The sequence below is a fragment of the Buteo buteo genome, chromosome 21 (assembly GCF_964188355.1).
Source record: "Buteo buteo chromosome 21, bButBut1.hap1.1, whole genome shotgun sequence".
Classification (NCBI taxonomy): Eukaryota; Metazoa; Chordata; class Aves; order Accipitriformes; family Accipitridae; genus Buteo; species Buteo buteo.
In genome coordinates, this window is record NC_134191.1 from 2137416 (window position 1) to 2207469 (window position 70054).

The following is a 70054-nucleotide window of genomic DNA, read 5'->3' on the forward strand; positions in this document are numbered from 1 at the left end:
TCTCATTTCTAGCACACCCCAGCCCACCAGCCCGCATCTCCATCGCTCGCTATCTCGGAGAGCAGCCGCCCAACCTCAGCGACCTGGCGAGCGTAAAACTGCCGTCCAAGTGTCACCGGCTATTATCGCAGCTTTGCATAATATCACGCAACCTGCTCTGCCCCGGCGGGCAGCAAAGGACTTCAGCCCGTCAGTCTCCAATCATTGTGCAATCGGGTGCAAAATGCACCGCCTGGGGCTTACATAGTGGGAAAAAGAGAGGGGGGGAAAAAAGGAAAAAAAAAAGGGGGGGGGGGCTAGAAAAAACCCCAACTCTGTTGGATCTGATTTTTCTTTCACTGAATTATAGATTAATTATTCTTACTACACTCTGCAAAGTACCATACTGCTTAATGACAGCACATTAAGATGGCAAAAAGCCTGTTGATGTGCATAAAATGCAGATCTGGGGTCTGCTGTGGTGTATCAGTGCTGCGCTCAGCTGTGGGTATGGAAGCAAAAGGAAAGGAGCAGTAATCATTTGAAAAAAAAAAAAAAAAAAATCTGTAGCTACCGCATAATTTGTTTTTTCATTAAGCAGCATCCGAGAGCAAGGGGATATTTGTTCTATTAAAAATGCTTATTTAAAAACTCCTTTTAGAGTTAATTTTTCTTCCTGAAGGCTGCTTTAAAAATCAATCTCCTCTATAAGAGAGGAGGAAAAAGCAATGTTTTTTCAAAACAGTTTTGTATTTTGTCTGAAGTTAACAAAATGCAGCTCCTTGACAAAACCATATAATGCCAGACCGCTAGCACTACCGTTCCATGATGAAGATAATTGATTCATGGTACTTTTCAAGAGCTATTAATGTTAAGAATTACTTATTCCACCAAATGAACATCATAAAAAATTAATAGTATGCAGATTGCCATTATTGCAAAAGCCTCTGGGCCTTACAGGGCAAGTAATTTCAATTATTCAAAAATATTAATAAAGTCCTTTTTTCTTTCTTTTTTTCTTTTTTTTTTTCAATTTTTCTAATCTGTTTTTTCACATTTTTAGAGCACCTGCCTCAAGTGTGCAAATGCCGCTGCATTTTGTGATCTGCCTCTAAAAATGTGCAACGATGTCCTCCAAGGAGAGGCTTGCCAAGGGAGCGGTCAGTACGATCTCTGCTCTCCCCAGGGGCAGGGGGTCACTGGGGTGCTCCCAGCCACACTAATTCCTCCTCATGGAAACTGGAATTTGGTGCCAAGCCGCAGCACACTCAGGAAGCTTCTTTACACGTATTTTTCATTTGAAACGGTGGGTGAAATCATTTGAATTTAAGTATCCACTTGATGAATGCTTGCGCTGAGGTTGCAGCATGGGCAGAGACCTCAGACTGGTTTATGCTGCAAGACCAGGCTGAGCTGCACGGAGCTGCCTCTCCAGGTGGGGAGAGAGATGGACAGGGAGCGGGAAAGGTCTAAACCTCCTCCTCCAGCTCCTTCCCCAACCCAGTATATCCACACCTGATCAAGAAGCACGGACCGTGGCTGGTCCCAGCTCTCCCAGTTCACCCAGCCACTGTGGCAGCTTCTACCCTGGGTCCGTCGCCCAGCGCCATCGGTTGCGTTCCTACCTGTGACTCGTGCAGCTCGTAGGAGGTCGGAGCATCTTCACCAGTTATGGGCTGGTACCTTTTTCACCCTTATTAGCACTACCTAAATAGAAAATGACTGTACAGAACTTCATAGAGGTACTATTTTAAGAATCAAACCTGCGGTCTCCTGCTGGAAAAAAAGAGAACCAACTCTCATCACTGGAACGCTGAAGTTGTGCTAATGAGGCTAGAGCAGCTCTCCCAAGCTGTCATCTTCTATAGCCATGCAAAATTTAAGGTAACAGAAACTGCATTACCTTCAGGAAAAAAGATGCTTTTCAATATAACTTTTCGAATCAAGTGGCCTTCTCATCAGTATTAGTTAAGTGGGGGACAAATAAGGCAAAAGTAGTACAAAGAGGCTTTCAGTGAATACTTGCTGATCTCTTTTAGGTGAATAAACGATACGAGTGGCCATCAGCGGAATAAAACTTCTCTCTAAAAGAAGTTTCAAGCAAGCACAAAACGTAAACATCTGTAGGAACCAGAAGAGACGATTTTTCCGCACCCACGGGGAGAAGCAGAGCGAGGGAGCTGTGCAGCTGGGGCGGGCTGCTGGCAGCGCAACACATTTTCGCCTTTCACGCTCATCTTCCCTTAACACTTTGTGGCTCCCCCCAAAGGAAAAGCCGTGCTCCACAAAGCTATAAAACTGTATTTTCCAACACTCCACCTTCAAGGTATTATTGTTTTGCTGCTATACAACAGACAGAAATCTTCAAACAGTGGCACAAGAGTGGTCTCTGGTGGAAGCAGATCAGATCTACAGCATTGCCACCAAATGCATGGGAACCCAAGCCAAAGAGACCTTTGTCAACAGCTACCAGCAGTCACTTCTTTTAGCCATAATACTAGGTTAGCCTAATGCATTACACCCTAAAAAAAAAAAAAAAAAGGGGGGGGAGGTTCTCACACACACTTTTGGACTTTAGATCTTACTGTACTCAAATCTGCCAGAAAACAGAGAATGGGAACAATGGCTTTTCTGAGGTATTTTCTTAAATGTGGACCTAAGAGAAACTACAGCCAAAACACTCTGTCCCACCTCAGAGTTGTAACACGTTGACCAACCAACTTTCCAACAGCAGATAAGGAAAGAAGACAAGATAAGGAAAGACAGCAAATAGTTGCTCAGGGCAGTGACACCACTAGTAAATGTGCAACTACAGTGAAAACATTAGAGCTTGGGTTCTTTCCTCAAAATCAGGATTTCAGCTCACTTATGCTTACTTCAGAATTGACATTTTGAAGTCTGAACCCAGCAAAAGTAGCATTAGATGGGCAAAAATCTCATCACCCAAAAATTCAGAGGAACTTCAAAAACATTGCAAAAATCCAATCACTAATGTTCAATAGTCGTTTCCTTGTAACTTGGGAGTTTGATCAAGACAGACAACAGAAAGTGCCCCGTCAGCTTCAACGGCCTTTGAATCAGGACTACAAAACAGAAGACAATAGAAAAGATAATGTCAATCAAAGAGAAAACAAATCCAGGAGGAAAAAAAAAAAAAAAATTACCAAAGTGACAGTCAGATAGTTTGTTTCCACATTCCTCGTTTTAAACACAGCATGAGCTATTTCCCAGGGTGCAGTTATCCACAGACTGGAAAGAGCCCAGCAAGGTTCTCAGTGCAGAATTCCCACCTGCACTAGGTTCTTCACAGACCGACTTGGAGAAAGTGGTATTAGGAAACACCAGCAGGTAGGTCAGTACTTACTCAGACTCAGCTACCTGCTCACGAGGCCAACAGCTTGACATTGCCACACTTCATTTCTTCATTCCACATCAAATCACTGCTTTCAGCGCAGGCAGCCCCTCCAATCATTATGCAGGGAAAATGAATGGTGGACAGGGGCAGAAGAAAGAGGCTTTTTGTTTCGGGAGGTGGGGTGTTCTTTTATTTTCCTGCAGTGAGGAGCCATCCCTTGTTCTAGCTAGCGGAAAAGCCAGCATGCATATGAAGGCATCTCATGTCTAGTAGCCGAGGCAGGCGATGCTGCCAAGAAAGCCCTCACCAGAGAGTAATCCCCTCCCAAAACCATTAGCTTATTACATGTGTTATTGCAAGGATATGGTTGAGAAGTCTCATTTCCCCCAAGGAAAATAAAAGCTATTTCTTGCACACCTCAATTATGTGTTCCCAAGCTAACCAGGTGTAAGGCAAAGACAGAGCCAAGTTACCATTGGAGACAAAGAACTGTCAAGTTCTGGTTGAAGCAGTCTTTTCCTTCCTCCCCAAAATAGCCGGCAGTACGCCTAACCTCTAAGTAAGTGGAGTAACATGGTATTTGCTGTAATAGACAGCAATGTTCTTAGCAGTGACAGTTCCTGACTAAGGCTGGCTCATAAAAAAAAAAGTGAATTCCCAGCCTAACCTCTTTGTGGCACACAGTCAGAGACTTAACATTCTTCACACACAAGACTGCCATCGACACCTACAACAGAACTAGAGAACTGATTGGGGACTTTTGTTACTTTACTGAAGTCAGAGCTCTTCAGATTGGCCAAGTCACAGAGAACTTGAATGAGAGCCACAAATCTGCTTGAACACAGACTTCAGGTATGTTTTTCCTTTACTCACCCCTACTCCCAGTTCTACTCAACTGCTGAAGTTTTCCTCTCTGGTGAACGGCAAAGATCAGGTATACACAGTCAAATTAATCTTCTCCCTGCATTTGGGAGATCACCTGCAAGCTTCATGTTGGCCTTAGAGGAACTAAGCTATAAGAAAAACACACACAGAAGTGGTGAAACACAGTATTTTTTAATGCAGATTTTCAAAATTTAAGCTCAGTTTTGAAAAGTTAGGACATTTCACGAAAAAGCATTTGGTCCTCTTAAAAATTTCCCATCCCCAATTAAATACTTCATGGAAAAACAACAATTAAGCATACATTGCATTTTTAATTAGGAAAAGTTGATATTGCACATTATACCAAGAAATACAAAGGTCTGTTTCAGCAAGTTATTCCAGCAGTGTTATCAATTTCATTTTGATATCATTGACTTATACAAAAGTTTTAATTTTAGTGCATAACATGTGCCCTGTCATTACAGAGTAAAAATGTATCAAAGCATTCTTAAAACAAAGAGGAAGAAAAGTTGGCTCCTTAAAGAATACAAAGCCTCTTACCACGTGGTCAGCACCAGTCTCCTTGAAGACAAAAACTGTTCCTACGGAAAGATGACTGTCAGATCACCTTGGCAACACAAATTTCAACGCAGTTTCTAACGAAAGGCTGACCATATACTATTTGGCACTGTAACTAACAGTCCAAGTCACTAAGGGCTGAAAGGCTGCAATACCTGCCCATACTGTTCCCATTCTACAGCTACCTCTCACTCTATTTCTGGCAATATACAAGAGGGAAAAGCACAGCGGCATAAGAGCTGTGCAGCTTCATTATAGTCGTGTAATTCTCCGAGGAAAACTCTGAAACAGATTTCTGTGCACAACATGCAGCTGGAACCCTTACCAGAGTTCAGGGGCTTCAGAAGGCACAAAACACTGAAAGGCAATTGCAAGGTATGTAACACACATTGAGAGCTAAACTGCGAGTCGGGGAAAAACTACCAGAAGCAGCCACCAACACACCTAGGGCAATGTCCGTCCTGGCATCTGCTATGCCACGATTTTAAGTGGCCGCTTGTGGAATGCTGCATTTGGCTTCCACACTACTAAGCACTTCTCATTTCAGAGCTACCATTAGAAGATCTGGCCCAGTAGCAGCATTTCAGAAAGCCCAGATGTCTTTGCTTTCTGCCTCCCTCGGTCAGTGGGAAGCACTCCCTTTACGCATCCTCCCGCCCTTCTTTACATGTTTACAAACTGAAGCATACCTGCATGCCCAAACAACGTTTACTGGCTAGGAAGCTATACCTTGAACCTCTCCCAATACCTCTTTGGACCATAACACCTTGAATTTATGTTTTGCTTTAAAACAGGCAATTAAGACATTCCAGTAATAGGTTTGCAAAGCCAATTCTATAGGAGTCGGAATTGCCAGCTGCCTCAAACATCAAGGCAACCAATTCTATTGCAATGTTTTGGGAAATCTTAACATATTTCCCTCTCTCCCCTCCAATCCTCCCCCCTGTTAAAACACACACAATAAGACTAAGATGACAAGATATTATTTTTTTTTGCCTGAATGCAAGATTCAACTATCATGGAATACAAGATTCTACAATGAAGTCCCTGAGATGCATCTGGATACTAAAAGATTCAAACAATAACCTCTTCAGCACTAACTTCATATTTATTAGAAAAGTTTTGAGTTGCAACATATGGTTTATGAAAACCGATGTTGTCACAAGAAGGTAAAAATACAGCAGATCAAGTTTGCCCTTACATTTAAGCCTTAATTTAAAAATAATTAACCCAACAGTAACATTCAACTACTTCAACTATAGTCAAAAGTAAGAAGCATGTAAGCAATGGAGAGCCACTAAAAAAAAACCCAACCACCCTGTTATATTTAGAATAAGTTGTTTTGGCTTCAGTTTGTTTTCATCCCTCAACAGCCCTGCCTGAATTTAACCACTTTCTTCCTGAAAGCTCATAGACAGTTGTTCCTCAAACATATCTGAACTGCCTTTCAGGATGGTGGGATGAAGCAACAGCAGGTTCTCACCATTCCTCACTGTAACCAGAAGGCACAGCTTACAGGTACAGTATAGCACTACAGTCAGCATCAATAGCTGCTGCAGCCATGACCCTGTTACGGTGGCATGTACCGAACTGTCCTGTGGCTGAGGAAAGCCAGCATACTGCAGGCTCAGAACTCTTACTAACTCCATCCCCAGGGTGATGCAGAGGCAGCTCCTTTACTAACTGCACTGACAGAGAGAATAAATCCAGCCTAGAAATGCTCTTTGGGATGGGCACAGAAGTTGATATTCTTCCAGTATCTTAAAAACTGAGAAGTCATCTCACATGCAAGTTACTCTTTTAAGTTACTTTGGGATCCACTGTATTTTGTAACCAGCTAATCAGAAATACTTTATCCATCTTCCCAAGCAAGCTCAGTTCTTCCTGCTAGTGAAGAAAACTTAAGGCACCAACATATTAATGCTCTCAGGAATGTGAACAGTTTGTTCTTCATGTACTGTTACACCAGTTCTTAGCAGCATCTCTCCTGAAAAGGCACTAGAAACATGACAAATAACGAAACTTTTGGAACTTCTGCTCAGCTAAGCTATATAAAGTTAGCTGCTTTGACAGCCAAGTGGCTTTGCAATTTCCCCCTCCCTCCCCTCCATTCCCTTACAAAAAAAGGCACCCAATTTGTTTTATTACTGGTTTCTGCAGCCATAGGCTCTTACGACCGTGCAGTTCTATACAACTGCATATATGAGGGATATCACGACTATACTGATAGCTTTTTATATGATCAGGAGTTATCTTTTCAAGACACTATTCTAGATAGAGCGGTTTTGTTTCAGCAAAACCCATTACCAGTGGGTTCCTACCTGAGTAGTACTTAAGGTTGTGTATTGCTAGTCAGAATAATTCAATGATTAAACTCGGTGTGAGAAATTGCACTTTCCCATTCCTTCTCCAATCCCAAGATCATTTCAAATTAAATACTAGACCCTTTTCTAAAGGGACATTTGTAATACAGCTACAAAGAGGTAGCTAAGTGGCACACGCCAATTTTTTTTTTTTTTTTTTTAAGTATATTCAGCCTTCATTTGCAACAACATTTTTCATAGGAAGTCCTAAAACAAGAAATCTCTATTCAGGTGGCACATGGAGTTACCACAGTTCAGAAGACAGAACTCCTAAGAGCACTTGATCTCCCTTCGTGTCCGTAATTGAAAACTAACAAGCATGGGGGATACCCAAGTGACTCAGCATATGCAGGCGTGTAGCTGAAGAGGAGGGGAATGTCTACAGCCAAATTCCATGCTCCTCCTGACATACAATAAAAGTTACTCTGAAGAACCATTCAGATCAAGCCCACCATTCGATCAATCTGTCTCATGTAGTTACTCTTCAATGGCAGTAAGTATCTCCTCTCATCAGGAACTCTGTTACACTGTTAACAAAATGAGAATATTTTTAAGAACTCAAATACGAAAACAGGTAATCCCATACCCTCTGTAATCTAGCAGGTATTTCAGCATCAGTAACAATAGATTTCCTCCCAGTACAGAAAATTGTACCCAACAGCACTTTTGGTCCCACCTCTCCCTCACTCTTTGCAAACTTACAGCACAAACCACATAAATGAACAGCAAGTGTTTCCTTAGTGCAGGCTGCAAGCTTCCAAATACACGCCAAACTGCTGCAGCTTGTTATCCAACTGAGACTTCCTTCACTATGACAACTGTGAATGTCTTTTAAGATAATGCTCTTTTTCTGCAGGATTGGGGGGGAGGAGGAAAGGAACCATGCTAGAACCTACTAGCAGAAATTTTTTAAAAAATTGTTCTGTATTAAGAACATATTTTGGTTGGTGATAGGCACTGGATCCATAGCTCTGTACTCAGTTGATGACTAGCTAAAAAAGGTCACCTTTACATGCCTCAAAACAATTGAGGAAAAAAAGCTTTGTTTAAATGGCCCTCTGCTTTTCTCTTTCCCCATCACAGCAACACTGGAAAATTTTAAGGGCAAAGAAAATGGGAAGGCAAAAATAATTGGAAATAAATTAACAAAGAACAAACTAATTGCTGCAAAATACTTAAAAGAGGACACAGGTTTCACCTTCAACATAATCGCTCTCACATTATCCTAATCCATTCATTCTACTACTGAAAGTGTTTTTCACAAGGGAGCTTCTCAGATATTTGACATTTATAAAGGAAACACTGCAGAGCAATAAAGTAACACTTCCAAATGGCTCTTTTTCTACTGACTAACCCAGTTCAACATACAGCCCTTCGCCAGCAACACAACCAGGAACAGTCTGTGTATTCCTTACATTAGAGCTGAAGTTGACTGCCTTTAATTCATTAGGTTTAATTTTTTCTGCGCTGTCCTCTTCTCCAGGGAGGATGTCTTGCCACAGTGAGTTACGAAACCGTTCATCCACAGACACGATATGCCCCTCAGTAGTAAACATATACTTATTTCCAGATTTATGCACTGGATTCTCTTCATCAAACAACTAAACAAGAGATGGGAGAGACAGCTAAAGTATGTGTGCAACATTCTTCATGTCCCATCAACAGTAAGTTAAAAAGCAGACACTCATGCATTTGAAGGATCACACAAAAAGCATTATCTTTTAGTGCTAAATGGGTTACTACTGTTAGAGCAAATGGAAATAAATAGTTTTAATGCAAGGGATTTATTTTAACAGTTAAAAAGTGGAGAGCAAAAGAAAAACTTCTGACACAACTTAAACTGCCCTTATTTTTCTAAGCTGCACTATGCAGGCATTGCTAGGCTGGCATCGCTAGGCTGGCATCCACTGTTTCCATTCAGTCACAGATTTATTTGTTTTTCTACACTAAAGGAGATTGAGAACAGTAGCTCAAGCAGTGTCAGCTCAAATGCTTTCTCCTGTGACTGCCAAAGCCTGATGGGGAGAAATCAGAGGCTGCTGCGAGGTAGGCAAAATGGCTACAAGCAGCAATTTAGCTCAGAGCTGAGCAGTAGGTTCCTTCAGTTTTGCTCCCTCTCCTTTCTAGCTTCTCCCCATAAGAACTGCCAGCTCTCCAGCACTGGTTCAGGACACCACGCTCAGGCAGCTGCCCAAACCCCCAAGACTGGGGTGGGATCAAAGAAAGAAGAAGAGCACACTGTCTGATACACTCCGATACCTAAACCCCTCTTCCCCAGAGCACAGCAGTTTCTAATTAACAACGTCCTGCCCCCTCGCTGTGCCATGTTTGTGCACAGTGCATGCAAGAGAGTATCTTTGAAGTGAAGAACATATACATACCAGGTACAAATATTTACATGTTTCACTGAGAAAAAAGCTCTCCATTCGATCTTCCTTTGTCTTCTCTACAACGTGGTGCAACGTGGCATAACCACACCTGCAAGATTTAAGATTAATCTGGGTTTAGTTCCTACGCTTTCTGATCTTGAAGCGCTCCCTGGATATTCCTTAACTTCATCCCTAGTGACAACTGGAATGGTCTGAAGTTAAAATGAAACAAGTCTCTTTTACAAGTAAGCACTGGTTATTGGCGTCTGGTATTCTGATGAGATTGTAATCATTGGTTCATCTATTCCATCATGCAGATTTATTAAACGTCTCTCAAAGAAGCAAGATACTCTCAAGGCACCCTGCACAAAACAGGTAATTACCCCATACTGAGCACATGAAAAACCCAGGTCTGGAAGCCTGGTCTCATGCAAAGGTTTCTTCCCAAGCTACCTACTCTTCCCTCCCACCACCACTTAACAAATGACAAAGCTGCAAGCTGTCACACAGCGCACTTGTAATTCTTTCAGTCAACCCCCTACACAGCATCTGATTCTCACTTAACTGCAGAACAGTGCTGTTTTATACTGCCCTATGGTTAGTACAGACTTCTCTAGAAAATCAGTAAATACCAATAGTTGAATAAAAATTCAATATCTTCCCTCTGAGTCTTGCAAGAAGTTCAGATACTCAGTATTACAGTCAGGATTCACTGTTACTGTCTTGAGATGAAAGCCAATATGCAATAGCATCTATCTTAGAGGCCATCCTTCTAGTTTAGTTAAACACCACAGGCCCATGAGGTTAGAAATACTCTTGCAGGAGCCACAGGAAAAAAAAAAAAGCTACTAATTTTACCAGTTGTTAGCAACTGATCATCAACAAGGCATTTTGAAAGGTAGTTATAAAATTCTGAAGGCATAAAGTTGTCACTCGATCATAATTTCATTTTCAGATGAGAAAGAAAGAATTGCTCAATATATAAATCCTCACTTGTGGCTTTCATGGAGTGTTGGGTTTCCTGGTTTACCTACATTTGGCAGATTGGATTCTATACAATATTTATATAATAAAATATATGCATACAGCAGTGAGAGAAGACAAAGAACATGGAAGACTGACTTTGCTTTTGTGTATTTTTCCAAACTCTGCAGAATATCCATTCCCACGTGAAGGTAAAATGGGTTCTTTGTGGCCTAAATAAGGAAGACAGACAAGAGTTAGAGTCAGCAACTTCAAAATCTTGTAAAAATAACACTTAAAAGAAAGGCCTACTAGTGTCAGATTCTGGTGCATTAGAGTAAACCTATCTTTATAGGAACATGACTTAGATCACTCTGTGCAAGCTTTTCACATTTGCTTTAGTGCAAATCCTAATAAAACTTGTAGTAAATTCAAACTCCTTGATAGCTTTCTTGCAGCCAGAAAGCTATTTTAGATTACTGTATCTTCTGCCAGCTGGAGACTGTGCCTAGACAATATAGCAAGGAAAGCTATTACATTTACTTCAACAATTTCTATTAAGAAGTCACAAGTCTCTACCTCGTAAAAATCTGCCAGCTCTTTTTTCAAAAGGTTGTTTAGTCTCATTTTTGTCTGTCTTATAAAAAAGGCTATTTTTTAAGCAAACAACATAGCAACTACATTGCATAACAATCTAGTGCCTAGACAGAGACCTACGTATAAGAACAGTCAGATCCAGAGGCACCAAATTTTAGCAGGCCAGGGGTAGAAAAAGTGACTTTCTGAACAAAACCATTTTTGCCAAAACAAAAACAGCTGTAAGCTGAGAAAAGTCAAGTACCTGATAAAGAAGATATGTGGACTCCACTAATTCTGGCCTCAGTGGATAAAAGGGAACATCCGGTGCTTGCAATTGCCAGTTGTATCTTTCTGGGAGAGCTCCGTATCGTTTCCATATGGCATAATAAAAAGCATGGAGACAAATAGCATCTTCCACATCTCCTATCAATACCTAGGCACAACAACAGCCGTAAACATGCACACTTAATACTGCAAGCCAGCAAATTGCTTTCCGCTCTGTATAAGAACACGCCATATAATAAAACACTCCCCTCATAAGGAGACACTGAAAAAAAAAAAACCAACAAAACAACCCACAAAAAAACAAAGATAATGTATTAACTCCTTCACACTAAAAGCTTCAATGGAGCTCAGCCTCACAGCGTGGTATAGAAATGCTGAGGTTAAATGAGAAAAGTTAAGTACCACCTCAAATCTAATAGAGAGGAGGTCAGGCCTTCCAATACTGTTATGCTGAGGCAGAAGCTGAACCTCCCTAAGACTCTCTTATCAGAGCAGCCAGATGTAAACCTGCAGGTTGAAGCTCATCTCAGAAGAGATGCTTAAACTTATACACGGCCTAGGATTAGAATGAGCCTTTCTGACACTCCTCTACTGTGTCGTTCGCTCTTTAACAGAATGAAAGTTTACCTGTAGTCCAGGAAAAAAAGCTTGCAGAGAGTCAATCCACGTGTTCATCAGCTGTCCTGTGAACATGTTTACATTAACGTACAAAGGAGGGTCACCTTCACCTTCATTGCAAGCTTCTCGACTGCCAAGTAACAATAAGCATGTGTAAACATTCACTATTTTAGAAGAACACAATGCATGTTTCATTTTACAGCACTGCCACCAGCAAAGAGAATGAGCCACAGATTTGTTGTGCTAGGCTCAAAGCCATTTTGAAACGAACCAAAACACCAGTCATGCTCTCAGAAAAATTAATTCATAGAGGTATGTACATCATATCCTTAAGCTATGTCAGCAGAATCTCTACCAAAAAGTCATGCTAGGTAAGATCAGGTCTTAAGAAGTACTAAACCAGCCAATTTAATACATTTCCTCTGTAGTTCTACAGCCTCCTCTCAGCCTAACATTTAGTAACTCGGACGGTAACCTGTTTAGCTTCTTTGCACCAATAGTGCTATTCAGATCATTTGAGTAAGGAGTGAAGGGAATGTTAAAATTTATTTCCATGGTAACTACCATGGAAATAAGATTTTGCTTTTTAAAGAAAAGAAAGAACACAGATTTTCTAGAGCGTGACACAAAACACTATACTATCTCTCATATCTTGCTTGAGTACTCATTACTTACAGAATTGATACACATATGAGTAAGTAACATACCCTCTTCTTAAGTGGTTCTGAATGTTCCGATAAGCATCATTGAACATCTCCAAATCTTCCTTTTCTCCAAAGAGGATGTAAGACTTCAGAAGGTATTCATAGAATGAATCTGACCCTGCTCCCAAGCCACTTTGCTTTCCAACCCAATGGCCAGTTTGAATATTCACAACATTTCCTTTCAGAACAGACAAAAAGTTTAGTCCAAAGTTGCCAAGTACATCAGAGAAAAACAATCGAGAACCAGAAGTTGGAAATATTACATCTTCAGAAAGTCTTAAGGTGGAATGATCAAAGATTACTATCAAAATAAAGTGTTACAGGGCATTCATCCAAGGAACTAGCACACACATGCAGTTATTTTAAGTACCTTTTAGCCATCTGCCAATATAAATTATATTAATGGGTTTCATTTCCCAGCTTCATGAAAAATTTGTCTTTGGAAACCTGTGCCCTAAGAAGTCATTCAGATGCTCCATGTTTCTTACAAAATTGCAAAGTGCCATTTGGTCAACACAAACCACAAGTACACAAGGAGAGCATGACTTAACAGCTACAGAAGAAGCAGATCGACAAAGTTTACGTTATGTGAAAGAAACCTGTAGCTTGATGGCATTCTGCTACAGGAGACTGAGGTAGGTTAAAACATGGAGCCACTCAGTATAGCATCACCTCTGACGAGATTACCTAGCAGTCCAGTGTTATTGCTCCTGAGACTCCAGAGTGCTTTGACAGCTCTCCTGGCTACCCATTCAAATGTGGAATCACCAAGCAGCCTGCTAAGGATACCAAACTCCACCAGCAAGGAACCGGCTCCCGCAGTACAAGTTTCATTATTGCTGTCTGGAGGTACCCCGTTCTTCAGATTGACCTGTGAAGCAGGTAGAGAGAGTGCTAACAGAAAGAAGGCAGGCTGCGCCTCATACAGCTGTGCTCTCACATCTGCAGTCTTACATTTATTATAAAGCCTTTTTAATTAGTTTTTGTAATACGTAGCATGCAATGTGTATATCGTTAGAAAGCCAGCGTACCACTGCTTGGTCAAAAAGCTTTCCTGAAGAATTCCTGAAATTCGTCTTCCAACTTCCTAACATTGTGGTCAAGGTGGGCAATCCTAATTTTGCTACTCTTATACTTGCTAATCCTTCCAAATTTCAGTCCACTTGTTGACCACTTCTACTACACATTCAGGTTCTTCCAAGGGTGATGCAAGTACTGCTTCCCCTCATTTAGTGCTGTTGAAAACATGAGTTTCCTCAGTGAATGCTCCTCAACTTCCCCACGGAACAAAATGCTGAAGGGAAGTTACACCACCTGCCACTGGATTCCCAGACTTTGAACAGAAGTGAAAGTTCACGTTTCTAGAGCCTGTCAGGTCTGGAGGAAAAGCAGTGCTGCTGTCCCCAGAAATTAAAAGTAGTCAGGCAAGTGCTAATTAGTTTTACAGTTTAGGGTTATTCCACCAGAACTGACATCCTTCTACTTGCGAACTGCATCCGCTTAAAATGAGAGGATGCAGTATTCAAGAATACCGCAGTATTCTCAAGTTCTCAGCTGAGCAGTATTCAAGAAAATTACAAAATCCAAGCCCAGTATGACAAATATTTTAGATGAGGTTTATTTTATCACAATTATCTTAGTACCAAGTCACCAGTAAAGTCACCTTCCCAGGCTATTTGCCTTTACAGTATTTCTTATTAACCTTCTTAATGACAGCATTGTTTGTTGCTGCATGATATGTAGGAAGAAAGCGCAGAGCGGGACAGCCAAACAGCACAGAAACAAATGACTACTGACCCGTACGGAACAATATACACAGAGTGAAAAAACAGCCTAAAGAAAACATTTACTAGGCTTAAGGAGTAACTTGCGTATCGTCCGTGTCACCATAACTTAGTGCAGTTTCCCCCCCACCCCATTTTAATGTAACTTAGAGCAGGTTCAATACCCCAAGTGCAGGTATAAAGGCACACAGAGGGCACAGAATTTGAGTTGTAGGACAGGTGAATTACTACTTATAGATTATTTCCCCACTGCATTGGTGTGCTCACTTACCCGAGGATATGGAATTCCAGTTTTGGTGTTCTCAAAGGCTGGAAGTAGTCTCACTGCTAGGTCCCGAGCCATATGCAACAGTTCATTGTCATAATCCTTAATGGTCATATCACCAAAAGGCTGTTTGGTATCTGTAATTATTATGTGGGCAGAAAGCAGGCTTCCCAAAACCCTACAGGAAAAGGAAAAGACCTTCTGTTTTTAAATCTGATCTGAACCTAGTTCTTCAGCTAAACCCTTACCAGTATCATGTTCAACAGAAGTATTACTTTGTGTACCTTACAGGTGCTACAGAAAGAGATCTGCTTTTTTCCCCACCAGTAGTGAAAACATCTAGGAAGTCATGTTGCTTGCCAAGCACAGTAATCCCAAAATCCGGTTCTGCAAAATCTACCTAAGCCGGCAGCTCCTTGCAACATGCCAAGTCTATTTATGAGTGAAGGTAGAGCAGCAACTGAATATAAACACTGTTTAAGACGTTCAGAAAATGAAGTCATTTAAAATCAGGCAGCATCTTAAACTCATCTCCAAGACAGACGGGCCTGTTTTTCATCTAAAATGAAAGTGAAAGCAAGAAGGTCCATGGAAGAAATCCAAAACAAGGGAAACCTGTCAGCAGGGCTGTTTGCTGTGCACAGATCTGAGTCTCCGCTGCAAGAACAACAACAAAAAAGTAGCAGTCTGCAAGCCAAAGACAGCTGAGACTACCATTGAATCACTGCTTCAAGTCACACGTCATTCATTAAAATTGTTTTAATTATGAAAGGATGGAATATTTTCATAAAAGGTTAAAAAACAACTTACTCAAGCAACAATTATGGAATAAAGCCTACCAAAGACATCCTTATCAATGATTTTACTTTGGTGCTCCCGTATACGCACACCAAGTCTTTAACCTTGTTACTGTTTTAAAGACAGAAACTTAGAGCAACGTACCTGATTGTTGCCTCAAAAACTTGGACCGTTGAGTCTTTATCAAATGAAACGGTGTCAATCACCAACTTCACTGCCTTCTGGAATTCTGAGGAGTTTCCCATTACCTTTTACATAAAAACAAATCTATTTTATCTAATTGTTGCTTCAGAAGAGGGTTGGGGAAGAGAACAGTAAGTTCACATTTTAGACCAAGAGTCATCTTAACTAGATACAGAACGCAGTACTTCAACTCCTGCTAAAAAGACTTTCCAGAGAGTTACCCATCCTAGTGACATGTAAAAGTTCATTTTTAAAAAAAATATGTTAAAACAGGGAAATCCACAAAGATATATTTTTGACTGTTTTACTAATCTATGCACTCACGTGCTCTTCCACCCCCAACATCAGCCTTGTGGGTGATCTCTTAGAGCAGGAGTCTAAAAACCCTTTAAGATCTAGCACACTGAATGTTTTAACTGCTTAAACTATCAGTTTAAGAGTTAAGTTTAGCTTAAAAGGTAACACAACATGCAGAACAATGAAGTCTGATTTGACGTTTATTTGACCAGGGGAGTCCAACCCTCCGGGCTTTTGACTCAACACTGCACGCCATGCCCAGGAGTTCCCTCGTGCCAGTTTTCTATAGGTATACCTTAGCAATTGATTTCCACTATACCCAGAGACAGACGTAAATTCAGCCCCAGCTTCAAGGAAGCAGAATGTGGAAGGAAAACACAGGTTCCTGCTTGCCTAAGTTCATGATAAGGCTGGGTGTACAGGGAACCTACCTACCTCTTGAACCGTCAAAGCACCATGTGCCAGCTAGCCTGCCCTTTGCATTACCCAGACTTATGGGGGAAAGCATTCACACACTTAATCTGAGCAGATGAAGAGCAAAATAGGCTTTCTCTGTGCACAAGCTTCCAAAACACAGGAGACTCTAGGAACCACAAGTTTTATGTTTGAGAAAAAAAAGTTATGTACTGCCCCAAAAGGTACGGACAGGACACTGAACCACTGGCAAACGAGGACAGGAAGGTAACTGTTTAAGCCAACACGCCATCAGCCACGTAGCATGGATCCGTAACTGTTGTTTCAGTTAAAACCAAGGTTTCCCTCACTTCCTGCTTTCAGTTCTGTTCATAACTGCCATGTTCAGTTAAACAGCTGAGACCTCACCCCAGAGCTGCAATTCCATTGTAGCAATAGGAAGTATTTTATAACCCGAAGCGCACATACAGTCCTTGCACACACCACCTTCTGCACAAGAGGACAGAAACACACCACGGATCCAGTGCATCGATGAGCCCCAACACTCCAGAAGGCTAAGAATCTGCCCCGGCTGCAAAAATGAGACTAATGAAGCCTAAGGGGGTCTCTAAATATGCATAAGGAGTCCAAGGAAGGGGCTCTTCTCCATGATACCATACTACCGGTACTAACATCAAATAAGAGTTGCTTCTCACATTATCTTCAAATTTTACCAGAAATGCATAGGATGGTCTATTTTAGCAGGCGAGAAGCAGCTTTACAGCTTTTTTTCCCTCCTTCCTTTCACCATTCTTCATGCAGATTTATGTGTCAGTCAGGCCCTCTCTGCCAAGCAAAACAATCAGAGATCTTACAGTCATCCTGAATGAGATGAACTCTCCTCCTGACATATCTCTCAGCAACCCATGTGTGTCCTGTGACCCTTCCTGTGTGATAGCGGTATCCCCGAAGAGATCTCACCTGAGCCCTGGGGAAGATCTCCAAAATTTCCTCTATGTCTCCTGGAAATCTCTGCTGGTATGTCTCCAAGTACACTTGCCCTTCCTTGCATGTGTAACACTGCTAGCTCGTGATCCAGCTGTTAGCTAGCATACACCCAGCACCACCTTCCCCTCCGAAGTGAAATGTTTCATAACCACTCACTTACAAACTATTAGACCTTCATATTGCTGAAGTTCATTACAATTTTAACTGGTTCCTCACAATGTCATCTCACTTACTCTTCATATTAGGAATTCATCTCTATCAGCAGCTCTGTGTGAAACATCAGCACTTTTTGCATTAACAACGTTAACACACAAAGACTAAACAGCACTAGATTCGTGGCTGGTCCTTGAAAAACACTGTGGAGTAACTCCCTCCAGTTTGAAACTTTCTGTCACTGTCTTCCTTCAACCTCTCACCAGGTTTCTCTATCAAGTACCCCTCTTCTTCAGCTCCACTAGCTTTTTTTTTTTTCTTTTTCTTTTTCTTTTTTTTTTTTTTTTAATATGGAGCCAGTTCAAGATACCAGATCTTCTGTGTTTGCAAGTTCAACCTCAGGGCAAGGGACAAGATCAGTGTTGCTCAGTACCAGGGCAGATGAACCTAGCAAGGCCCATCTTCGAGAGAACATTGAATAAATTAACGCTGCACTACATCCTCGTTTTCCCCTTTAGCGCCTTCCTTCAAAGCCCATTCCAGTGTGCTGCCTGCTGTCAAGGTGACAGCTCATGACCACGCTCCCTCCTCAATCCAACCATCCCACAGCCGAGACCTGCAGGTTCACAGCCCTTCCAAGCCCAGCTCTGTGCCCGAGAGCGAGCTTTGACTCCCGGTTTCCCACAGCGGCGTTGGGAATAAACCACCCGGCGAACTGCAACAGGCGCCTGTTTCGCTGCTAACAGCCGGACCAAGGGAAGAGAGCAAACAGGACTCACGGACGTTCAAGGGCATTTGGGGCTCCTCGTCTCTCAAAGCCTCTCCTCAGCTGACTTCAGCCTTCCAGGCATTAATGTCCCTATCCTGCTAAGACACCTCCTTCGGTGTTTGATGAGCAGAAGACCCCGGCTGCGTTAACGTACCTTTAAACTCACGTACAAAATTTAGTTCGCTCCTTCCAGCTGCCCACCCGAACCTCCCCCCAGCTCCTTACACCGAAGCAGCGGCTCCCGTCGAGCAAAGCTCGGCGGCAGAGATCGCCGTTTTCCTCACAAACCCCGACTCCCAGCTAAGACGTGGCGAACACCTCACGGCCCGGGCCGGCTCCGGACCTTCCCCCCCGCCGCTCCCCCGGCTCACCGCCAGCGTGTCCAGGGCGTCGATCAGCGTCAGCGAGTAGTTTCCCAGGACGTCGTTGATGTTGAGGTTGGAGCTGGGAAGAGAAAAACCTCGGCCTCAGGCCCCGCCGGCCCCTTCACACACACCCGCCCCCCGCGGCGACTCACGGGTCGTGGCGATCGGGTCCGCGTCCGCGGCAGTGGAGGGGGTCGAGCTCGTCCCTGGGGAAGGCGTGCCGCATGTAGCTGTCGTAGCCGAAGACGAACATGCCGCGGGCGGCGTCGCGCAACCGGGCCCGCAGCTGCGGCGGGAAGGCTCCGCTGTAACGCCGCTCGTACTCGTCGCCCACCGCCGCCCCGCCGCCGCCGTCACCGCCCCGCCGCAGCAGCGAGCCCCAGTGTGAGGCGCCGGGCGGCGGCGGGAAGGGGAAGGGGAAGCGGCGGCGCAGGCAAAGGCCGGGCGCCAGCGCGGGCAGCAGCGCCAGCAGCGCCTGCAGCCCCAGCCTCAGCAGCAGCAGCCCCAGCACCAACGACCGCCATTGCATGGTCGCCGGCGCGCATAGTTTGAAGGGGCCGCCCGCGCTCCGCGGCAGCCCCCCCCCGCCGCGCCTCCCGCCCCGCTCCTCCGCGACGCGTCGCCTTTAAAACGGCGGAAGAGAAAGACGGGCGGCGGCGGGGCCCGCCCCGCTCCGCTCCTATTGGGCGAGGCGAGGCGGAGGCGAGGAGAGGGCTTCGGCTATAGGGCGCGCACGCCGTCACTCAAGGGCCGAGCCCCGGTGAGGCGGCGGAGGGGTCAGGCCTGGGCCCGGTCGCTAGGCCGGGCCTGGCACCCAGGGGCTCAGCGGAGAGCAGGAGCGGTGGTGCCTGGCTCTCGGGGATAAGGTGAAGGATGACAAACAAGAGGGGTTTTTTAAAAAAATAAATTAAAAAAAATCAGGTATTGCGGTAAAGTTTGTCATCCGTGGCTCCTTGCTGCTAGCACGGCCCAGGCCCGCTCACCCCACCCGTGGCACGGAGGAGCGATCCTCCATCCATGCCGAACGGACAACGACGAGCCTTCCTCCTCACCCTGAGGAGAGAGCGAGCGAGGGACAGCAGGGTGGAAGCCACGTCCCGCTCTTGGGCCGAGAAAAGCGGGGGAAGAGGGACGCGGGGGCTTCCCTTCACCCAACGGCAGAACCGACCCGCGCCAAGGGCCAGATGGAAGAGGGAGCAAGGGGTGCAACCGCAGCAGCGCCGAGCGCATCCCGAACCAGCCCTTGACGGGGCGCTGGAAGAGAGCCAAGAACACGCTCGGAGGCAGCTGGAGCTTTTGGAAAGCAGCATAAAATAGGAAGGCTGACAAATGCCGCTTGCAAGTTGCAGATACGAAAGTGAAAATAAGAGTCGGGCAGTACTGGTAAAACCAAAACCCCTCAAAAGACGGTCAAAAGACCAGAAAAGTCAGTAAAGAAACTACAGCTAGGGGAGGTCAAGAGGAGACACGCATCTCTCGGCTACCCCAGAAAACTGAACAGCATCGCTAGCAATGGGTTGTAAGCCTGACCGCTTTATCACCGAACTAAGGACTGGTGTTCACTCCAGCCTTGCATCCTTTTAGCAAGGAAGTGCATGATTCGTTACAAAGAAAGTTGATAGAAATAATAAGAAAAAGCCCTACGCAGGGAAAAAAAAATACCATTATCACACACAGACAGGCAACCAGACATTAGTGATTTGTCTGCAGCCTGTATTTTATACTTTCTATTTCAGAAGTCAGATCTTGCTCTTTGTTTTCCATTCATTGCAACAGAAACAGTAGAACAAATAAATAAATTAATTAAAAAAGTCACAATTCAGTGGTCCATCAAGACTTGTGTATGCTGACTCCTGTTAAAATCCTCTAGCCTGCTCAAACATAGCAGCCTGAGGTTGCTCTTTCAGTTCCGTTCCTTTCCTCAATCTATGGAATCCATGCATCTTTTTTATGTTCTTCCCCTTATGCACCAGAAATAGTATTATTCACACCAAGAAGGGGATTCATTTACTGACTTTAAAAAATGAGGAAAATTCCCTGCTGTTGAAAAAGACTGAAATATCTTCCACATCCCACGTTAACACAATTATACAGAAGCAACTTACCAGTTTACTTCACTCTGAGACTCTTGTGAGAATCAAGTCTAGCTTTAACTTCACACATAACAACAGCTTTTTCTTTCTCTACTCAGGTATTTGCTTTGTTTGTTGAACAATATGGTTTATGAACTTCTACTCAATAGATCTTTTCAGAGAGAAACACAAATGAGACCAACAAATGCTTTCAGTATCCAAAGCAAAGCTTTAGATAGAAATCATAGTTTCACAGGCCAACTACTAGGGAAGTTGCCCCCCACTGAGCACAAGGCTTACAGTCAGTATCTCAAGATTAAGTTAAGCAGTTAACGCTCCTATCGGTTTCCACAGAAACCACTCTCTAACACAGAGCACACACTGACCAAGTATCAACCAGGCAACAGCATTCAACTACTCTTTTTTTTTTTTTTTTTATAAATGAAAACATGAAATTTAGAATTCATTTAGAATTAGCCTCATTCATATACTCAAGATCACTGTTTTATGACAGTGTTTAAAACATGAAGTTTCCTAATTAGGCCAGGCAAGACTTCTTGAAAGACTTGTAAACTACTTGAATATATCTGCCTACATGGAAGCAACACTACCTACTCTCTTCACTGTTAGAAGAGTGCTTCAAGGAGTCGACCCGTTTGCTCCTCTCACAGATGATCTAAAGAATTAAATTTTAGCATAGAAGTGTTTAGTTTAGCTTGAGCATAACAATGTTTCCCACAATTTGGTAATGAGGGCTTCTTATATATTTCTGACAACAATAAAAGCAGCTGTACTACTACAGATGAATATGCAAAAGAATGGTTTTCAACAACACTTTATTGAAGCACTTCAAAATGATCACAATGATAGATGTTGCCTTTAACAGAATAAAACCTGTAATGTCATAATTAAAAGGCACTAATCCTGGCACAAAGGTCTACTTACCCACCTTCCACTGTGACGAAAATAAAAACATCGAATATTTTACTTCTCCTTTGAAAGAGTATGTGCGTACCCCCTTTGAGTGCCATTCCCTGTTTGTCATTTAAGTGACATGTAGAAGAAATTCCCCGATGTTTCACCAAGGCATACTTTAACATTCAGCATCTGTAGTCCTAAAGCAATAGACTACTACTCATTGAAGTAGACAAGTCATTCTACACTCACGTTTTGGGAATAGAAGTCCTGAAGCACATACCAGTCTCAGGCATTCACACATTACTTCCCCTTTAACACAATTCATTGCTTTGCTGTTCATGTACTCGGCAATGCACCACTCTTAGCAAAATAGCTTAAATCACCTGATTTACACCCCCCTATTTGGAATTCACACAGCGCTCTAGTCAGGGTCAGTGCAAAAGCAAGCCAGCAGGGAGCAGTGCTGGGGCATGCGACCGGGAAGAAGCGCATTTCTTTCACATTCAGTAAACACGCACAAAGCAAATCATGACATGCCATTGCACAGCCACAGTAACTATAAAATTAAACCTTAGAAAAGTTAAAAGCTTGATAATCCAGCTAAGACATACTTCAAGTTATTATAGATCCCTGCATAACATTCCTATATTAATTTAACCAGAGAGACTGTTTAAGGCATTTTCTTTGGCCTCCTTTCTTCTACCAGAAAGTGAAGATTATGCAGTTTTATATGTCAGCATCCAAAAAGGACCATCTTTCCAACCTGTTTCCATAAAGGTGCAAAGAGAAAACACAAATCGATAAGAAACTAGATTATTAGTTCCACAGATCATGAAACAGCTCCACATTTGTGCATTTTTCATGTTGCCAAGTGGTAGGACAGAATTGCTCTGTGCAACTGCTACGACACTCAGCTGTACTCAGGGTGATGATGAGTTATGCTGCACTGTAATTGCACTTGAAGAAACCACCATCCACACTAAAGTTGATAGGACATTAACACTCCAAGGAAAACTTTCACATAGCCCGGTACTGTGGGTGCACACACAGACATTTCTTCCTAGTCTAGTCTAGAGACGTGCTGCTCTACGATCAGTAAGAGCAATCGCTTGTACTGAACAAAACCACCAACAAGTATTTAGAGTTGATGGCTATTTTAAAATCATTGGGACACCATACAGTACCAATACATCATGAGGTCATAAAGGTATGACTGGTGTCTAACTTGCGTGCATATTCATGACCAAGGGTTCTCTCCGGCTCAGTATTTACCTTTTCACAAGATCCAGTTTTCTTAATATGCTAACGGTCAAGGCCTACTGCAGATACATCAGAAGAGAGTTTCAGGACTACAGCTACTGATGTTTAAGTACAATAATTTATGTTACTAAAATGCACCCCCAAAAGCAACTTTTGTTTAGAGAATGGGAAATTTAATCAGTTTCTTTTTACTGTCTAGGGTCACTACAGAGCCTGAGACAAGTAATCATCATGAGAGATTAGACTGGCCCAATAGACTTCTAGAAGCAGAACACAGCTATAACATCCAAGTTCAGCAGACAACACTGCTAATGCCTACCTTAGGCTCCACACCTTTATTGGAACAGAAAAGCTTTAACCTTGGACTTAACTGTGCCAGATGAGTAAGTAGTCTTTTCAGCCCAGGGCTGAAAGGTGGCAAGAGCAGCCTCACTTCTCTGGAAAGACTTCCTACACTTCCCTTCTGTTTCAAAATGAAGGTAGTTGGAAAGCTAATCAAGCCCTCAAACAGAAAAAGTGTAATGCTCTGCACTGGATTCAAACAGTCTCTTCAAGTTCTACATTTCTGCCCCGTGAGTAACTGAGGGCATCTCGAGCTGTGCAAGAACAGCTGTGAAAACCTAGGTGGAGTCATTTCATGAAGTAATAACAAACGTATTTTTTAGAGTATGCACATCATAGGTGGCCAGTGTAGCTTTCCTTGCTATTTACATTTAGAAGTAGAAGCTATTACTTAAATACCACATCAAGCAAACAGCTGTTGGCCAAGTTCACACCACAGCTGATTTAAGGGATTAGTACTGGTATCAGACCAACCAGGGTGACAAATCTTACAGCAGTAATACTGTTTTCAGATTTTGTATCTAGATGCATTTTGCTTTCAATGTTAACTCCAGGTAGCTTGTTTTGCACGCAGGAAACTCCCCATCAGCTGAAGAAATATGCACATGATGTTTTACTCAACAGTTCATTAGTCCTTCCCACCAGCTGAGCTACACGATGGATGCTAACTGACCAGTATTCAGGCCTAAAAACTAACCCATTACAGCTCAGTAAGTTTGAAAGCTTACATAGAGGCAGGCCACGAACAGAAGACATCCAATTTGTTACCATTACTTGGAAGATGTTGACGTATGGTCCTATACGTTAATCAGTGACCCGAGAGAAATTAATGCAACAAAGCATTTGGGAAGAACAGTCAGTGTTAACTTCAGATTAAAATCACAACAAAGATTTTGTCCAAGACCTCTGTCAACAAAAGCCTCGCTTTCCAATGAGATAAGAATCTTTATGCTTTAATTGGCAGTCAATGATCAGGCACTGCTAGATCTGACACTTCTGCTAGAAAAGCAAAGGTTTTACTCTAGGCTTGATGACAAGCAACAAGCTTGTAGACACATGCATTTTTCTCCTGAAAACAGAGCTCCAGAAGGCTGCCCATACTCAAGACCCTTCAGCTGACCAGTGCTTTTCATAAAGATAAAAAAAGCACTGAAGTCTGCTGAGACTGACTGACTAAGCTTGCTCATGTAACCTGAGAAAGCCCCAGGCGTGAAAGGTAGTTTTACAAGCATTTCACTTGAATACTTGAACCACATAATATAAAGAAGCTCAGGTATTTACCGAACCTTCTTCCCCAACTGTAATCTTGTGGGAGAGGAGACAGACATCCAAAAATGTATTTCCATGAGTTAAGCCACATCAACCCAAGTCAGTCAGTTAAGTGTCAATACAACCCTCAAAACATAAGTTTATTGAATAAAGCTGAAGAGCAGTAAACCAACATATGCATCCACCTAAATAAAAAAAATTCACGTATTTACAAAGTTCAGTAATTGTATAAGTTGTTCACATGCAGAGAGTAATGCACAGGTTAACAATTGGTAGTGTTTGGATGCCATAAACGCTGAAAGCAGTGAAGTATATAAACACCAAACACATCAAGTTTAGCTATAGGCCAGTTAACTAAACAGTGACCTGGTCCCCCACAAAGATTCACACATTCTAGTTTAGTTTCCTTATCTTAGGCACAAGCAAGTTTGCTAAATAAAAGTAACTGTAGCAGTTCCTGGTGAACTAGGGACTACAGTAGCAAGTTAATATACCCTCTCCTCTACAGCACCAGAGTATGAATTAATTGAAATCATGCTTCAGAGAACTGAAAGGGGACAAAAAGTTAAAATGCAAGTTCAGACTGAATGCAGGCAGCATGTAGTGTCTGTGCAACAGTGCGATCGTTGGTACAGAACAGTAAGGCCATGGCAGTCTAAATTAAAACTGGCTTGTCATAACTGATATGGACTAAACAGTTTCCAACCAAAGACTCCGACATAATGCAAACTACATTTAGGTGAAGAATCACACACAGTGTGAGGCAACACAAGCAGGTGCACCATGTATTTGCATACACTAGTAAGCTACACTGACATTACTGTATGAACAAACCAGTCTTAACAAGTCTGTCCCTTTAAATATACTGAAGTCATTGAGAAAGTAAAGCTACAAAAACATTACAATCTTTAGTTTATACATACTTCCCTATACTGTAGGAGCTAGTCAAGAAACAGGATCAATTCATTGGCTCTCTTGTGCTTTGACACAGTAGAACATTTCATCTTGCAACTTACAGACTTTGCACATGGTTACATCAAGAAAGCAGGCAGGTCTAGAGTTGTCACAATAGCCTAGATATTCCATAGCACCAGGTGAAACTGTGCCCAGCCATTTCATGAGCAGGAGACACTAGACGATTACATAGATATTGTGCTAAAGATCAACAACTGACTCTATACAAAAACATCAGTAATTTAAGTGTCATGCAGCTGCTCAGAATGTGTGTTCTGGTTTCAGATAGAGACCACTGGTATCTGTAGATAGAAAAATGTATTTGAACAAAGTCTGATGTTCCTAGCAATTTGTTTTCATGCTGGAATACTCCAATTTTTGAAAGCTTGACAGAACAGTCCATTCCCATCCCCCATACAAATGTTAAACAGAAGCAACAAAATGATTTTAAACAGTCGACTCTTTCCTAATTCATCATGACAATTTTCTTTTTCAAGTGACAGGATAAGCTCTCAGCTGTAGATTAGTGATGCTGATCTATGCCTTGTGCTCCCCTCTGCAAACAGCTCCCATTTCTCTGCTTACATACACACATCACATGCATTTGTGAGATAAATCGGTATCCCACAACTCACGCTTAAATGTTTTCTAACTACTGTATGTGGCATCTTACAGAATCTTAATGCTGTCAAGCATCAGCATCTTCAAGCCACTAAACACTAGAAATAAAACACTTGCTGAAAATCATATAAAAACCTGGCCCTGAAAAACCAGAACAGAGTGTACCATCATAGTTAACATGGTAGAGAGATTTTTCTTTTTAAAAAGCCCCCCCAACCCTCCCACCATAGATGGTTGTAAAATAAATATTTGTGCTGACTTTATCATGACAACTCTAGTTGTTTTGTGACAGAATAGGAATACAAGTCTTCAGCAGTGCACATGAGAAATGAACCGTGAAAAGGCAAGATTCTTGATACAGGATTTTTGGGTAGTATCTCATTATGGAGGGAAGTGGACAATTGAGATTATGGCCAACTGGTACTGGAGATTCCAAGAAGACTTCAGCTTCTTCTAGATTTTGAATGCTGAATAAGCCACTGAAGCGTGATATCTAAAGAGAGAGAGAAGAGAAGTTCCATATTCAAGTGTCTGTCTGTATTTGTGTAACTGGCATCGCTTTGGTATGCCAGTGTCCTCAAATACATGACAGGAATATCCAGCCCTTCCCCAGAGGATGGTCCAAGACAGATCGACAGAATGATTTTCTGGAATGCTTGCTGTCTGTGCTTTGGTCCTGTAACTGCTCAGCGTCCTTTAAGTAACACATAAAGGAAGTGGCCCGGGCAGCCTGGTTCCTCAGTCAGCTACACCTCTAGGAAAAAGACATCCCTTAATCTGATACTTTGGTATAGCTTACATAATTAGTTTTAGATCAACATTGCTCTATTTAGCCAGTCTGCCTCTCCTCACCTGACGAGAACAAAGTTAAGCCCTACAAAGCACCAAGCTCCTCCACGCTTGAAAGAGGGTCTCCTAAGGAAGTGAAATGCACTAGCATCATACCAGCCTGATGCTTCCAGCAGCACCTTCCCTATAGCATCAGTGATGCTCAGCTGTGCTGTGAGCCTTGTGCAGGAGACAGAATAGAAAGGAGCATCTGCTTCTCTTATCCACCATGTTTGAATCTTTAACTGATGGTAAGGTAACAGGGGCTTCTTGGATAAGAAGCCAGAAGACTTCCAAAGGCTGTTCATTTTTCCTTGGGAGAAGTTGAGTCCTTAATATAAAGCAGTTCTGGTATCCTCTATAGCCTGTTCCTGTGACCACCAGCCTGAAGTTTCCCTCATCAGTAAACTCACGTAGGCCCACCAATGAACCAGTATTAATCTCATGGCAGCACAAGAAGGCATCAGGAGAACAATGGCTACCGTTGTTAAGCAGTGTGTTTTCATTCAGTTGAGATTACTCAGTTTACTTACAATACTTGTGTCAAGTATTTGGTATTACACAGTACCATGGTTTCTGCCTCTGACCTCCAGAAATTCTAAAGCAATTGATGTCAGCACCAGAAAATTTACTGTTTGGCTGCATGGAGTAGTGACTAGCATAGGCCACAACATGAACCGCTTTGATAAGACAGCAAGGGAAGATGATTATTTCAAGGGAATGACTGTTGAGGGAAAACTTGCTGCAAGTACTTGCTAGCCTCATGAAGTGAGGCAGAACTGAAACTACCTGACATAAGTATAAAATCATTTAGGCCAAGCTAATAGTGAGACTGGTCAGCTATTTGCTGCAAACTAACTGATGAAAGGCAGCAGACTTCACAGGAGACTGACATACATTTTGATAACTACAACCCCTACAACTTCAATACCAGTCAAGCTTCCTCACTGCCATCATGAGTTATACTAAATTTAACCAGTGCACCTACATATCGTTCTTTGATTTGTTACCAGTTTCCTGAAGCCAGGAAGCTTGTGTTTAAGAAGTTACAATCCCTCAATCCATCCTCTGAGAGCTCTTCAAAATGCTTAGCATTTTAGGTTAATAGTTACCTATATTATCTTTCTCTTTGCAAGAAATTGAGTAGCAGCAGATTTCTCTGTCCTGAATAGCAGCAAGGTTCCTATGAAAGAGAGAACATTTCAACATACACTTCACTTATAACAAGGATTCTTATACTGAGAATCTAAACTGTTCCCCTTCATCTTCTCCAGGTAACTTGTTTCTGTACAATGTTTCAGCTAGCTCCTGTTGCTGGGTTTTCTACTTACAAATGCAAGCTTCTTGATCTAACAACCCTATGTACATGAATTCATTTACTGAGTTAAAGTAGCCTTTCTTAGGAAGGGTTAGACTTACATCTTTTCAATTAGCTGTTTCTCATCCAAAGCATTAGGAAGGTCTCTCTTATTTCCAAGTACTAGAACCTGAAATTCAGAGCAGAAGGAAATAGTTGCAGCTTTGCTTTAAAAACAAACAAACAAAAAACCTACCAAAACCCCCACACACACACCAAAAAAACCCCAACCAACCAAACACAAACAACAAACTTCAAGGGATTCTGACAAGCAGTCTGCACTAGGCTACTAAATCTAACAGAATGAGACATTCACTATTAAACCACATCAAGGAGGAAGATTGACCTAATCCCAGGGAAAGAGGGGGTACAAATAACCTGTTACGCACAAAAAGCAAGCATGAGAACACATCAGCTCACAAAACTGAGAATAAACCCAGCAGACTTTCAGCTGAGATTCCCCAAACTTACTCTATAATTCCGCACTACAGTCTAGTTAACCTGTACTACAGTAGACTCTAGAAGAGAGCACAAACTCATAGTGGAATACTCTAAATTACTGTTCCAATTTTTATTTTTTTTTTTTTTTTTTTTTTTTTGTGTGGGCACTGAACAAGAATAAGATCACTGAAGGATTGACTGAGGTCAACGATTTGATTTAAGGCACTAGGGGCAGGTATTGTTCATGGTTATTCTAACCAGTAAGGCTAGGCCTTATACTTCACTTAAGAATTCAAGCCAAACTTCAGTTGCTAAAGTTATGCACATTCCTGAAGCAAATTTAATACTGTGTAAGGCAATATTACTTACAGGGATTCCTTGTAACTGTGGCTTATCTAGAAGATTGTGCAGCTCATTTCGAGAGGCTTCTATTTTTTCACGATCTGCAGCATCTACCATGTAGCTTTAAAGAGAATTTAAGGTTAGGTCAGTGAGACTGAACTACTTCAGAAACAGCAGTCTTTCCTTTACACTGTCAGTTTTGAGCAGATTCAACAAGGCTTTAAATAAAGCTAGGTCTTCTGAGCAAAGAATTTGGTTCTTTTAAAAAAATTCTCTAAGATCAGAGTACATGAAAGATTCTTTCAGTTAGACAGCACTGCCACTCAGTTCAGACAGGAAGTAGTTAGTACTCTAGATCAGACACTGATAAGAAAATAACCCATCTTGAGCCCTGAACTTAAGGGTAAAAAAAGGTCAAAATGCTTGCAGTACAGTTTCAAAATTAAAATGAGTACTACCGACTCAAGCATGCACTGTTAGAAAGGCCACACACAGAAGAGAAGCAAATCTGAAGTTAAGTACAAGCTGAAGGAAGACAACACTTACACAATAGCATTAACTCCTCTGCAATATCGTTCCCACATGCTTCGGAATCGTGGTTGCCCTCCTATATCCCAAATCTTAAGGCAAGGGGAAAAAGACAGTTTAGCCATGCACTATGTTTAAACATGTCACACAAGATAAGACGAGAAATCAAAACACAGTCTTCCCTTTCTCCTTAGGCCAGCTGCAGGACCTCTCACATATTAGAGCAGAAATAATCCCTTGTACAGCTGATCAAAGCTTGCAGGCCCAAGAGCATAAGATGCAAACTAGAGCATCTTAGAGCAGATACAAGAACACACGTGTGTACCAAGTTTACACACTGTGGTATATAAGATATATTGACTTAAAACTTTGCTTTTGATGTAAGCCTTCCCTTAAGCAATATTGATGAGCAGAATTGGAGGATCTTCGGGCCCTAAACACGTGAAAATTAACTGAGATTAAAGCCAGACAGCATTATCACAACATTGCTTTAACTAGTCCATGAACCTGGAAATCATACACAGATTCTCATTTAAGAAACCCCATAAACTTAAGTGTATTCTTAAGCTATTTGACAGGTTTAGCTGAGCCTCTTCAGTTTCCTGTATTTGTCCTAATGGCGGAAGCAAAACAGAGCAAACAAATTTTAAACTAGAAGCTGAAGCCAACCTTGCATGGGTTTAAGAAGAGACAGTCAACAATGGTAACATACCTTTATTGTGACATTACCCTTCGTAACTTTTCTCATGTTGAAGCCCACAGTAGGAATCATATCTTCACTGAATTGACCTGACTGAAAAAAAAGAAAGTTAAGTTTAGTACTTATCTGATGCAGCTAGTTTACATAGTAAAATATCATAAGTTTTTTCTAACCATTTGCCTTCCAACTGAGGGCTTCATAGCCGAGAAGTCGTGGATACAATATTCATATGCATTGAAGCTTGTGTGAAGTCAGACAAGTCATTTCTTACAAGCACTTAAATAATTTTTCAAGCCTTGGGGCAATCAGGGGAGCAAAGTTACTTGGGGAGAAGTGCTTTGCATAGCCTAACAGATGGACAGCCAGGGCAAGTATAGGAAAAGAGCCATTCACCTACTTCTGCTGGAGCAAAGTTCTGTACATCAGGATCTCCTAGTTACCTGGAAGCTAGAAAAATCCAGAAGATTTTCCTCTGATGCAAGCTACTCTGTGGACAACATTTACAGTAATAAATCACTCCTGTGGAGTAAGCCTCCAACCCACAGGTATGGGTTAACTCCCTGAGGAATTTTAAGAGGCTGGAAAGTGGAAGGACTTGACAGGTCTGCTTCCTGCTAGGCTACACAGTGTCCAACTTGTTCAGCAGCGGAAGAGGCAATCAAAATGCAACTGGGGAGTATTGCAGCCCGTTTCCACCAGAAGTTCAGCATCACTTTAAGTTCTGACATAACTGCTGCAAAACAGTGTTGTATTAGAGAGGTTCTCTAGTGGCAGATGTTTTACTATCTGTTACACTTTTATCTGTAACAGCTTGAAAGCCAAGTTCACAGCTATCTCCTGTAGCTAACCCAGGAGCCATAACAAGTGTTATCAACAGTAGTACAGATTTCTCCCATGCTTCCCTGACTATTTGGCAGAAGGTGGATCTCAGCCGCAGCGGTCATTATGTATCTCACTACATCCATTATGCGTAATAGAACCAGACAATCAACCAGATTTGGAAAAAAGGCCAACTCAAATGCATTCAGTTGTTTAATTAGGGTTCGATATCATAGCAGCAGAAAGTCTGCTTCTCTCCCCTGATGTTGCACAGAGAAGCTAGCCTGAGTTAAAAGCCCTTTAGGAACTGTGAAGCAGACGTCGCATCACCCTACAGAGTTAGGTCCCAAATGCTCACAAACTGGAAGTAGTAACTAAGTCTGACTCGACATGCTTTGACCAAATGCTGTTCAGAGTTTACAACCAGAAGATGATCAGTTTGTAATACCAATGCTTTGGCATTCACTTCCATGCCTAGAAGCTCAAACTTTCTTCACTTGTTCCCCCTACCTCAAGCCCCCCAAAAAACTGTGATCTTCCACCAGCAAACAAAAGCTGCAAGCTTCACACAATACAGACTCCAGTATAATGCTGATAAACATTAGAAGTCAACTGAAAACACAGATGATAGCAGTCACATTTCAGTTTATTTGGCCAAGTCCTTCAGTTAAATGGCACATTGATCTTGCTGCTGACCTCCAAAACAGAAATACATGCAGAGCTTGGATTTGAAGCCAGCAGTCCCCTGAACAGGTGGTAATTTTTCACATTTAAGATCTGCTTTCCAGATGCATGGCTATTACAGACTAACAGTCTTTTAAAAGGAGTTTAAAAAAATAAGTAAGTCCTTGAATCCAAGGAATGCAGCTGTAAAAACAGTGACAATCTGAAAAATGGACAGCTTAAACCTCATTAGGCAGGTGTTCTGCATTCTCATTTGAAAGAAGTTTCAACTGTTTAAGCTACACAGAAAAGCACATATCAATCTCATGCAGCACTGTTTCAGAAACTACTCTAACCTTTCTGCTAACTTAGCAAGGTAGGTGCACAACCTGAATGCCTGTTCATTAGCTTGCCGTTCCTGCCCTGAAAGCCCAGTGTATGAGTTGTCCATTTCAGCCAGTTTATGTGTAGCTCAGCAGCAGATGGTTAACAGTGATTTCCATGCCTGATGCAGTTTAGTTCAGTTCATAAAGCATGCACTGCCAATCTTGCCTTTGAAGGGCCAGCTTGCCATGGTTGCTCAAGAACCACTGCATTCCTGCCTCTACAGTCACACCCTACACCCACATCTTCTAACCAAACATCTCCCAAGCAGTGCCTGAACCTCCATCTCTTTGTGCTACTTCATATTACCCCATATGCTGTCAGCTATTCCCACTCAGATACTTCCAGATTCTTCACTCAAGAGCTGTTCCTATCAATAGTTCATGCTCTCTCACTGGTCTTTTAGGATACAGATTCCTTCAGATTGGAGCAGCATCTCATTTGCCACATGTTTAATGTAATGTTGAAGAAATTACTGTGATCCGCCACAAAGAAGCTTTTACAGAATCTTCAGAAAAGCTGCTGCATCTTATAGTACTTTCCAAGTACTCTCTACCCACAGTACACATTCATGTGGCATAAAAACTTGTTCTGACTTACTTAAAAACTACACTACAGTTGCTCAGTTACAACTTCAGTTTCAGCTTTCTGTACTCTGCTCTGTAGGCAAGACAAACCAGCACTACCTGACATACTTTCTGAACTGTCAGAAACAGAAGGTGTGGGTAGCAGGTCCCTTCATCAAGCTGCCTCCAAAACACAAGCATGCCCTTTCTCTCTATAGGAAGTCTGGAGGCTGTGGATTTGAGGTGAGGCAGGCACTTTATACCTTTGAGAGGCAGACCTGACTGCAGGTTTTGAGCACATTGATCAACTCAGATATTCATTTGGAAGACCTTACTCTCATTTAAGTGCAGGTGTTCCTCTGTTTGCAGTTAGTGTACCTAAAGAAAGCTACCAGCAGTCACCCTGTCTTTTAAGACAGGTCAAAAAATGGTTAAAACAATTGTACTGGGTTTTGTTAGTAGGCAGTAATCTCCTTTGATAGGTTCTGCTATTGTATCCAACTGTCTTGGCCCAGAAACAGTTCTCTAAACCCAGAATTTAGAGGGCTTTTGTTTACTACCTCTACAGAGGAAAAAAAGCCAGGAATTCAGCTGTGTCTTTGAGTATTCATGTGCAAAAGCTACTCACACACCAGAACAAGAAGAATATGCTTTTATTAGTAGGCAGTTCGGTTTGAATCAGACTTCCCTCTGTACCCCCTAGAGCAGATTACTCAGCCCTGTCACTGTGTGTTCACGATACAATGCTTTCTCCTTCTAAAATAGGCATCAGCTTTAAAACAAGTTTGATAAGCACAGAAATATTTTCAATTCCCAATCTGAAAGTACTTGGCTGTTGTCATACATAGTAGCATTGCTCAAACACTCATCAAGGACAGCAAGAATAGTTGCTTACAAATCTAGCAATAGCATCTGTTTTCAGCACTTGTGAATATTCCAATAGGCAGACACTACTTCATCCAGGCCTCCTGGAAGATCAGCCTTGTGTACTAGAAGTGATTACGAATTAAGCCATTAGCTCTGACGTCATACAGACCATACAGCATTAACACAAACTGTTTGCTGAAGGTCACAAAATAAAGCTAACTCTAGCCCCTATGTGAAAGATAAGAAAGAGGGAGACTAAACAGACCAAATTTCAAAAACCACATGCAGAAAGAACCTGCAGGACTAGTCTTTAAGACTCCTCATTTAAGAGATGCTCCCTTTTCAATACTCCCAAGCTCCTGGAGAACCCAAGCATGTGATTTTAGTGCAACATGAACCCATTTACCTGCCTGAGTACTTAGGTTGGATAAGATTATTCAGAGGAGCAAAACTGCTTCCAGACTGAACTAAGTCCCTGCACTGTAATCTAGTTCAGGGCCAACACCTACCTCCATGAATTGGTTTGGGTTCAGCTCACCTTGTCTCTAGTATTAACACTAACTCTTGCACAGACTGTAGCATTTATGCATTTCACCCTCCATCTCGCTAGCAGATCCAAGTCTGTCACACACCAGCTAACACTAGCTTTGGTGGGTGCTCTGAAGCACCACCACACATGCCAAAGCACAGCCACATTCACAAGCACTGCTTTTTACCTGTAACACTGGCAGACTGCCTCTCTGGGTCTGCGCCCTCTCCCTCAGCCCACCAGCAGGCCAGGGGCAGCTTTGCCAGCCAGCACCCCCAGAAGTCTTCCCTCAGGAATGGGCCAGCAGCATGCCAGTTACAGGTACAGTTCACTTCCCAGAGGCTAGGATCAGAAGACTTTGGACAAGCGTTTAACTTAATATCACCTAACATTCCAGAAGCGTACAAAGGATGCAAGTTTAGTCTTTTTTAATACTTAGTCAATATTAAAACGAGCTGCTTACTACACCTACCATTTCCAGTTGTCTTGAGTCAAAAAAAACCAAAACAAAACAAACTACACTCTGGCTACTTCATCTGCCTCTCTGTAGCATTAAGCTACAGCCAGAAGACTACCAACTTCCATGGAGTTATGCTTACCAGACTGTCAGCACCAAGCCCTAAGCAGCTTGATCAAGTAATTGAGCGTAAGACTGGAATTCCTGCTTCCTGTATCTTCCTTAAAATTTCATTTCAATACATTAAAGGAACCATTAAAGGCAGAACTCAAACTGCAGCAGTAGAACTGGCGTTCCCTCTTCTTTCTTTCCAGCTAGAGCGGTAGCTCTCTCCTGCTGGCACTGGAAAGCATGCTGCTTACAATGGTCCATCCACATGGTCCTCAACCACCAATTCACAGCTACCAGTCTTTGATTCTGCAACCTGCACAAGCAGATTCTTTGTATCGACAGAAAAGGTCAGGGCAGCCTTTAGCTTGCATCTCATAAAGCTAACATGATTCATGACTGTTATAGGATAAATTTCTTCATATAGTCTTTGTTACTACACAACAAAGATTTTTATCTTTACTTGTAAAACTTCTCATCCATCTAGAAGAGATCACAAACAAGCTTAGCCAACTAGGAGACAACATCACTGGAGTATGAATTCCAGCCAGGACATTCCCAATCCACCTGAACCAGCATACTACCTTAAGCCCCACTCTTCATCACTAAATTTCTTTCTTTTCACACCAAGAAAAATGCCACATCTCTCCGAAATCTCTTCAATAAAAAAAAAAAATCAGAGTCATTTTAGCATTATATAAAGCTACCCCTACACTAAGCCTCCTCTGCAACATTCATAGCCTCAACCAACAAGTGCATCATATGTGCACAAATCAACTCTAGTTTCTGTAGTCTAGCTTCTTTCTTGAAATACTTCAGTGTTTCAGCTACTTGTGATCACATTCAGCAGCCTGAACTCTAGTTTAGAAGCTTCAGTCCTTGGGATCTAACAGTCCCTTGAAAGGCTTTATAACAGCACTTCTATGAATGATTGCTGCAGAAAGCAAAATAGCTTATTCTGACAAGAAAATGCCTTTTTATTTCCCCAACCCTGACTTCAATGGAATATTCAAAAAGACATGGACTGCTTATCATATAACTACCACTCAGCAGTGAAACAAGACCTAAAAAGGCACATTTCTCTCTAGAAGTCAGTCATGTAAGAGCTTAGGTCATTTCATGCCTCTGATAGTTATGAAAGCATATTCCTCCAGATGTTACGGCTTAAGGCTCTTCCATTGCTTAAAAGAGTGCTATACAGGAAGACCACAATGGAAAAAGTAGATTCCAATTTCAGTCACCTGTTTCAGACCACCTGGGGCAGAGCAAGCAGGACCTCAAAAAAAAGTATTAACTGGAATATGAGTCACCTCATATTAGCTTTATTACCTAATGAAGTGAGGCAATCCACTTCAAGAGACTTCTGTGATTAAGAAACACTTCGCTTAAAAATGTATCAACCTTCTCACTTAAATACTATGTGTATGAAGTGACAACATAAGCTATTTATGACCTACCTGGGTGTTTCAGAAAGCACTAGAGCAGCAGTGAAGCTCTTTAGAACAATCTTTTTCTGCACTTCTCCAGTGTGACTTCTTTAAGTCAAAGTTACTTGTAATAGTCATGAGGACAGAAGGAAGTCACAGCTCCCAACTGGCCAAAGGAATCTTTTGTTGAGAGGCGCTTCAAAAATTGCTTCTTTCTAGAAACCAAGGCCTCATTCAAAGGCTTGTCAGATATTCCAAAGTTAAAAAAAAAAACACACTAATTCAGGCTTTGACACAAATCCCAAAAAGGGATCTTATTTATCCTACACCACAAACAGAACAGGTTCAGTTTAGCTCTTAAACCTGACAACTGTATCAGGAAAGTCTGACTCCCTCCCACCCCTGCAGTTCTCCTCTCCTGCCCGCTGAGGATCAGGCTATCGAGCTTCAGTGTTCCAGTGCCAAACGCCTGGATCAAGGATCAAGCTACTGGGCTTCAAGCAAGACTTCACAATAGGAAGCACCACTCTTCCATGAAGTATTTTTTGAAACTGAACAAGTGTCCCATTATTCACCAGCATGCACTGCCCGCAGCCTGGAAGCAGAGTCAGTTTACTTGAGTCATGTTTCAGTTGCATCACATGGCTGTGGAGCTCGGTTGCCTCTTGTACCTCCCCACACCAGCATGGCTGGGACTCGCAGCTTTGACAGCAAGTCTGATGAAAGCCTGTTCACAGACACTAACTGCAGAGATGCAAACGACAGAAGATACTGCAGACTCCAGTAAATGATGGGCATTTCAAGCCCTCAGATAAGAGGCTAACAATTCAAGATGCAATACAGGGATGACATGCAGTTTCTCTGAATAAGAGCCATAGGCCATCTACATTATGGAAATTAGGACCAGGAAGAAATGATATCCTCCCTTGTGAACAAGTTTACTCACGCACACGGAAAACTTATGCTTAATATCTAATTAGAGACAGTGACTAATACAGAGCCTTAGCAAAGCAGAAGCTGCATCAGTTGTATCCAGCTATAACTAGATTTCACTGCTAAGGTTGGTTTTTAAACCTTCTAGTCAAACTAAGTTTGGTCTGATTACAAACTAAGTGCTTGTTTACACTGGAGGAATAAATATCGCCCAAACCAGCTAGCAACCTAGAAAAACACTATTCTAGAACTGGACTGTCTGCCCTTCATGGCCTTCCCACTTCAGAGATAGTCAGGTGTTGCATCAAGCCTCCTGTGTAATTGGCTTGGGTTTTATTTCTAGTTATATACGCCCGATTTGATCGGCATAGATTATATTAGAGATTTATATTAGATTAAACTCACTGTTGCCAAGAGACTGGTAACAGCCCTCTGTTAAACAGAATGTATGTAGCCTTATAAGCCATACCAAGTTCCTGGTATGTAACCCAGCTTTGAGAGCTACTCTGTAGGACTAGCATCTTGCTGTGTCATTCCTTTCATTTTAGTTTTACGGAATCCCAACGCCTGACAGCTACATCCATCGAAACCATTAACTGGCCTGCAGAAAGCAGTTACTCCTTTCTGGCACTCATTTCCAAATGCATACTCTGAATTAAAGTCAGTCAATGAAGCAACTAACAAGAAGTTAGCTCTTCATGCCATGGATGGCACTACTCCTGTAAGAAGCAATATTGTGCTGATAACTGAAGCTCAAGCTATTTTCTTTTCAAAACCAGTAATAAAAACCTGACCAAGTCCCCTCACTCTGTTTTTTGTAAAGAGTCACTAGATTCCCTCATTAAAAACTTCAGAAATGTGACTTGCTACTTCCAAACCTAAAACAGCTAACTAGGCTGTATCATTACGCATAACAGCTTCCTTATTTCACTCCGTTTTGCAAGGCTATTTGAATGACACTTATGCAGATAAATTTCTGGGTGTGATCCTAAAGTGCAGTTGAAACCTTGCAAGATTCAACCCCTAGGAAAGCAAGCTGGATACAGATGTCAGCTTTACTTAGGAGTACTTTTACCATTTGAGACAACTTAGATGGACTAAACTGATGTGCAACTACTAAAACCATTCTGTATTACTTCACATATCTGCACCACTGCTTCACAGATAACTCCCTGAAGGAGATGTGCTGCTGGTACTACACAGACAGAGCGGCAAAGCAGTACTTTGCCAAGTGCCATCACCATCCAGGACTCCAGAAGACAAAGAGCCTGCAGAGTAACCTCAGTGCCCAAAGTTGCATGAACACACCGATCAGTATCAGCTCAGCAGCCACAGACTGAGGTTGTTCAACAATTTCAGAGCTCCATTTTTAGAAATCCAAGTCCAGAAGTAGTGGCAGCCACTACTGTGTGTGAAAGAAAAGGCTTCTGGCATTCTTGGGTTAGTCTAGCAACTTTCACCTAACATTACTAGTCAGAGGAAGAGCTACTTTTTGTGAGGGCGGACCCAATTCACATCATTATCATAAAGCCCACTGAGTGCTAACATGCCCAACTACACAAGAGCTTGGCTACATTTTGACAGCTAGTCAGTGTAACAAGGATTAAGCATAGCTGCAAGAGAATGAGAGTCCTTTTCCTACCCAGTAACTTGTTCAACTGACACTTAAATAAATACGTTCATAAAAATACTGGGTAATATTAAGCCTTATAAAAAGGTGACGGTCTGCTCAATCTAAGGTTGAGGACATCAGCTTTCTCCTTCTAGGTGCGCTGGACTCAAGTCAGCCACGCTCTCTGCAAAAGCAAAAGGTACCCTGGTTTCCCATTTCAGTCTCCCTACAAGGGCTTCCAAATTCCAGCTTGTCTCTTTGAATGTTTTCTGTCACATGCATCCACAGAACAGGACACTGATGAAGCTGAACAAGCCATTGAAGCAGGCCACTCTTTATCTTGTTCAACAATGGAAAAGCATCACGTAGGAGGATTTCCACACCCTTCCTTCATCTGCTCCAAGCAGATCATCAGATAAGCAGGCCCAAGTTCAGCAGCCTGCTGCTGTTAGACTTGGAAGTTGTACTTCTCAGCGCACACCTTAAGAGAAAGCAGATTGTTTGACACAGCTTTCAGGAGTCAGAATAAGCAAAAAATCTGAGAGAACCGTGAGCGGGAAACGTTTACATCATTTACTGAGGACCACTGGAAAAAGGTCAAATGGAAGAAAGCAGCTGAAGACACATCATGCTATCTTCACATTACGCAAGCCCAGCCACGCTAGTACGCCGACGGAAACAAGCCTTCGGCACACACCGCACAGCTCTGCTCCCACACGGCTACCGGCGTCTCCACGGCCCCACCAGCGCACAAAGGTTGATGGAGGCACCCCCAGCACACGCTAATCGAGGCCGTACACGGCCGGCTCAGACGCCTCTCCGCCTCGCCCACCCAGCAAGGGCACACGTCCCTGCTTCCCACCCCCGGCAGCCCAACGGAGCAGCTCCGTCCCAGCAGCTCAGCCCAACGCGGGAGGCGGGCGAGACCCCCACCGTCTACCGGGGAAGGGGAAGAAAGGGAAGGGGGGGGGTGTGCCGAGCAAGCTGTAGCCGCGGTCTGCTGACACCAGGCCCCGGCCCCGCCTGGTCTCCAGCCCGCTCCCGCCGGGCCCGCACAGGCCGCGGTGCCCCCCCGCCAGGCCCCGCCGCGGCCTACCCCCGGCCCGGCGCGGCCCTCTCCGCTCACCGCGATGACGTTGACGAAGGTGGTCTTGCCCGAGTACTGCAGCCCCACCAGGGTGAGCTCCATCTCCTCCTTCCAGAAGAGCGAGCGGAACCAGTCCAGCAGCCGGGAGAGCAGCGCCAGCATGGTGGCGGCGGCGGCGGGGGACCGGGGTCTGGCTCTGGCTTCGGCTCCGGCGGCGGCTGCCCGACACCCGCGCGCTCCCACACGGCCCGGCTCGCCCCCGCGCCGCGGTCATATGACCGCACCAAGAGAGGCCGCCCCGCCGGCGGACCCAGCGCCGCCGCGCACCGCACCGCCCCCTGCCGGCACCCGCCGAGCTCTGCGCCCCGGGGGAGGACCGGCGGCGGCGGGAAGGCGGGGAGGAGGCGGGGCCGCGCCGCGAGGGGCGGGGCGGGGCGGGGCGTCTGCCGCCAGCCCTCGGCCTCCGCCATCTTGGGCGGGGGCGGGTGTCTGCTCACACACCCTCGGCGCCGCCATCTTGGGCGGGAGGGTGTCCAGGCCCTTCAGGGCTGCCTAATTCGACGCCCCAACTCCCTTCTGGCTCGCCGTTCTGGCTGCCGGTGGCCCCCCGGCAGCCGTGCTGCGCTCCCAGCCCTCCTCCCCGGACCCGTCCCCAGCTTCCTGCTCCGCCCGGCCTGACAGAAGTGCCCCCGGCTGCCCGCTGAGGTCCTCAGAGCCCCCCAGCAGGGTGGAGAGCGGCACCCCGCCGAGTTGAAGCTCCAGTTACAAAAGATGTGGATCGTGGGGGCTTTTCTTTGGTGCAACCTGCAATTTAACTTTAGTCTCTGGAGTCGGCCACCTGAGAGCTTCTGTTTTGTCCACTGAACCACTGAGCTGCAGCCTGCCTGCGGGCAAATCCTGGGCTTGCCGAGGACTAGGGATTAAGAAACACTAACCATAACATTTTCACGTGACAAATGCAGAGTACTTTCTAAGCAAGTGAAATACCTCCTAAAACTGTGTGTGTGCTCTTAAAACTTCCAAAAACTAGGGGTCAGCCCACACAACCTTGTTATTCTCCGTTACTCTCAGATAACCAGCCAGTCTCTAGAAGTTTCTGCCAGGAATCCATGCATTTTGCATGGACTTTTTCAGGTGATTTACTGTGGACCTTGCTGCTGTGCCAGTCAGGTAGCTGTAAGTGGTTATTTTCATTCCCAGCCAAGTTAAGCCTAGTTCTGTACAGTAAAGCCAATAGCAGGAGATTAGAAATCCCCCGACTTCAAAGAACAGCAGAATGAGAAAGCAAACGTCAGCATGCTTTTTAAAAGGAAAGGTGAGCGGGGTGATACAGATTTACAAGCTCTAGACATCATTTACATAATAAATTCCACAGCTTCTCTAAACATCTGTCCTCCAGAGGGACACTGCTGAGGATCCCAATGTTTGTATCGTTCACAAATTGTGTAGCTCCAGCTCTCCAGGTAGTTCAGCGGTGACTTCTGCAGTGTGAGGCCAAGGCAGGAGGGACATGAGCTGAGCAAATGAAGATGTAGCTGAAAAAAAATCGCGAGTCGTCTGCAAGATGCCCAAGGAATAAGAATATTTTCCGTTCTCCTGAAGTACAATCTTTTCCTTCAGGATTTCTTCTGACATTGCAGAAAAACTTTCATGATTCAAATTAAGAGATATTAATGGATACTAAATAGGATTTGTTGGTTGTCAACGGGTTGGAAAACACCTACCGTTTTGCACTTGGCTGCAGTGGTTCTCAAAATATTTTACAAATACAAAGGACCTAAGCCACTGCCTGAAGAGTGGAAACAGCGTCAAGGCTCTCTGCCATGCTTCATTAGCTTGCTGTGCTTCATTAATTCTGCAGCATTTTTCGGGGCATCAGGATCAGGCTGAGGATGATTTTCCTCCCTAGTGAGAGCTGAAGCGCAAAGTAACCCTGGCAAAGCTAGAAACTTTCTGCCTCCAGACACTCACTGGCTCCATGGCTGTTGGGGACCCACAGCCCCAGCCACGCAGCCTCTGTAAACCCGAAGGTCTCACCCAACGCAGGCAGGAGGCTGCTTTTCCCCACCCCAGCATCGCGCTGGGAGAGGAAGGACCAGCACAGGCTGGGCTCCATTCGCCCTATCGCCCCTGGCCGAGCTACCTGGTTACGGACATCCCGGCTCCGAGGGGAGCAGGGGAAGCAGGTTAAGTGGTTTTATGGAGGGTGAATAATGAATAGAGAGGGTCCAAGCAGTTCAGACAGTGCAGAAGAGCACACAAGGAAGCAGTACGATTAGTACCTGGGCATTTTGGCATTGTTTGGCATTGCTCCTCTTTGCAAAGAGCAGCAAATACAGCACCGGGTATGACCCAGTACCCCCAGAAGCTAACAGACCTTTTTGCTTTTTTTCAGAGAAATGCTACAGCTTAGCTAGCCTAGTCCCTGGCTAACAAAAGTCACATATAGGAACTGCTTTTAAACACGGGCAGGCCTTGATGTGATGTATGCAGCTGGCAAACAGCCTTTCTACTCCTGGATGAAGAGAGCAGCGGCGTGTGTAGCCGATGAATTTGGGGCAGCCAAGCGCTGCGCGCACCGCTCTCCCCAGGCACCCCTGCAGCAGCACGCCTCCGCTCTCCCCTCTAGTGCCTCAAGACCACAGTTCGCCCCAAACGCGCGAGAATAACACATTTAATAGCTGAGACCAACCATATTTCAAGGTAGAATCGGCCCATTGCAGAGGTGTGGTTCCAGCGTGGTTTGCCTCCACGTGCCTTTGCAGGCTTTCCTCTGGTTTGCACTCCTGCATTGCCACCATTAATGAGGTAAATGCAGCCATAATACTTGCACATCACAAGTGTGGATTTTAGCATGGACATACGTAAGAGGACAGATAAAACATGCAGGAAACATATTGGTGTATCCCAGTACAGTCATCACTAATCATCATTATCAACACAGGTCTCATCGGAAAAGACACGGTGCGCCCTGAGCTCGCACTGGAGTGCAGGGCACTAATCAGCTTGCTGCAGGGGGCAAAATAACGGGTTGTTGTTTATATTTCATTCCTTGTCTGAGGACCTGGCAGCCCTTAATATTCTTTATTAATTGTTTGTTACACAATTGCACAGAAGAATAATATCTCCAGAAGTCCCTTTCTGACTGTGGTTTGCACTTCTATACATTCAAAATTTCACGGAAGGTTGAAGCTACGCTAAGGCACTCAGATTACAAGAGCCAGCTACGAGCTGGTCTGCGTGGTCAGTTGCTTCTGCATGTCCATCATTATTTCAGAGATAAAAGCTTCCTGAGGTATATGTCATAGCTCACTGCAAACAGATGTGGAACAGGCAACAGCACATCTTATACAGCAGTCATGTTTTCCATGAAATGATAAGTGAATATTTTACTCCTGGGAGCAAATCCAATTTGCTAATTCACCCACTGGAACAAAATAGTGCGAGAGCACTTTTATAGCTGAAAACAACATGATGCCCCCTCTCCCTGTATTGCAAAGATATCACCGACACTTTACATGGGCTGCAAATTCTGTGCAGAGGAAGTCTCTTCTCATCTGTAGCGTGTTTTCAGGCAACAGACTTGTGATTTACTATCAGCTGCTTCCAGAGCCAGCAAATGGGGATGCTGTGTCTGTTCTCTCAAGCCTGGTGAAGTCGCAGAGTATTTCAGGTTCTCATATGTCTGTGTTTGAACACCATGAATATTTCGCCCAGTAAAATCCTGCTATAATGTGTAGCGTAACAAAAGCTGTGTAATGATAAAATTTGTGACATCATGTTAATAGTATGTTCTTGGCATCCACCTCAAATTATGGGACTCTCCAAAATGCCTTTCACTATGTTCAGAAAGACAGCACTGAGCACTAACCTGGGTACATAATTCTGTTGACTGTTCCACACAGGGTTTCTCAGGCTGTTAGATTTCGACTCTGCTTCCCATTTCCACCGTCAGCTGTCTGCATAAGCACCCTGGGAATCTTTGCACTCATTAGTGCGGCAGTGCAGAGCACTCACAGCAATGCAATTACTGATGCCATGGCTTGCAGGATATTTCTGGCATCTGAGGAGGACCACTCTACAGATGGCCGTATCAGAAGAAGAGAGCACATAAAAATGGGATCAGATCATCACTTTCTGTGTCTAGACATTTCCTGGAAATTCTCTGTGGGTTGGAGGTTGCACAACACAAGAGGAGAATCACTGGATTCACCCAGTGATACAATACATCATTCCAAATATATTTTTAATAGGTACACTCTTTGGCATTTATTTAAATTACAAATTACCTAAATTACCAAAGTTCTGTAATAATATGAAATTATATATTGCTGTGTCCTCAGATAAAACATAAAAGTTCATAATGTTGGGATAATGAAAGAAAAATACTGTTACTGCTACGAAGTAGAAAAGCTTCAGATTTTTCCATGCTTGTTCAAGAAAACATTGACATCACAAAAGGTAATAGGGTGTATTTAATCAGCATTGTACAGTGCTAAATCAGCGCTGACCAGGAGGAGAGGGGTGTAGGGGTGTGTGTGAGCTATGTTTGTCGTTGGGATCCTGCGACCCAATGCTACATGCTGCGTCTGGGACACCTGCAAAGGGTTCTCCTCCATCACTGCCAGAAGAAGTTTCTAAAGCACACTGCATTATTTTTGTAAGCCATTGCATTAAGAAAAGGGGGGGAAAATCTACTCATCAGACTAGTGTCAAATAGGTGTGAAAAAGCAACTATAATGAGATTGGTATGAAACCACTGGGACTGCATACTAGGGCACAATAGTCTGGCATCAGCTATGCCAGCCACATCAGGAGGATCCACACCACCCTGGCTGGCCCTTTATCTGCTTGGCAGCCCCCCTGACCTTGGGAGAGTGGTACTAATTGCTTTCTCTCTGCAGGGCGTTACGCAGGAGCAATGGTAAATACTGCACGCAGAGAAAAAAAAAACAACACCACATTTCTGTCCTTCTCGGCTGCACGGCATGCTGTGGAGCATTCATGGAAGGTGCCTGCCATCAAATGCCACTACTCTGCAGCACAGAAATTAGAAATTTCCCAGCTCCCCAGTGGCAGGGAAGGCGGCTGTGCATGTGCTCTTCCACCCCAAAACATGGCTTTCCTTTGTATCCATAAAAAGCCAACTTACACTCCTTCCAATTAAGCTGTGATATGAACTGCACTTTGAAAGTTCTTAATCCATTTTATGGTTCATTAACTCAGAAAATTTCATACCCATGGTTAGCCGTATCAAAGAGGATGGAATGCCTGGCACCAATTAGTTCTAATAATGAGCTAAATTGTGCACAGATTTCTGAGTCTCTCATTAGTATGAGAAAATAGGACAGCTCCTCTCAAAATATCTTACCGGACGTTTCTTTAATTTGTCTTTGGCTAAAGACTACTCCCACTAGCTGATGCAGACAAAGAAACTAATTGATTTGATGAGTTGCAGAAGCCTGCTGTGTGGCACTTTCCCCTGCTGCTGAGCAAGGAACCATGGCAAAATAATAGTGTCGATATTGCTCCGAGATTTTGCATTTCTGCTAGTTCATGTTTTTACTTCAAGGAGGCAAATACACGTCCTGTTTGTGTCATCAGTTCGCTCCGACACTGATTTTCTTTCAAGAAGGATTGATCTGGCCGTTTGTAAAACGTCTTAGGAACTGCGGGTGCCTTCCAGGTCAGGCATCCTCCCTTGTCGAGGGAGGAAGAAGCTCTCTGAGCTGGGGAAGCTAAGGAGGACCTGTGTGCACAAACTGGCCCTGGCTGGGAGCCTGGCTCTGCAGCACCGGCAGGTGGGGGCTATTTCCAGCTCTGCATTTTCAAGTCCCACTTAAAATATTAGCAAAAGAAACAAAGGCAGATGATAGCATGTATGAGATATGTGTCATCCTTATATTACAAATGCTTAAAGGAAAGGATAAGGTTAGCGGTCACCTCTAAAGAGACGGACATTAAAGTAACTTATGGTTCCTAAGTCTACCGCACAGCCTGTAACACTGTCTTCCCATAGTTTTACTCAGGGCTTGCTCTTTTGCAAGACTTTTTGGTACTGCTGGAGTATAAATACTCACTAAAGAACCTGAAGAAGTGAAGGAAGGATTTCACTGTGTCTTCCCCACAGCTTTCCTGAAAAAAGAAACATGTCTCTTGTGCTATTATTGCTTGAGCTAAACCAGAAATATTCCTTTGCCATTAAGAGGGAGGCACGCCTTGAGAACTAAAACATAACTCTTATTTTCTTAGAGCTGTTTGCATGCTGCTAGCATGCCTTTCAGTCCTGCCTCTTTTCTGCAGCCCAGGACAGCACAAAGTCTTCAAGGCACTGGGGAGGAGAGAGACAGAAGGGGAGGGAGGTGCCAGTGAGGGAAGCACAGCCCTACTTCCCCACGGACCCTGGGGCTGCAGGCAGCGGCGTGACTCCTGACGTGAGCAGAAGTATCTGATTTCCCAGTGTCTTGCTTGTTTTTCTGAGAGACAGACTGGTATGTCAGAGGGGTGCTTGCGTGGACCCTAGGTTTTCCAAATCTCTAGGAGGACTGCCTATAGGTGAAAATCTGCAGGCTGTCGTGCCACTGAGATGACCTGGTGTCAGGTTTGTTGGGCGGCATTACTTTTCATGCACATCCTTTACCTTCTAGTAGTCTAGCAGACTGGAAACGTGGCAGCTACGAGGCTGGCAAGCTGTAAGATTTTCCGTCACTGACAGTGAAAATATAAATGATCTGCGTCGTTTTAGCATTTTGATTTGGTAGATGCTGGCAAACACTTTGCAGTGTGAGCTGCTGCATGCAAGCGATGACCTTCAGGAATGCTGGCGTCTCCCCGTGGCGAAACAGCAGGAGCATGAATCAGCAGAAGGGAGCGGGGAAAAAATGATGGTTAAAAAAGAGCCTGCTGTTAGCAGTAAGTTAAAAAAAAGTTTCCTCCTGGTCCTCCAGTCAGATTTATTAGCAGAGACCTTGGCACCTGCACAGACCCCTGCGCAAAAGCCAGGCCCATGCTTGCAGATTTATTGCACAGTCAGGGCCTTCGCCAGCTCAGTCACCGCATTTCACCCTTTCTGTAATTTAGATTTTAAATCCAAAAAGAAACAAAACCATTCTTCCAGTGTTAAGTCTAAGCACAAACAGTCTCCGAGTGAGCCTCTGCAAGAAGGGCATAGAGCCCTGAACCTCCAGCTCTGTGCAGACACGTGTACTACCAAATTTAGAGAGAGCAAGCACCAAGGGGAAGCCCAAAGCAGCAACCTCGCAGAGGTTCTCGGTTAGGCTGAGCCATGAGCCACCCACCCAGGCACCATGCCCACGGAGACACGGCGGCACCACGCAGATGGGGCCACAGTGGCAAGCCGCTGCTGCTGCTGCCACAGTCACCCGCCCTGCTTGGGGCTACCACGAGCCCTGCGTCCCACCCCGCCTGGGCTGGCAGAGAGGAAAAACGAGCTCCCACAGCGGTGCTCGGGATAGAGGAGCCGCCTGCCCTCGCAGCCCGGTGGGAGAGGGTGCCAGGCCCAGGGGAGCTGCCCTTACGCCGAAGTGCCTCCATGCAGCCATGCCTAGAAATGCAACCCGCTCCCTGCCGCTGCTCGGTGCATCTCTCGCTGCTGCCTGTTTCCCCCGAGCGCCGGCTGCCTTCGCCGCTGACACGCCGCTCTGTGCCCGACAGCTGCCGGTGTCTGCCTTCCCGGCGTGGAGGACAAGAGGTGACCCACTGGGATGGGCCAGGGGAGGCGTTTTCTCCAACCTCCGAAGTAGGGCTCCCTACCAGCTGCTTGGCAAGAAACCACAGACAGCTCTGCAGCACCCTTCCTGACAAATTTAGGTGCCTACGGTTCAGGTTTCCTTGCGTATTTAAGTCCCACCAAGGTGTTTTGCACCTCAGTACCCATCAGCCACGGCCCCTCGGCACCACCTGGGCTACGAAGCAGCTTTGAATCCAGCATCAAAGCACTGTCTTTGTCTGTGCAATTCTGCTTAGCTACACTCACTATTTTCTGCCTGCTGTCAGAGCCTGCCACGTAGTCAGGACCTGCCTGACCCATGGTGTCACCCAGCGCGGCGTCCCAGACCCCTGAGCGGGTCCATCCTACGGGGACGCCCAGTGCCCAGCTCCTCTCCGTCCATCTCCACTCTTGCTGACCAGCGGCGGTGCGTATTTGCCAGCAGCCGGCATCGCTGCCCCTGCCCCACTCGCCCATTCCCGTGACGGGGAGTGGGATTACACCTGGCACAAATAAGACGTGGTCCCTATTTCCACAGAGGGCCTGATCGTCCCCGACAAGAGACCTCTCATCGCGGCCAGCAGCGGACGAACCCCCAGCTACAGATGAGGCTGGCTGCCCGCGACGTCCCCTGCGGACCCCAGGGCACCGGGGCTCTTTTGCTTTCTTTACACATTTATTTTCTTTTTTTCTCACCCCAGTTTTCTCCCTGGCCGGCGGGTGTTCTTCTGCCTTTGCTTGGATCTTCCAGCAGAGGGGGATGCAACCTCACCAAAACTGTCCTCCTCGCCCAAAGCCTTCAAACATGCCCTCACCTTCATCCTCACCCTCACCTTCATCCTCGCCCTCACCTTCATCCTCGCCCTCACCTTCATCCTCACCCTCACCTTCATCCTCGCCCTCACCCAGGGCTGGGCTCCCTGCACAGCATGGCCCCCCTGGCCCGGCAGTGCTGGCACCCACACCCCAGCACTCCCCGGGCACACGGGCACCGTGGGGTCCAGCAAATCTTCTTTTATTGCACATAATAAATCCAAAGCAAGGGGTTTGATCTATGGTAAGCTGTTAACGAGAGATGAATGGACACAAACAGTGACGTGATGCCCATGTGTCAGCCCTGACCTCCACGGCGTGAACATCTTTGAGGTTTTTTTCTCCAGTGTTGTCATGGACAAGGGGGGAGATAATCCTGGGAACTGGGTGTCACTGTGAAACGAGGGAAACAGAGGGATGTTTATTCCCAGCCACAGTGGCCGTGTAATGTACAGCAGGGCAGAAGGACAAGACAATCTCATTTAATGCTTTTTAATCAGTGATATTCAAAGTCCTTCATAAAGCATCGTACAGTCAGGGCAGCTGAGGCAGGGACGGGAGAAACGACATTCCCAAAGGTAGCAGGCAGCCAGTCAGGCACAGATCCCAGGTGCTGGGAGCTATAGTTTCACTTGGGGACTGCAGACCAGATACTATGAAGTGATGCGCAAGGAGGTGTGAGTTTTTGCTCAGGTATCACTCTCTGCTGCGGTCCTACAGCATCGGCGTGGAGAAGCTGCCCGCGCTCTTACCTTGCAGTGAGGGAGTGGCCGACATCTGCCCGGCAGAGGAAGAAGCAACACATCTACAGGTACAACACGACCAAGTCAGTTGAGCTGCACTGATTTACACCAGCCAAATACTCGACTCATTGCCTCAGCACCTAGTCAGAGTCCAAAACTGAACAGGAGGAACTTTATGTCTGTCAATGCTGAAACCATTTCTTGATCAGGTGCAGAGGAACAGAAGGGAGCACCCAGCCCGCTCTGCAGTCTCTTGCATTGGATTCTGTGTGATCTGGTTTTCTTTATTGTCCTTTATTGTCTCCACTGGAAGTTATGTTCCCCATTGGCATTTCATGGAGCACAGTCGTCTCAGGAAGCTGGGCACCTCGCACACCATCATGTCAGAGACCTGCGCTCCAAGGTTATTTCCTATCAAATGCTCCTCCTTCCAGCCGTCCAGTTATTTTCTCTTTGGCTAAATCATCTGAAAATAGAAATAGTCTGCAGCCATCCTAGTTCTTCCTGCTCTATATGCACGAGCAGGAAAGGGAATTTAGGATTTTACTTTAATGCCATCCATACACAAAAGCCTGCTGGAGAGCATCACTCTGATTAGCTCTTATTCTACAACCAAGAAAACAAAAAAGAATGAAAATAAGGGAGAGCCCAGCATGTGGCTTCTGTGCCTTGCTGCTTCGAGGCTCCTCAGAAAATCTTCCTGGTTGCTCAGGGCCCTCATCAATGGCATATTTGTGAATATCCCAATAATCGGTTGGCTTTTATCTGCTTTTAATAATGAGTAAAAGAAGGGCAGGAGCAATGTAATGGTTTGCTCACTAGCACATCAGAAAACTTTGACTCCATTTGGCAATAAACCAGCCCAGTGCCTAACCTTGAGGCCTCCCCTTCGCTCGGTCATTGCTATTGCAGGCAGGTAAACACCTCCAACGTCTCAACACGCAGTACAGGGCATAACACAGCCGTAACAGCTTCATAGCTGCAAACAATGCATCCCAGCTCATGGAAGCCTGAGATGGAAAAATTTGATTTAGATCTGGGAATTAAATTAGCAAAGGGATGAAAAAGAAGAAAAATACCTCACATCCAAGCACGCATCTTTGGCAGAATTCATCGCTGGAAAAAAATGTTAGGATGTAAATTTGCAGATAGCTCTGATGCATGACGGACTGGACCGAACTCCGTGTTCTAAACTCCCTGAACTTTGAGGATTTGATGCAGATCCAGATTTAAAATTTCCATTGGGGATTTTCTCACTAAACCCAGAAGGATCTAGTTTCTCTACAGAGGCTGTACCAGATATTAATTTGCCCCTTCTCCCTCTGTGTACTGTCCACCCCCCTCTTTACCCTTCTGCAGTTTATGTGCATCTTGACATAAGGCACTTACAAACCAAGTGATGATCTTGGTTCTCCCTAGATGTGGGGCACTCTGGTTTCTGAAAAACTGGGCTACAGAATTTGGTGCGGGTATCTGCATATGGATTTTTAAAATAAACTTAATCCCAAATAAAGCTCATCCAAAGCTGTGGGCACTCAGAAATCATGTTTAAAAACACAGGAACACAGGAGAGACAGAATGCAAACGATGCATCCCTTCTTCCCATCCCGCTAGGCGAGCACCAGTCATGAGACTCACACAGCTTAAATCCTACTGTTACGCTTTCCCTCCAGACAAATCCTACTTTAATAAAGTGCAAGGGAATTAGCCAAACCGCCTGTTTCCTTCACGCTATAGTATATATAAGCAACCTAATCCATACGCCAAAGCTCCCACCGCCCTTGAAACCCCTCAGCTGGGATTTCCCATCAGCAGCTCGCAGTCTCCCTCCTGTCAGCTCGCAATTACCTTTCCCTTCTGGGGCACGGGAAGGAGAAAAACGCGTGGGCACCTGCCAAAACGCATCCCTGCGGCTCTCCTTCCACGGCGTCTGGGTGACCCCCACCTGAAGGAGAAATGCACAGCCTGGGTGCCGGGTCGAGGAGTTAGACACCAGACTAATTAGCGCTCGGCTTTGCTAGTTAAAAAGGCTCATTTGGCTGACCTGACCAAATTCTTCCCGTTGTTTCGGTCTACCCCATCGCTGCTGGGTCTGATCAGCTGCCCGGGGAGGGGGGGATTCGGCTGATCAGATGGGGAGGGATCCCAGTCCCGCTGCCTGACCTGCCCTTCACCCCCGCCTGGCAGGGGCAGCCCAAAACTCTGATGAAAGAGAAAGGAAGTGCGAGTCAGTGTGAAGACGGCATTTCATTTACATGAGATAAGCGCCTTCATGTAGCAACTAGAAATCAAGGATAATTGGCGTGGTTGGGAGACTGGTGTCTTTTGTTACACAAGGCGTAATGGGCCTCTTCGGAGGAATCAGAAACCAGCGTTCCTGCGAGTGAATACTGCAGCCTGGAACGGCGATGTGCTACATCCTATTTCTCAGGAAGGAGGAAGGAAGGAAGGACACGTGAAAAGAAAAATAGCAGTAAATGATCCCGCTTCATCTTTTTTTTTCCTGTAACTCTTCTGGCCTTACAAACAGGAACTTCATTTTAAACTAAAAATAAAGCATGATGCCTATTTCACAGTTGCAGATGGGTGTTTCCAACTGCGCTGCTAGGTTTCAGCCCCTTTCTATATGCAGCCTGAGCAAGGCATGGTAGGAAAGTGCCTCGCTTTGCATTTGCTATATTTACATTTCATCAGTTATCAGGAGAACAGGATGTCCCAGGGGATCTGAAATAGGATACACCGCGCTCTTCATCTCCTGGTCAGTTCAGCCACGGGCCAGGTCCGTATGACTGATACTGTTTGCTTGTCTGCCCGTGGCTCCGGTACCGCCGGCGGTGCCCGGGCGGGTGTTATCCATCCCCAGCCCGGCTGGCACGCGGGCCGAGCTGCTCTGGCATCCGCGGCCTTCCTCCAGACCAAGTCTGACACGTGTGGCTGAGGCAGGGGAGAGCTGGCGGGGGGAGAGTGGAAAGCTCCTATTTCTCTTTCTGCCACACCTTTTTTTTTTTTTTTTTGGCAAGGGCAGAGGAGATTTATTCTGCCCTCCACAAAATCAAGTCTGCGTTTTCCCTCTACACTTAGCTTTTCATACTAAATCCCCAGCAGCCATCAGGAGCGTTTCAGTACGGGGTGATGGAGCGCAAGCAAACCATTTCCCAGGCGGAGCAGTGCCGAGGCATGAGCAGTACCCCTGGCACGGCTCCCCACAGGAGGTCTCGCAGGGGTGCAAAGTGCAGTCGGAGAGGGTGGGTGGGCAGATGGAGGGGGTCGATACCCAGTTCTCTGCTGGAGAGGTTACACCTGGCATTACAGATCCTGCAAGGCAAGGAGCCGTCTCCCTCGGAAGCACGTTGGATGCCCTGCCTTCCTTACCACCTTGGATTTAAATGTCTTTCTTTCTCACACGTTGGGCGTAGCTGCCAAGCATTGTGCCTTCTGTACATCACTCCACCTTGATTTCAAACCACTTTAGCTTGTGTTTGGGAGTGGTTTCCAAGCATTCAGCTCACCCATATCTTATCCACACTGGCTTCCTTTATGAGCTGCACCCGCTACAGGTCCAGAGCTTTAAATGCAAACCCAAACAAATATGTGGTAGTGCTTCCCATTCCCACTGGGCTGGCCTGGAGTGGGAGTGGAGTGAGTCAGGAGTACCATAAAGGAAAGTGAAATAGATCCACCCTGAGCAGATGATAGGATCAGGGCAGATTAGTAGCCTTGGATCAGATTCAAGGGTCAGCATAAATCTTTAATCTTTGCAAAGTCCTAGAGACTCCCTCCCCTACACTCTGTCTCACATGCATACACACCAGGCATGACTAAACAGCTCTCTGCGGGGATGGCAGACACTTCAGAAACTCCCGGCTGGTTTTGGTTTGCAAAATAAAACAATAAAGCTGCTCTCTGTTCTGTAAACGTGAGAACTTCCCTATGCAGGCAGATCGCAACTGATGCAAGCCCTGCTCTCGACATGCTGCCCGGGGACCAGTGCCACACTGCGGTCACCGGTCCCGCCAGCAACCGGGGGCTTTTTGCCGACAGGTCCCCTCCGGTTTGCTCCAATCTCACAGTCAGGCTGTAAAACACTTGGCTGCTTAATGCAGTCGGGTGAGAGCTAAGTACAATCCCCACGTTGCGTCTTATTAGGTCCCAACAAAGCGACCTGCCAGGACGTCATTACTTATTATTCCTCTGTATCTGTTCCCCACTGACGCTGTGCTCAGTGGACATAATCTGGATAGTTCCCAGATTTCACGTGGAGCTGCAAGTGGTTTGTTTGGCATAATCGGGGTGGGGGAAATGCCGGGCTGCCCTGGGAGGGCGCTGTCCGTGGGGATGCGCTGCACCCTGTGGGGAGCGGAGGGGCTGGAGGAGAGGCGTCTGCCAGCTTTGCACCCAACTGATGCACTAAGGGAAAAGAAAGGGGAAAAAAAAAGAGCAAAAAGCCCTGGCCTAGTTTTTGTTTCATTGCACTGGGCTCAAGCTCGAAGGATGTGGTTTGGTGGTCAGTGCGTAAAACAGCAAATGAAAAAAAAAAAAAAATTCCTTTGATTTAATCCAGATCGGGTCTGTGCATGCTTTTCCTGCGGCCATCGGAAAATCACACGAGGGAAAACCCGGCCCACGGTGCCTGCGGCTGGGTGCTGAGGGACGTGGTGCAGGTCCCGTGGTGGCCCTGTCCTGCTCGGAGGGGTGCTACATCCTACCGAGCAAGGTCTTCCAGGCATACGTGCCCACACCGGCTGCCGTCCCGGCGCCTGGAGGACCTCAGCCCCCACCGGGGCTCCAGGACATCCATCTCCTTGCTGTGCGGCAGGCTCCGTCTCAAGTTTCTTGATAGATTTATAACAATTCAAGTCACTCTCGCTACCACTCTGTGCATAAAGGGCCAGGCAATTTCTGTATAAGTGAATATTTATATATTCCCATAAACATTTTTAACGGGAAATTGCCTAATACGTCTTATTACATGGAAAGCGCGAGCAGCTGGCCGAGGGAGCCTGGCAGTGCTGCTGACAGTGGATGTGTCGGTGCTGCTGCACCTCACAGCTGTAATCGTTTCAGGAATCCTTTGACTCATCTTCCGAGTTGCTCCAGGATCTGCACAGAGATCTCGGTCTTGCCGGTCTCCTTAAAAAACACCTTTGCCTCACTGCTGGGTTCAGAAAGCTCCCGTGGCAAATGCCTCCCGACCTCAAGTGCCCAGGTGTTTGCCGGAGCCCGGCTGCAGCTGGAAAACCCCTCTGTGGTTAATGCCTCACCGGCACGCAGCAGCCGGGGCTCCTGCTCGTCGCACGTGTGGCAGTGCTATGGCGTTGCCAGAGCAGGTCCCCAGCTGGCTGCCGGCACCGGGGATGAGCATCTGCCCCGGCCATCCCTTGCCCCGAGCGAGCTCCTACCAGGTCCTGGCCAGCCCCACATCTGCCCAGCTGTGCCGTGCCCTCGGCCGGCAGCTCTTCTTCGTTTTTCCAGGGCTGCAGAGACGCAGCGAGAACTCGACGTGCTCTGAAGCGCGGGAAAGCTGTCCTCAGGGTCGTCTGCCCCACCGAGGTGTCGGGGCGCGGTATGGTCCTCGCAGGTCCTCGGCTCCCGCCTGGGGACCAAGGATGTCACCGAGCGCTGCGGTGCGGGGCTGCTCTGTTACTATGGGGACGAGCACCGCGGGGACGACAGGAATAAATGCAGAAAAATCCCCGGCAGCTTTGCCGGGCCGGCAGCAGGGATTACTGGGGTGCCGTAACCTGCCCCTGCCCGGCTCCGTGACCTCCCACCCCTTGCAACACCCGGCTCCTTCGTATCTTTTCCCAATCTGCGAGGCTGACGACTCAGAGCTTTACACGCGGTTGTGGTCACGCTGGCCCAGAAACGCCTCGCGGCGGAGGCGGTGTGCCCGCTGTCCTGCCCGCTGCTGGGGACCGGCCACCGTCCCTCGGGAGCCGCATGGTGGGCGAGGGGTCTCGTGCAGGGCACGTGGGCTGTGGGCACGGCACGGCGCGGTGGGCAACGCGCGTGCTCCACGCTCTTCGCCAGCACAGGTTTTGCAGCGGCCGTGTCAGCACGGGACGCAGAGCACCCGGCAGGTTTGCACGCGGGATCGGATTGAGTCAGGCGTCGCACACTCACTCCTTATTCATTCGGCTACGTGAGCCGCCAGGCAGAGGCTGAATTCTCTGTGACCTTTGGACACTCATTTAAACCATGGAAAGAGTGACGGGCAGCCAGCGGGCAGGGAAAACAGGCAAAATAGCCTTTGCGAGACGGCAGCAGATGCTGCTGTCAGAGCCTCCATCCCGGAGTGGTCCCCGAATTGGGGCGAGCAGGGTGCCCATCGCCCCTAAAGCCTTCCAGCACCTGGTGTGGGGTGGTGGGGCCGACCAGCATCCTCTGGCCTTCTGTCCTCCAAAACCAAGCGGTGCAGCTTGTGGGATGCCTCTGCGCTGGCGGTCACCTACCTGTCCCTCGTGGGGCAAGCCCCTGCCGCGGTCTGCAGACCAAAAGCCGGGCTCAGACCCCGAGCTGAGCCCCGGCCCGTGGCCTTCAGGGGCTCCTGCACTCCTGGACCTGCTTTTGCTCATCAGACACTGCCATCCCGCCGAACCCAGCAGAGATGCTCTGATAGAAACGGCCCCGAGGAGAGACCGAGACCGGCTGCGTGCTGCGGGGAGGGAGCCACCGCGGCGGCGGCCGAGGCCGATGACAGCTTTCCCGAGGGCATCGTCTTCGAAAGCGGCTCTTCGGAGGCCGGGTGATTCAAGGGGAAAGCTCTGCAACAGTCATTCTGGGAAGTTTCCATTTGAATTGCTGCAAAGAGCAGTTTTTCCATGATAAACAGATTGCTTCAGTTCCCCAGAATCACTTGGTGGGGCGGTGGGGGGGTGGGCACCGCCACCCTCTCCTTCCACAGCCCTTCCTGCACCGGGTCCTGAGTCATCCTCCACCCAAAATCTCGGCCGCCGGGGACGGATGCCCGATGGGGACGGGGATGGGCAGGGCCCCGGCGGGATCCACGCTCGTCGCCGCCGCGGTGCCCCGAGGAGCCCTCCTCCCACACCACAAGGGGAATTCAGCCCCAGAGCAGCCGCTTACAGCTTTGAGGTCAAACGCTTGTTTGAAATCAAGAACCGGAGAAAACCCCTCCCCAGCCGACTCCCGACCGGCATCTTGCAGAGCCAGGGCCACCTCCTGAAAAAAACAAAGAGCTCGGGCTTTTTCACGTGCGAACCGGGACTCCGGCGCGCTGGTGGGTCGGACGCTTTGACTGTACGGGCAACAATTACGGGAATCCCTGGCTGCCCGCCCGCCTTGTCCCCACACCACCCGGGTACGCTCGTTCAAGGCGGGGGGGTTGCCCAGGTAAGCTCTCACGTTTAACCTGCACCCCCAGAGCAGCACCCCAGCCTTGGCTGACCTTCGGGAGCGTTATATTTTGGCACCGCCGCGGCCGCTGCGCGTACGGCTGTTGCAGCCGCTGCGGAGAAAAAGCCGCTCGTCTCCTCCCTGGGTAGACACCGAAACCAGGTCGGGTGCCTCGTGTCCTGGCCGGCTCCGAGGCAAACATCTAAGCGGTAGAGATCAGCGAGGGAGAGGAATCCCACTCCCTGCACCTCTTTAATCCTATGGAATAATGCATACTATGATGTGAAATCTGGATGCGGTCCAGCACTCACTGAAGGCAATGACAGACCTCCCACTGATTTCAATGGGAGCAGGAGCAAGCCGGGGTTTTTAATCAGCATGGTACCAGCAACAGTAATAGCTCGTCAAGCCCCGGCGTTACCCGTGCAGCGTAATGCAGCTAGAATATATTAGAATGTGGTTGCCTATGCCCATAGGTCACATTTCATCTCAAATCACACCAATTTCACAACGACACGTGTTAATACCACGCGATAATCATCAGCGACCGCCTTCCATTCGCGATGAAATTTTACCCCGCTGCGCACCGATCGATAGCTGAAGTAAAACTCTGCCGGCAGGTTTCCAAACCCCCCCTGCAGCAGGAGGAGAGCGCTGGGAAAGGCCCTGAACATAGGCATAACCTTATTAATGATTCAGCGTCAAGAATAGAAATAAGAGTTAAATCTTCCGTAAGCTGCTCAGCTCCACATTCATGTTGTATACATCCTCAGGCAAAAGTGCAAATACGAACTCCGTGCATACCCCGTGACAAGGATAAGTAATATTTCAGGCCCAACTATTTGCATATTCATCAGTACTTTCAAAGCAGAATATGTCTTTGCCTTTTTTCTAGCTGCCACTAAAAGGAGACACACAGCAAGGCTACCGGGAGAGCCCCGCACGGGAGAAAGGAAGGTTGCAATACTTCCAGCAGCACCATGGGCTGAAGGAAAGATAAAGCTGTATTGCGGAGAGAAAACTAATTATTCCTTCTTGTGTGACAGCTCTGGCAACGACAGACCGCTACCACCATTTTTTGGCCTGAGCGTTGTTCAGAAAACAATAAAGTGGCATCCCGCCCTGGGTAATGGAATAAAAAGCAGAGGTCAGGGGAGTAGATAAAGTGGGAGAAGCCCAAGGCTGCAGAGGGCTGACCCAGCTCTTCCCTGGTCAGCATTTTCACCCCCAGAGAACGCGATTCTCCAGCCACAGCCCAGCGCGGAGGCCAACGGACACACATGGGCGCAGGACAGCGCCGAGCCGGCCGAGGGACGGCGTCCTCCGGCAAACACTTACCTGCCTTAACCAGACCTGCCTTAACCAGACCTGCCTTAACCCGGCCATGCCCCAGGACTGTCGGCAGCCCAGGTCCCGGGCAGGATTGCAGCTCCGTGTGGGTGTAACGAGTCGGGTACGGGGAGACTGGGAGCAACCAGCCCGGGACAGACCTTATCCAGGTCCCGTTTTCCTGAGAGCAGCAACATGCACAAGAGGAGCTGGGGGATCTGCCTTGTTATTTTGGGGCATTCCTTGGTGTTGCTTTTTGCAAACTAGTCCCAGACTCCTCTTGTTTTCCCTCAGCTGTGTGGTGTCACCCAGCTTTCCCCCGTTTGCAGTTTTTAACGAGGCACATGCAGTGAAAAGCCCTGCCCAGCCAGAGCTTTACTGTTTTGCCATTTCCAAAGGCACTGGGCGTAATGGCACAATAACTGACTTCATGGAGCAATGTGCCCAGAGCAGAAACACACCCGGGGGAAAGAGAAATGTATAAGAAATAAATTATTTCAAAATGCCAGGTAGAAATATTACCCTCCATTTCTTAAAACCCCAGCATGGGAGCGTAGGTACCCCCTCCATCGCGCCCACCATTTCTAGCGGTGCAGATACTGCTTGCCCAGCCATCGAGACCAGGGGCGGTAACGGACATATTCAGTGTAGGGGCCAATTAGCAGCTTTTACCTGGCCGGCTGCCACTGAGAGGGACTTGGATACTTCTCAAGTGCCATGAAGCGCTCGGAGAAGGGCAGTGGGAAAGGTCTGGAGCACGGAGGGGGAGCTGCGAGAGCTGCGTCTCCTGGCTCCGGCAGCACGCCGCGAGTCGGGGTTACAAAACACGAACGCCCCGTGTCGCATAGCGAGAGTCGGTGTCACCGGCTCCGCTGGCTACGGTTACGCGACGTGACCCCAGCAGAGTAATTTCACCTCCAGCCCTGCGGAGCTCGGGAGCGGTACACGGCACCGGCCTCTGCCCCCGCCTGCCCGGGCATTCCCAACCCTCTCCTTCCATCCCGAGCATCGCACCAGACGTCTAAAGGGAAGAAAGACTTGCTCAAGACCTGCTGCTTTTTCCACGATGAAGCAGCTAAAGCAGAAACAGCAATTATCTGGTTCAGTCTGGTGCTGCTGGCCTGGAACATGCCATGACAACGTGTTTCTTGTTTCAAAGCCTCTTTTGTACTAGGACACAGTTCAAGGGATCTTGCAATGCCTGCATTTGTAAACACGCGGCACTTGCAGCTACACGCTTTGCAGATGGAAAGCCAGGGCAGAGCAGAAGGGCACTTCTCCCCGCCGTGGCCGTGTCACGGCTGGGGGAAACGCTCCCCCTCGGCTCGGTGTCTGCAGGCGGACGTGCTGATTCAGGGACTCGGGAGCCCTGGGGCTGGTTAACCATGCGTGGTCCTCAAAAGTCACGGCACGTTCAGAAAAATGGAGTCCTGGAAAAGAAAAAAAAAAGGGGAAAAAAAAAATCACAGCAAAAAATGTGCGTCACTGCAGATTATTTTAGGCCCTGGTCCATGCATAATGCAAATAAGCAGCTCCCGGGGTACATGCCTGTAAAAACCATCCAGTACCACAGCACTCGGTTATAGGAGCTTTCCAAACAGGTGGTGAAAGGCTAAAATTATGTGTCTCTGTGTCCTCACTGGGGTTAGGAAGGGCCCTCGCATTCAGGAAGGCGCTTATCCTACCTCCACAGGGCTGGTATAAAACAGGACCGAGACATCAAAAAATTCAAGAGCATTTCTTTCCTTCTGAGGCAATCCTGCACTCGGATTAACCAAACCACACTCAGCATCTCTACCATCTCCTTTGATCTGCTCTGGCCCGGGCTGCCTCCTCATACTCACTCTTCACGCACTCTGGCTTTATTTTTTTGCTTTTTCTAAAAATCGTCGTACCCTCCTTGCCTTTCTTCAAGGAGTCGCTCGGGAAGCCCTATTTATGGGTTGAAATGCTGCTGAAAGAGTTATTGCCATGTTATTCAGCTGTTGTGCCAAGCCTGCATGGGGATCGGGTTTCTGCTGAAAGGGTGCCAGGCACGTCTTTTTCCAGGAACCAGCAGCCGTATTTAGCCTCCGGCTGCACATGAAAGACTGCAGTCGGAAACGTGACATTGTGTCAACATTTGAGGCAGGTCAGAGCTGGGTGAGACCATGAAAACAAGTCCCCGGGAACTCGGCACGGGCTGCCGCGACTTGGCTCCGTGCCGGAGCTCGGCCCCTCCATCGCCTTCCTCCATCGCCTTCCTCCCTCGCCTTCCCCCCTCGCCCCCTCGCCGCTTTCTCCCACCGGGATGCAGCGTTGCCGGCTCTGCCCCGCAGGCGATGCTGCGGTGGGATGGCGGTGGGGCATCCCCGCAGCGGGCAGAGAGGGACCGCGAGGAGCCGGGCAGGGGGGGGCTGCCCGAGCTCCGGTGTGGGGGTCCGCAGGCAGGGCAGACCCCCTCCGCGCCGACGGCCGGGGATGGCCGAGGGCCACCGGACCCCGCTCTGCCCCGGAGAACTCACCTGTCCCGCTGGCACCGGACCAGGGCGGCGGAGAAAAGCCCCAGCCCGTCATTAGCCTTCACTTCCTCTATAAACCTTATCTCTTCCACTTTTTTTTTTTTTACGATTTTTTTTTTCCGCCCTGACTGAGTTGCTGGAGCTTCTGTGAGTCCTCCCACCACACGACAAGGTGGGTCAGAAGATGGAGACAGGAGGGGAGCGAGAACCGTGGCAACGAGCCAGAAATCCAGCCGCTAACGAGGCTGTAAACGCTGCTGCGCTGAGCACCAAATGCTGTCCCCAAAATGGGGTTACTTACAGTTGTCTTCAGCGAGATCAATATTTAGACCTAATTAAAACAAACACAACATAAACATCGGGAGGTATGGAGTCCCCAAATAAATTAATACGAGCGGCCCTGTATTTTTTTCTAGCACGACTTAAGCTGGCGTTACTTTAAGCTAACGCTAACCGCAGTCCAACAGCAGCCCCCCAGGCACCCCCTTCTCCTCCAGCGGGGTCCCAGGAGCGAGCAGCGCTCTCCCCGCCAGGCATTTAACCTCTCGCCACGTTCCGTGATTCACCTGCGTTGTGAAAATCCGAAATCTCCCACAGAAGCGCCCGTGCCCCATCTGCGCGTAGGCAGCGCCGCCGGGAAACCGAGTCCTCCCTCCCGCCCGTCCATCTCTCACAGGCCAGAGCCACGCTTCGCCCGGTTTTTTTTGCCTTTGGGGAAAGGTTTGGGGTCTCCTCCGTTTTGCACGGGGGCCAGAAACGGCGCGTCGGTGCTGGAGGGGCAGGGAAGGAGCCCCTCTTCGGGACACGTACAACATGTCCCCCTCCCACCCTGAGCCCGTTCCGCGGCGGCACGAGCGAAGAAGCACCGGGCTGCTCGCCCACGCCAGCGGTTCTAAATCCCAAACCAGTAAAACGGTGGCGGGAGCCGGCGGGAGAAGCACGGCAGCGTGCCGGGGCACGCGGCGCGGGGTGGCACGAGTTCCTTCCCGGCACAGGCAGGATCCGTCCCTGCCGCGGGCGCTCAGCGGCAGCGCGGTGGCCGTCCCTCCCCGCCGTGGAGGCAACCGGGGCTTTTCCCGGCAGAGACACGGTCGGAGGATGCTCAAGGGGAGAGTGGGCACCGTCCCGGGCAGCCCCACGGCGCAGGAGCAGAGGCATCGGCTCTGCGAGGCTGCCACGCGGGGTGGAGAGACGCTGGCGCAGCAAACGCGCCGTCGGTGTGAAAAAGTCGGGTTTTTTCCCTCCAGATAACGGGCAAAGCCTGCAGAGAAGATGCAGCCTCCGCGGCGAGGGGCTGCCTCCTCCCCGCGCCCCGCTGAGCTGGGGGCGGGTGAGCCGAAAAGCCAGGCCCTTGGAGAACAAAGTGAAATAAGGAGAAAGCAGAAAAGCCAGCCAGGCTCTCCTGGCACCTCTCTCGGATCAGGAAGGAGAAGAATCCCCGAAGGTGCCAAGGGAGTTGAAATGGAGAAATATCCCTGGGGACGCGGGTAAGGGGACCCTGAGCTGCCGTCGGGCACTGGAGCGTCGGCTGCCGGATCGGACCACGCGAAATGACCCTGCTCAAACGTTTAAAAGCACAGGAGGCAAACCCTTATCTTCCACAGGAAAAGAATTATTTTATTAAGTATTTTTAAACAACTACTTAACATTTACTCAAGATAAAAATATGTACAATATCCCACCTTGAAGAAGGCTCCAAAATATAAACACTGTACCTCTCCCTAGAGAAAAACAAAAAATTCTTCTCCTCAGAAAAACAAAAGACAACCCAGAAACAAGAATACATTCATATTTCTCACTTCTTTATGCTCAAGTAGTTATACAAATAATAGACATCTGAAACGTTTTACCTTTTAATATATTTATATAATATATATATATTTATAACAGGATTTTACAAATAAAGGCAACAACTGTATACCAAAAAAAAAAACAAAAACAAAAAACCAACAACAAAATAAACGTTAGAACACAATCTGCAATCAAGCATAGTGCATCTCAACAGCTGGTGCAATGGGAGGGAGAAATGAAAATCCATACAACAGGGTTTCTGGACACGAGTTCTCAAAACCAGTAAGGAAAAAAAACCCACCACAAACCAGCACTGCATTTTGCAGTGAAGTTTGGTTTTGGTTTTTTTTTTTAAATTAAAAAAAAAGCCAAATTGGACATGATGTTCCTCTGCAGAGAAAGACCCTCGCAGTCTAATGGGACAAGTGTCAACACCCTAACCCTCTTTCTTTAATACAGTAATGTGGGCCAGGGTTTGCCAAGGAGACTAAGGAATTTAGATGCTCAAACCCCAGCGGGATTAGACTCCTTTGAAAATCCCAGCCTTTTCATTTTTCAAAGGCACTGACGGGGGCATATTCAGCGGGCATCATGCTGTCGACTTGGGCTGAACTGCTCCCTCTTGCACGAAACTCTCGACTCGCCCTGGTCAGGAAGCGGCTGCTCACCAGCTGGGCCCCCGCTGGCGGGACTCGTAAAACCATTTTGATTTCCAATAGACCAGACCCAGCGAAACTGTACAGCAGCAACGAGACAGAGGCCTGGAGTCAGGTGCAACAAGCGAAGTGATCCTTGGGATATTTTCTCCCCTACCCGGCCCAAACTAGCAGCTCAAGTTACAGGAAGGGGCGCGTGTTAATTTATTTATTAGATGTACGCCATGTAAAGCTTCCAAGCAGCATCTACCTTTTATTTCTTAAAAAATAATAATATATATATATATATCAGCAAAGGTGTGGAGAGAAACCCGTCTTAAGTCTACCTGACTGTGCATGACCAAGCAGTGACTGCTGCTCTGCTCCTCCTACGCTTTCGGTGGCATCGCCACCACCACCGATCACTCAGACGCTGGCGACTGATGGGGCACCGAATCAGTTCAGCTCAAACCACCAGCAGTGGGGCCGTTGCCTTAAAAGCCGTTATGAGAAGTACCGTATTTTTATACTCACAGACCCTAAAACCAAGTCTGCCTAATGGAATACTTTTTCACAGCTTTGCAATACAGTCGCAGCTGACCGAGTCAACTGTTGTTCTGTGGATGCGGAGAGGGAAGAAGGTGAGGGGTAAAGCACAAAACCCTTCTTTTTTTTTTTTTTTTTTTTTCTTTCGGAAGTAGTTCTGAATCGCTAACCTGGGCGCATCCTTCATCCCTCTCCAAGCTACCTGACAAGTCAGAGAAAAGGGGATTTAGCTTTCTACGCGCAGTGAACCTTAACCCCACACCTCAGTCCAGCCAATATATAAAAGTGAAACAGTCTCAAACTGGGAAAAAAAAAAAGGAAAAAAAAAAAGAAAAAAAAAAGTCACACTGCGCTTAGTCTTTGGTTTCCAAGTTCAAAGGAGGAATCTGCTTCAAAGCTTGAAGCAGGGCCGAGGAGTCGATAGGGGAATGGGCCGGTACAGGAGAAGGGAGTCTCTGGGGCATCAGCAGAGGCGGGGAGATTTTATCGGGGTTCATGAACCCCGTAAGCGCTGCAGCAGAGGCTGGGAGGCTGGGGTACAAGACAGGTACGGAGGCCGGGTACCAGCACTTCTCCAGCATGGGCAGATAGGCTGTCGCGGATGGTGGGATCAAATAGAAAGGCAGGCACAAGGGGGGCTGGTGAGCGTGGGGGCCCAGAAAGCCGCTGGAAGAGCCCATCATGTCGCTGCCAAAAGGGCCCTCGTCCTCCGGCGACTCCAGCCTGCTCCTTTTGGCCGGCGGGTCCTCAGTCTCCTGCTTAATAGAGCTTATTCTCTCCTGGACAGCGTACTTGAGTTCGGTATCCTTTTTGAAATACTGCTGTTCGGATTTGGAGTCACTTTTCTCCAGCTCTCCCCCGTACCCGCTGTCCGTGTCTGTGTCGCTGCCGCTCTGCTCCCCGCTGGAGTGAGCAAATGTCCTCTGGATCACAGGCACGCAGTTTTTCCCATGTCCCTCTGCCGTTTTGGTCAAGGAGACGGGTTTCTCTTTCAAGTCCACCATTTTAGGAGGGATGTCTCCGGACTTGCGGCCGGCTCCGCCCTGGAGCACCTCGGAGGCCATTCGGTGCAGATGGCTGACCAGCTGGGACGACTTCAGGTCCTTGCCGTTCTCGTGCTTTGCCAGGTATTGCAGCATTTCTTTGGCACACATCTGGAAACCGGATCGAAACATTTCCTGGCTGGAATCAAGGTTTCTTGATGACAGGTCACCTGAGGAAACATTAACAGAAAGAAATTAAAAATTAACAACGTGCTAAATAGTTCCGCTGCCATCTTCGAGGCGGACTGGAGGTGATATTAAACTTTGGTTACAGCACAGCTAGAGAGGTGAACTTGATGGTCAACCTGAACCTTGCATACATTCCCTCGACTTCTGCATAAGCGTACGTTTTTATTTGAACACCCGTCCGTCCGCTTTCAGGTGGTAACTTTAAACCTCTTTTTCAGTTCTGTATTTACTGTATATGCCACCTTCAACAGGTGCTGAAGTACGGAGCAAAGGAGTGAGTGAGTCGAGCTGGTGCCTTCTCTGGGAAACACCCCAGGGAAGGCAGAGCGCAACTCGCCCTTCACCTCCGGGCAGAGCTCCCGCAGCACGTCTACCCGCCAGCAGCTCCGCCAACCTCGGGCGATTTTGCTTCAGCTTGAAGCTCTACTGCACTCCCTCTGGCTGTCAGAGCGGTGGAAGGCTCTTCAGAAAAACTAAATTTTACTTTATCAGATTCACGTGAGTGCCACATGTGAAAACAGAAGGAGGAAGTACATCTAAAGCACGATAAGCTGACACACCGGGTCCCCTCTCTGCCTGCAGAACACAGGCTAGCTCCTTGACAGACACCTAAACAAGGCGTGTATAAAGAGCAGATTTATATGTATTTTTCAGAGAAAAAAACCCAACCCAAACAAACAAAAACTGGGTTTGAGCCAAAGCTCACAAACACGAATGGGAAGATTCGAATGGCTTTGGAGAGAACCTCACAGCAAACCCGGGCTTTAAATAAAACTACTTAAAATCCAATTTAATTTCAAAACAACTCCACAGGGCACTCTACATTGACCATCCCGAGAAACGCATCTTTTTCTGCAAAAGCTCATAAGCCAAGCGAGAGAAAATGAAGGCGATTAAAGGCAAGAACTCCTGCCTCCTCCCTTCTCAGGAACGAAGTGTCACAACTGCATTTCAAAGACTCCGAGAGAAAGTCCGTCAAGCGCACGCAGGTTCTCACACGATACGATTTGAATACTCACCGGCTTGTAAACCATTCTGCAAAGCAATTATTTTCTGCTGCTGCTGCTCAATGAGATTGGTTAGTGCTTTCACATGCTTCAAGGTGAGCTCGAGAACCACAGCCTTCTCCAAGTGACCTAGCGTCTGAAAGCAAAGGGACAGGTTGGCGCCTGCCGTGGGGTCGGCCACGCACGCAGGAGCCTGACGGGGCGGCCAATGTTTTCCGAAAAAGAGCGGAAGGACCGATGCGGTTTGGAGAAAAGGCTTAAGGGCAGAGCCTTGATCCCGAACGGTACGGGACTACGAACGACAATATTCCATGAAAATTAAGTTAAACGGCAGGCTCCAGAAAAGCCTATCACGGAATCCTATGGGTATTTTCGGACCAGCCGCATAGCTCAAAGAGAAGTAATTTGTTTATCTGCGCTGCTGCCCCTGCCGGCATCGCGACCTTAGCACAGGGGAATCCGGCCGGGGGCTCCCCTCGCCCGCCAGCAGCGGGGCGGGGGGGGGGGGGCAGTTCCCGCAGGATCCCCGCACCTCCCGGAGTCCTCCCGGGGAAGTTTGGGATGCGATTACAGCCCGCCCGGGGCGTGGGGCACGGGACACAAGGCTGGGGGGCAGAAAAATAAATTAAAAAAAAACCAAAACAAAACCCCAAACCCACCAAATCCCTGCAGAAATGACAGGCAAAGGCCCGGCCGCGGGGGAACCGCTGTCAGCGGCTGGATCCAGCCCCGCCGCCATCGGCGGGTCCCGGGGGTCCGGGGGAGGGGGGGTCCGGTCCCGGGGGGGGTCCGCTCCCGCTTACCGTCAGTTTGAGGTGCTCGGGCAGCAGGTCCTTCAGCTGGGCGATGCACTCGTTAATCCTGTCGCGTCTCTTCTTCTCTATCAGCCGGTGAGGCAACTTGTAGGTCTCCTGCGAAGGGAGCGGGTCAGCGCTCCGCGGCCGGGGGACGGGGCGGGGGACCGGGGGGGGGACACCGGACGCCCTGCACGGCCATCGCTTCTTGCGGGGGGGTGGCTCCCCGAAGAGCTGCCCCAGCGGGAAAACTCCCCCCCCCCTTTTATTTTTTTTCCCCCCCAATTTACCTTATTGTCCTCGCTCCTCTTTAACCCCCTCCTGGGCTTGTAAACTTGGTACATGTGCGCGAAGTCCAGCCTGCACGGGCGACACGAAAGCAGCGAAATTATCCCTGTGTCCCCCCCCCGCCTTGGGGGCCACTCGTCCCCCCGACCCCACCGCTCCGCTCCGTCCCCTCCGCCGGCCGGCGCTTACCCCGGCACGTCGCCGCTCTCCAGGGCGGGCAGCTTGCCCAGGCAGACGGCGGGCGGGGGCTGCGCGCTGGGGATCCGCTCCATGGCGGAGGGGGCTCGCCGAGAACCGTTGAACGGGGTAAGGGGGGGGGTGGGGGAAACGGGGAACGGGGGGGGGAGGTAAGACCCTCAGGGCGGGCTGCTCATCCCTCGTCCGCGCCTGCTGGGGGCTGAGGAGCGGCGGAGCGGCGGCGGGCCGGGTTAAATGCGGGCGAGTGGGTGGACGGGAGGCGACGTGCGCTACCCTGTGACTGCCGGCACGTCTGGCGGCCGACGGGGCGGGCGGACGCGGACGGCCCCCCCCGCCCGGTCCGTCCCCGTTCCCGTCCCCGTCCCGTCCCCCCCCCGCCCGTCACATGAGCCTCACGTGGCGGCAGCGCCGCCGCCGCCGCGCAACGTGCCGGGGGGGGCGGGGGGAGGCGGGGCCGTGTGTGTGTGTGCGTGTGTGTGTGTGTGTGTGTCGTGTCCCCCCCCCGCCAAAGCTCGCACGTGTGTGTCCCGGCGGGATCCGCCGTGTGTGTGTGTGTGTGTGTGTGTGTGTGTGTGTTCCCCCCCCCCCCCCCGCCATCAGCCCCGCCGGCGTGTGCGGCTGGGGACGGTGTCTGCAGTGGGGGGAGAGGGCGGGGGGGGGGGAACCGGGCTTTGAAACCGTGCCGGGGGGGCGGGGGGGGGCGACCGGCGCGGATGGGGGGGTACCGGCTGCTGCGTCTTACCGACCTGGCAAAAACAAACCCACCCCGAACCCCAACCCCAATCCCTGACACTACACCCCCCCCCGAACCCCAACCCCACCCCCGAACCAAAAGAGGGGTGAACATACAGCGGAATTCAGTCCACAGGGTTGGAACTTTGGGGAAAAAAAAAATAAAAAATAACCCGGAGTCACCCCAAAACCGGCGGTAGGTACGTGCCGGTATGGCAGAGGGGTTTAGGACTTTTCACGCTTTTGCAAAGCGTGCGCGGTTCTGCGATGCCAGCTGTTGCAAAACGCGGAGCGCGGTTATGACAAGGTGTACCTGCCAAAGCAAACCTCCCCTCTGGAAGGGCTACGGTCATTCCCCCCCCTCCCCGCCGAACGCTGAACAAGCAGAGGCAAGCTCATCAGATAAAAGGCGCGTTTGCCGAGATAAGGTAATGGCAGAACCCCAGCACAGAGCCTCTGCTATCGCCTGCGAGAGTCCTGGTCCGCTCCACCTCGGGAGGAATCTGAGGTCAGGAGGCATTACGTGAGAGCACAAAGAGATTTTGTACGGGTGATGGAGACGGGCCTTTTAGGGCTCCCCGCCAGCTGAAGGTGCGTCTCGTTACCAGGAGGAATCCTGAGGGGAGCCGGAGCCTCGCAGAAATCTGCTAGCCGTAAATGCAAGGTTTATGAAAAACAAAAAGAAACCTCCTTACGAGATCCCAGCTGCATCTCCGGCAGAAACAACGCAGCGCTGTAGCAGTGACACGGAACCCCCAAAAAGCAGATGCTTAGCTTGTCCCGCTCGCTGTGGCCTTCTCGGTATATCGCGCCTGAGCCCGCAAACCTGGCGTTGACGGCCACGATCCGCTGGCCCATCCTGAGGGTCCGCTGGGATGCTGCAGACCCAGCCCACCACGGAGGAGAGGACTTACTGGAAACGGAGCGCTGAATATAAATAGGGGCAGGATGACAGCTCCGATTGTCTTTCGGACGGGGACCGAACAAATTCAGCAACAGGCATCAGAAAAAGATGGCAGTGATGTGTCTGTCCCTTCCTGCAGTTTAGGGGAAAGGAACCAGCGTCAGCAACGGGTACTGAATCAGGTGGTCCGTGCCCTCTCTGCCCTCAAGACCCAAGCTGTTATTTTGCAAACAAAGGGTGAAAAAAATACGTACAATTTTTAATCTGTCCCATCACTGACCCTCTGTCCAAGGCAACAGAAATAATTAAAGCTTGCTGCAGCTGATTGCTAATGAAAAATGAGGTTTGGGGTCAACCTGCTCCACATTTTAAGTTCAGACTCCGAGTGTACGTGGACAGTTTCATGCCCGTGAATTCTCTGACTCCTGCATGCTCTTTCAGATATTTGGTACATTCCTGCAGTGGGTGGTGAGCTACAAATCAGGGTCAGAGGTAATCCCCAATTATTTAGCCCTTTTACTGTTCTCGTGCTTGCCAAACAATTCTCCATATCAGGATTTGCTCATGACCTTAAGGGATGTTGCCAAGGATTTAGGAGTCCCCCTAAAAAGAGGATCCAAATGAAGTTATTACATTCTTGGGCATCAAGTGAGATTGCTGGAGAGTTGAGTTACATTTTCCTGGGGATCAGTTTTCATAAGCTAGGGCTGATGCAATCATCAATTTGCCTTCTTGATTTTGTTTGCTGCATTATTTCTACGCGGAGGGCTCCTTTGCAACATACAACTAAGGCAGTAGCAAAACATTTAAAAAGGCTTAATTTTCTAAAGCCACTCATCAAGTGGCAGGTCTCCTGAGCACGTGTTTCAGAAGGGCTGAGAGTCACAGGACAGCGGCAGCTCGTGTCCAAGGGGGATTTGCAGTTATTTACGGACGCAGTAAAAGGCGAGGGTTTGGGGGTTGGTTTGAAGGTGTGCTGAAGGCGGGCTGGGGGGGACCCCGAGTGCCTGGACCTGCCCCTTCCCCTGGACTGTCCCCTTCCGACCATAGCGATTTGGGGGGAAATGTTCCGAAAATCCCTGGCATCGACGTCTGGTGGGAGCCTATGTGGGCAGCGCTGGGAGTTAACAGATGGGTTGTGGATTCAAGCTTACGATAAGGTTACTGAGGGTGGTTTTGTTTTAAAATGTCTCTTACTTAATATATCCATGAAGGCCAGGCATGTGCCTGTGGCCTGTAATCAAATCGCTGACTCTCCCTCTCTCTCATTTCCAGCAATCTCGTTTCGGGTTACTGGCACCGGAGGTGAAAGAACAGCCATGTCTCGGCCCTGCAGCCAAGGCTGGACGCTGAGGTTACACCGTGCGGGAGGTGCTGCACGGATGCGGTTAGCCCTCAGCATCTGACGGACGGCCTCGAGGCCTCCATAATTAATACCCACTACTTTTTGCAGAAGGAAAAGTTTCCGTGGGAGCCAAACTCTCCCTGAGAGAGCGGGGGAACGGGGTTCGCTCTCGTGCTCGGTAAACGCGGCGGCTCTTCTTCCGAGACGGGCAGATCTCCAGCCGCGGCATCAGCCTCCGGCATGGACGTGAAAGCACTCGGTGGGCAGCAGGGTGCTGTCAGCTACGCGGGATGGTACCTCCATCGAGCACCCAGCGCCTTACTGCAGCCTGAGGTCTGCGGTACTGCAGCATCT

At 47.3% G+C, this 70054-nt stretch overlaps 3 protein-coding genes and 1 long non-coding RNA gene across 6 annotated transcripts; all 4 read right to left on the bottom strand.

Annotated features, from left to right (window-relative positions):
- Nucleotides 1-4374: 4374 nt before the first annotated feature.
- EDEM1 (ER degradation enhancing alpha-mannosidase like protein 1) lies at nt 4375-19338 on the bottom strand. The gene is made up of 12 exons (XM_075052721.1): nt 18826-19338; nt 18680-18752; nt 15650-15753; nt 14714-14885; nt 13346-13529; nt 12662-12836; nt 11964-12084; nt 11314-11484; nt 10632-10705; nt 9522-9618; nt 8556-8741; nt 4375-7667 (listed from the first exon to the last, which is right to left on the bottom strand). Exons 1-12 carry the CDS (start codon nt 19200-19202, stop codon nt 7578-7580), a joined length of 1824 nt encoding a protein of 607 aa, XP_074908822.1. The 5' UTR covers nt 19203-19338; the 3' UTR covers nt 4375-7577.
- Nucleotides 19339-21564: 2226 nt separating this feature from the next.
- Nucleotides 21565-40042, bottom strand: ARL8B (ARF like GTPase 8B). 3 transcript variants are annotated; one of them, XM_075052722.1, is made up of 7 exons: nt 39767-40042; nt 30318-30398; nt 29624-29697; nt 29105-29198; nt 28357-28424; nt 28050-28120; nt 21565-26602 (listed from the first exon to the last, which is right to left on the bottom strand). In XM_075052722.1, the coding sequence occupies exons 1-7, from the start codon at nt 39917-39919 to the stop codon at nt 26553-26555; spliced, it is 591 nt and encodes a 196-aa protein (XP_074908823.1). In that variant the 5' UTR covers nt 39920-40042; the 3' UTR covers nt 21565-26552. The 3 variants fall into 3 exon arrangements, with proteins under 3 accessions (XP_074908823.1, XP_074908824.1, XP_074908825.1); XM_075052723.1 differs by having other exon boundaries at nt 39797-40039; XM_075052724.1 differs by lacking the exon at nt 39767-40042 and adding an exon at nt 30479-39292.
- Nucleotides 40043-48811: 8769 nt separating this feature from the next.
- On the bottom strand, nt 48812-51902 carry LOC142042664 (uncharacterized). The gene is made up of 4 exons (XR_012653821.1): nt 51087-51902; nt 50891-51007; nt 50122-50158; nt 48812-49508 (listed from the first exon to the last, which is right to left on the bottom strand). It is a non-coding gene; the product is annotated as an uncharacterized LOC142042664 (long non-coding RNA).
- Nucleotides 51903-62068: 10166 nt separating this feature from the next.
- BHLHE40 (basic helix-loop-helix family member e40) lies at nt 62069-67003 on the bottom strand. The gene is made up of 5 exons (XM_075052689.1): nt 66711-67003; nt 66524-66593; nt 66243-66350; nt 65452-65575; nt 62069-64413 (listed from the first exon to the last, which is right to left on the bottom strand). Exons 1-5 carry the CDS (start codon nt 66791-66793, stop codon nt 63554-63556), a joined length of 1245 nt encoding a protein of 414 aa, XP_074908790.1. The 5' UTR covers nt 66794-67003; the 3' UTR covers nt 62069-63553.
- Between the last annotated feature and the right edge of the window lie 3051 nt (nt 67004-70054).

Excerpts from the sequence above, each read along its gene's own strand:
- BHLHE40 (XM_075052689.1), bottom strand. The coding sequence starts at position 66,793 with ATGGAGCGGATCCCCAGCGCGCAGCCCCCGCCCGCCGTCTGCCTGGGC. Across the intron at positions 66,351-66,523 it reads AGAGGAGCGAGGACAATAAG|GAGACCTACAAGTTGCCTCA; the intron begins GTAAATTGGGGG and ends CTCCCTTCGCAG. Across the intron at positions 65,576-66,242 it reads CCGAGCACCTCAAACTGACG|ACGCTAGGTCACTTGGAGAA; the intron begins GTAAGCGGGAGC and ends CTTTGCTTTCAG.
- EDEM1 (XM_075052721.1), bottom strand. The coding sequence starts at position 19,202 with ATGCAATGGCGGTCGTTGGTGCTGGGGCTGCTGCTGCTGAGGCTGGGG. Across the intron at positions 15,754-18,679 it reads ACGCCCTGGACACGCTGGCG|GTAATGGGAAACTCCTCAGA; the intron begins GTGAGCCGGGGG and ends TTTATGTAAAAG. Across the intron at positions 7,668-8,555 it reads CAGTCAACTTCAGCTCTAAT|TGTAACAGAGTTCCTGATGA; the intron begins GTAAGGAATACA and ends TTTTGTTAACAG.
- ARL8B (XM_075052722.1), bottom strand. The coding sequence starts at position 39,919 with ATGCTGGCGCTGCTCTCCCGGCTGCTGGACTGGTTCCGCTCGCTCTTC. Across the intron at positions 29,199-29,623 it reads AGAGGAGTTAATGCTATTGT|CTACATGGTAGATGCTGCAG; the intron begins GTAAGTGTTGTC and ends TTCTCTTTAAAG. Across the intron at positions 26,603-28,049 it reads CAAAGAGAAAGATAATATAG|ATATCACGCTTCAGTGGCTT; the intron begins GTAACTATTAAC and ends CTCTCTCTTTAG.